Here is a 72089-nt window from a genome sequence, read left to right on the forward strand (position 1 = left end):
TTTGGATCTCCCGGCATCGTTTGCTATTCATAATGTATTCCATCGGTCGTTGTTGCGGAAGTATGAGGTACCTGTTGTTCCTTCGCTTGAGCCTCCTGCTCCAGTGCTGGTGGAGGGAGAATTGGAGTATGTTGTGGAGAAGATCTTGGATTCTCGTGTTTCCAGACGGAAACTCCAGTATTTGGTCAAGTGGAAGGGTTATGGTCAGGAGGATAATTCTTGGGTGGTTGCCTCGGATGTTCATGCTGATGATTTGGTTCGCGCTTTTCATAGGGCTCATCCTGGTCGCCCTGGTGGTTCTCGTGAGGGTTCGGTGACCCCTCCTCAAGGGGGGGGTACTGTTGTGAGTTCTGTTTTTGGGCTCCCTCTGGTGGTTACTGATGGTACTGGGTGACTTGTCTTTCCTGGGTCTCTGGGTTCCACCTGTTCCATCAGGATATGGGAGTTTCCTATTTAACCTGGCTTTGCTGGCATTTCCTCGCCGGTTAACAATGTATCCAGTGTGTCTTGTTACCTCTGCTCCCTGCTCCTAGAATCTTCTGGTCAAGCTAAGTTTGGATTTTCCTGTTTTGGTGTTTTGCTTTATTTGGTTTTTAGTCCAGCCTGCAGATATGTGATTATTGCTGCTGGTTGCTCTAGTGGGCTGAAATTGCTCCTCATGTACCATGAGTTGGCACATGAGTTCAAGTAATTAAAGGATGGTTTTTTGAAGGGTTTTTCGCTGACCGCGCAGTTCACTTTTGTATCCTCTGCTATCTAGCTTTAGCGGGCCTCATTTTGCTGAAACTGTTTTCATACTGCGTATGTGCTTTCCTCTCATTTCACCGTCATTATATGTGGGGGGCTGCTATTTCTGTGGGGGATTTCTCTGGAGGCAAGAGAGGTCTGTGTTTCTTCTAATAGGGGAAGTTAGATCTTCAGCTGGAGCGAGACGTCTAGGATCATCGTAGGCACGTTCCCCGGCTACTTTTATTTGTGTGTTAGGTTCAGGGTCGCGGTCAGCTCAGGTTCCATCGCCCTAGAGCTTGTTTGTATCTGTGCTTGTCCTTTAGTGATCCCCTGCCATTGGGATCATGACAGTCGATACCACGGCCCCGTGTGGGGAGTTTGGCCATTTAGTGAGGTGTAAACATGTCGTATGCTGGACAATCAGGTGCAGAAAATTACGAGATTGGAAAAGGCATTCAGAATAGTCCACAGGCAAGACCTTTTCATAGGAAAGCTAGGTGTCAGCCGGGCAAGGTGGGGCAAAAGATTTCGAAATCCAGTTGTGGTTCATTTTAATGAAGGTTAGATCATCTACATTTTGGGTAGCCAGACGAGTCCTTTTTTCTGTTAGTATTGAACCTGCAGCACTGAATACTCTTTCTGATAGGACACTAGCTGCCGGGCAAGCAAGCTCCTGCAATGCATATTCTGCCAATTCTGGCCAGGTGTCTAATTTTGATGCCCAGTAATCAAATGGGAATGACAGTTGAGGGAGAACATCGATAAGGGATGAAAAATAGTTTGTAACCATACTGGACAAATGTTGTCTCCTGTCACTTTGAATTGATGCTGCAGTACCTGTCCTGTCTGCGGTCATAGCAAAATCACTCCACAACCTGGTCAGAAAACCCCTCTGGCCAACGCCACTTCTGATTTCTGCCCCTCTAACTCCTCTGGTCTGCTGGCCCCTGCAGCTCGTGTGAGAACGATCACGGGCGCTGTGTGCAGGGAATGCCAGAAGCAAACGGTCAACAAGAGTTGATTGTTTGGTTGCTAATATTAGTTCCAAGTTCTCATGTGGCATTATATTTTGCAATTTGCCTTTATAGCGAGGATCAAGGAGGCAGGCCAACCAGTAATCGTCATCATTCATCATTTTAGTTATGCGTGTGTCCCTTTTGAGGATACGTAAGGCATAATCCGCCATGTGGGCCAAAGTTCCAGTTCTCAAATCTGCGGTTGTGCTTGGTTGAGGGGCAGTTTCAGGCAAATCCACGTCACTTGTGTCCCTCAAAAAACCAGAACCCGGCCTTGCCGCGCCACCAATTTCCAGTGGCCCCGGAAAAGCTTCCTCATTAAAAATATAATCATCCCCATCATCCTCCTCCTCCTCTTCGCCCGCTACCTCGTCCTGTACACTGCCCTGGCCAGACAATGGCTGACTGTCATCAAGGCTTTCCTCTTCCTCAGCTGCAGACGCCTGATCCTTTATGTGCGTCAAACTTTGCATCAGCAGACGCATTAGGGGGATGCTCATGCTTATTATGGCGTTGTCTGCACTAACCAGCCGTGTGCATTCCTCAAAACACTGAAGGACTTGGCACATGTCTTGAATCTTCGACCACTGCACACCTGACAACTCCATGTCTGCCATCCTACTGCCTGCCCGTGTATGTGTATCCTCCCACAAAAACATAACAGCCCGCCTCTGTTCACACAGTCTCTGAAGCATGTGCAGTGTTGAGTTCCACCTTGTTGCAACGTCTATGATTAGGCGATGCTGGGGAAGGTTCAAAGAACGCTGATAGGTCTGCATACGGCTGGAGTGTACGGGCGAACGGCGGATATGTGAGCAAAGTCCACGCACTTTGAGGAGCAGGTCGGATAACCCCGGATAACTTTTCAGGAAGCACTGCACCACCAGGTTTAAGGTGTGAGCCAGGCAAGGAATGTGTTTCAGTTGGGAAAGGGAGATGGCAGCCATGAAATTCCTTCCGTTATCACTCACTACCTTGCCTGCCTCAAGATCTACAGTGCCCAGCCACGACTGCGTTTCTTTCTGCAAGAACTCGGACAGAACTTCCGCGGTGTGTCTGTTGTCGCCCAAACACTTCATAGCCAATACAGCCTGCTGACGTTTGCCAGTAGCTGCCCCATAATGGGAGACCTGGTGTGCAACAGTGGCAGCTGCGGATGGAGTGGTTGTGCGACTGCGGTCTGTGGACGAGCTCTCGCTTCTGCAGGAGGACGAAGAGGAGGAGGAGGGGGTGCGAACGGCTACAGCCAATTGTTTCCTAGACCGTGGGCTAGGCAGAACTGTCCCAAACTTGCTGTCCCCTGTGGACCCTGCATCCACCACATTTACCCAGTGTACCGTGATGGACACGTAACGTCCCTGGCCATGCCTACTGGTCCATGCATCTGTTGTCAGGTGCACCTTTGTGCTCACAGATTGCCTGAGTGCATGGACGATGCGCTCTTTAACATGCTGGTGGAGGGCTGGGATGGCTTTTCTGGAAAAAAAGTGTCGACTGGGTAGCTCGTAGCGTGGTACAGCGTAGTCCATCAGGGCTTTGAAAGCTTCGCTTTCAACTAACCGGTAGGGCATCATCTCTAACGAGATTAGTCTAGCTATGTGTGCGTTCAAACCCTGTGTACGCGGATGCGAGGCTAAGTACTTCCTTTTTCTAACCATAGTCTCATGTAGGGTGAGCTGGACTGGAGAGCTGGAGATCGTGGAACTAGCGGGGGTGCCGGTGGACATGGCAGACTGAGAGACGGTGGGAGATGGTATTGTTGCCACCGGTGCCCTAGATGCAGTGTTTCCTACTACGAAACTGGTGATTCCCTGACCCTGACTGCTTTGGCCTGGCAAAGAAACCTGCACAGATACTGCAGGTGGTGCGGAAAATGGTGGCCCTACACTGCCGGAAGGGATGTTGCGTTGCTGACTAGCTTCATTGGCCGAGGGTGCTACAACCTTAAGGGACGTTTGGTAGTTAGTCCAGGCTTGCAAATGCATGGTGGTTAAATGTCTATGCATGCAACTTGTATTGAGACTTTTCAGATTCTGTCCTCTGCTTAAGGTAGTTGAACATTTTTGACAGATGACTTTGCGCTGATCAATTGGATGTTGTTTAAAAAAATGCCAGACTGCACTCTTTCTAGCATCGGATACCTTTTCAGGCATTGCAGACTGAGCTTTAACCGGATGGCCACGCTGTCCTCCAACAGGTTTTGGCTTTGCCACGCGTTTTGGGCAAGATACGGGCCCGGCAGATGGAACCTGTTGCGATGTTGATGCCTGCTGCGGCCCCTCCTCCTCCGCTTCAGAACTGCTGCCGCCTGCACCCTGTTCCCCCAATGGCTGCCAATCGGGGTCAAGAACTGGGTCATCTATTACCTCTTCTTGTAGCTCGTGTGCAACTTCGTCTGTGTCACCGTGTCGGTCAGTGGTATAGCGTTCGTGATGGGGCAACATAGTCTCATCAGGGTCTGATTCTTGATCAGCACCCTGCGAGGGCAATGTTGTGGTCTGAGTCAAAGGACCAGCATAGTAGTCTGGCTGTGGCTGTGCATCAGTGCACTCCATGTCAGATTCAACTTGTAATGGGCATGGACTGTTAACTGCTTCACTTTCTAAGCCAGGGACGGTATGTGTAAAGAGCTCCATGGAGTAACCCGTTGTGTCGCCTGCTGCATTCTTCTCTGTTGTTGTTTTTGCTGAAGAGGACAAGGAAGCGACTTGTCCCTGACCGTGAACATCCACTAACGACGCGCTGCTTTGACATTTACCAGTTTCACGAGAGGAGGCAAAAGAGCTAGAGGCTGAGTCAGCAAGATAAGCCAAAACTTGCTCTTGCTGCTCCGGCTTTAAAAGCGGTTTTCCTACTCCCAGAAAAGGGAGCGTTCGAGGCCTTGTGTAGCCAGACGACGAACCTGGCTCCACAGCTCCAGACTTAGGTGCAATATTTTTTTTCCCACGACCAGCTGATGCTCCACCACTACCACTACCCTCATTACCAGCTGACAATGAACGCCCCCGGCCACGACCTCTTCCACCATACTTCCTCATTGTTTTAAAAACGTAAACAAACTAACGGTATTTGTTGCTGTCACACAAATTACACGGTGAGCTATAACTTCAGTATGATTTAGCTACCCCTTTACAGGTGAGTGAGACCACAACGAAAATCAGGCACAATGTTACACACTCTGTTGTTGGTGGCAACAAATGAGAGAGATGCCACACACGCAGGACTGTCACTGAAGCACAAATGTAAATATTAATCTCCCACTGATTTGATTTTTTTTTTTTTTAAGGGAGACTTTAGGAAAAAAAAATAATAGAATAAAATGATTTTTTCAGGGAGAATTTAGAAACCAAAGAAAATAAAATGATTTTTTCAGGGAGAATTTAGAAAACAAATAAAACAAAAAAAGGCTTTCTATGGCCCACTGAGTGAGAGATGACGCACACAGGAGTCAGGAGTGGCACACAAGCCCAGAGGCCAATATTTATCTCCCACTTTTTTTTTTTTGTTCCAGGGAAAATTTATAAACCCAATAAAAAAAATAATAAATAGGCTTTCTATGGCCCACTATCTGAGAGACAGAGAGAGATGGCACGCTTGGGACTGGCACACAAGCCCAAAGGCCAATATTAATCTCCCTTTTTTTTTAAGGGAGAATTTATAAAACCAAAAAAAAAATAAATAAATAGGCTTTCTATGGCCCACTATTTGTGAGAGAGATGGCACGCTCAGGACTGGCACACAAGCCCAGAGGCCAATATTAATCTCCCACTTTTTTTTTTTTTTTCCAGGGAAAATTTATAAACCCATTAAAAAAATAAATAAATAAATAAATAGGCTTTCTATGGCCCACTATCTGAGAGAGAGAGATGGCACGCTTAGGACTGGCACACAACTCCAAAGGCCAATATTAATCTCCCACTGATTGATTTATTGATTTTTTCAGGTAGAATTTAGAACCCAAATAAAGCAAAAAAAAAAAAAAATGGGCTTTCTATGGCCCACTGAGTGAGTGATGATGCACACAGGAGTCAGGAGTGGCACACAAGCCCTGAGGCCAATATTTTTCTCCCACTGATTGATGTAGTGATTTTTTCAGGTAGATTTTATAACCCAAATCAAGCAAAAAAATAAATAGGCTTTCTATGGCCCACTGAGTGAGAGATGACACAGACAGGGATGGCACTCTAGCAGAAATGTCAATCTTAATCTCCCACAAAAAAAAAAAAAAAACAGGGAGTGTCGTTCAATTACTATCTCCCTGCAGTAATCTCAGCCAGGTATGGCAGGCAGCAATAAGGAGTGGACTGATGCACAAATTAAATAAAAAGTGTGTACAAACCAAAAAGATAGCTGTGCAGAAAGGAAGGAACAAGAGGATTTGTGCTTTGAAAAAAGCAGTTGGTTTGCACAGCGGCGTACACACAGCAATGCAGCTATCAGGGAGCCTTCTAGGGCAGCCCAATGAGCTACAGCGCTGAGGGAAAAAAAAAAAATGTAGCTTCCACTGTCCCTGCACACCGAAGGTGGTGTTGGGCAGTGGAAATCGCTACAGCACAAGCGGTTTGGTGGTTAATGGACCCTGCCTAACGCTATCCCTGCTTCTGACGAAGCGGCAGCAACCTCTCCCTAAGCTCAGATCAGCAGCAGTAACATGGCGGTCGGCGGGAACGCCCCTTTATAGCCCCTGTGACGCCGCAGACAGCAAGCCAATCACTGCAATGCCCTTCTCTAAGATGGTGGGGACCAGGACCTATGTCATCACGCTGCCCACACTCTGCGTTTACCTTCATTGGCTGAGAAATGGCGCTTTTCGCGTCATTGAAACGCGACTTTGGCGCGAAAGTCGCGTACCGCATGGCCGACCCCGCACAGGGATCGGATCGGGTTTCCTGAAACCCGACTTTGCCAAAAGTCGGCGACTTTTGAAAATGAACGACCCGTTTCGCTCAACCCTAGTAATGAGTACAGGAGTCACAGTGACATAGGTCATAGAGATCAATAGGGTCAGGCGTAATAGCCTGATACTGTGACTAGGGTGGTCTATATGCATACAACCATTAGTTAGATTTATGTATAAATAAAAGAAACCCAAGATGAACAATAGTACCCTAAATGCAGGCCAAAGGTGGCTATATAATAACACCTTGGGACATGATGAAAGGAGATGCAGGCAGGACAATGGGGGCCTCACCGCCTTGATGCACATTTCACCGCCTTGATGCGCCCACACAGCAGTAATGTCCCTCTTTGTATCCCAGGAAAATAGAAAAGTTCTCCTTTGTGCTTCCATGTTGTCAATAATGTCTTTTATAGTATTGCTGTTGTGTAAATGAAAAGAAAAAAAACTAAAACTCATCTAACACCAAATCTTAATACAAATGAATGGATCCTCTTCCTGTTGCCTGCTATCTATGAGCTGATGGAGAAATATTATTGAGCTGCCTGTGCCAGGATGCTGTCTTGTTCAGTGTTCTCCCAACCTCCCAGAGATCTAAGGCCTAAAGATGCTGTGTAGTGATGAGCGAGTGTACTCGTTGCTTGGGTTTTCACGAGCACGCTCGGGTGGTCTCCGAGTATTTGTTACTAGTTCTCGGAGATTTAGTTTTCTTGGCCTCATCTGCATGATTTATGGCTTCTGGACAGCCTGAACACATGTGGGAATTCCCTAACAAGCAGGCATTCCTCACATGTATTCAGCCTGTCCAGCAGCCGTAAATCATGCAGCTGCGGCAACGAAAACTAAATCTCCGAGCACTAACAAATACTTGGAGACCACCTGAGTGTGCTCGAGAAAACCCAAGCAACGAGTATACTCACTCATCACTACTGCTGTGACTTACAAGAGTAATCAGTGGAAAGGAGAGCAAATGGCTCTCTGCTTCATGTTAGTTTTCAACTGGATACTGAGTACATACAGCTCTGGCAAAAATTAAGAGACCACTGCAAAATGTTCGGTTTGTCTGATTTTTATCTTTATAGATATATTTTTGAGTAAAATGTAAATGTCACGATGCAGAAATAGGAAAACAGGAGATGAGGAATCTGGGCCCCTAAACTGCCCCTCAGGCCAAGGGGAAGCCCTGTCTTTCCTTAACCTGAGGGTATCCTTGAAGGTAGGGAGGCCCAAGTCACCGACCTGTCCCTGTCTCCTGTTAAACCCTGAACTAAACCCCCACCCCAGGAGGTGAACAGTGAACACAGCACCACACAGCAAATAAACAGGATGACACAATATGAGAGTGAAGGGAACACGATACCAAAAGGGGAATGCACAAGCTACAAAGAAACAATAACACCACACTTAGCTTTCTCTGCTGCAATGCACCGCACAGCAGAGTAAGGCACCAGGAATAAGTTTACAGCTGTAGAACAACAGCACTCAGCAAGCTCCTATTCCAGCAAGGTTGGTATCCAAAGGACCTGTATAACCAACAGTCAGCTGATGCACCAGGTATAAAGGATGGTGGGAGTGGTCACAAACATCAGCTGACCCAGCAGTAATGCAATAACACCAGTGGCCACCGGGGGGAGTAAACTGCATTAACCCCAATGACAAGAAAGGAAATAAGTTTATAACTGAGGGAAACCAGATCTGCCACAGATCCAAACATGGATCATGACAGTAAATTGTTCATTTAGTCTATAAAGTTCTGACAACATGTCTCCGAAGTTCCAAGCAATAAATTTTGTTTTTTTTTCTGACAAAGAAAAATGATCAAAATTAAAAAAAAATCCCAGTGTTTCAGGCCTCAAATAATGCAAAGAAAGCAAGTTCATAATCATTTAGAAACAACAATACTAATATTTTAACTCAGGAAGAGTTCAGAAATCAATATTTTGTGGAATAACCATGTTATATAATCACAGCTTTCATGCGTCTTGGCATGCTTTCCACCAGTCTTTCACACTGCTTCTGGTGCAAAAATGTAAGCAGTTCTTCTTTGTTTGATGGCTTGTGACTATCCATCATCCTCTTGATTACATTCCAGAGGTTTTCAATGAGGTTCAGGTCAGGAGATTGGGCTGCCCATGACAGGGTTTTGATGTGGTGCTCTCTTAATTTTTGCCAGAGCTGTAGATGATAGCAGTTCATGAAGAACCCATTCCTTTTTTTTCCTTCAATTATTTTTTATTAGGTTTACCCGTAACAAAATAGATTTTCAAACATACAGTCATGGCCAAAAGTATTGACACCCCTGCAATTCTGTCAGATAATACTCATTTTCTTCCTGAAAATGATTGCAAGCACAAATTATTTGGTATTGTTATCTTCATTTAATTTGTCTTAAATGAAAAAACACAAAAAGAATTGTCATAAAGCTAAATTGGATATAATTTCCACACCAAACATAAAAAAGGGGGAGGACAAAAGTATTGGCACTGTTCGAAAAATCATGTGATGCTTCTCTAATTTGTGTAATTAACAGCACCTGTAACTTACCTGTGGCACCTAACAAGGTGTTGGCAATAACTAAATCACACTTGCAGCCAGTTGACATGGATTAAAGTTGACTCAACCTCTGTCCTGTGTCCTTGTGTGTACCACATTGAGCATGGAGAAAAGAAAGAAGACCAAAGAACTGTCTGAGGACTTGAGAAACCAAATTGTGAGGAAGCATGAGCAATCTCAAGGCTACAAGTCCATCTCCAAAGACCTGAATGTTCCTGTGTCTACCGTGCGCAGTGTCATCAAGAAGTTTAAAGCCCATGGCACTGTGGCTAACCTCCCTAGATGTGGACGGAAAATAAAAATTGACAAGAGATTTCAACGCAAGATTGTGCGGATGTTGGATAAAGAACCTCGACTAACATCCAAACAAGTTCAAGCTGCCCTGCAGTCCGAGGCTACAACAGTGTCAACCCGTACTATTAGTCGGCATCTGAATGAAAAGGGACTGTATGCTAGGAGACCCAGGAAGACTCCCACTTCATTTTGGAAGAATGTTCTCTGGTCAGATGAGACAAAAGTAGAGCTTTTTGGGCAAAGGCATCAACATAGAGTTTACAGGAGAAAAAAAGAGGCATTCAAAGAAAAGAACACGGTCCCTACAGTCAAACATGGTGGAGGTTCCCTGATGTTTTGGGGTTGATTTGCTGCCTCTGGCACTGGACTGCTTAATGGTGTGCATGGCATTATGAAGTCTGAAGACTATCAACAAAATTTTGCAGCATAATGTAGGGCCCAGTGTGAGAAACCTGGGTCTCCCTCAGAGGTTATGGGTCTTCCAGCAGGACAATGACCCAAAACACACTTCAAAAAGCACAAGAAAATGGTTGAGAGAAAGCACTGGAGACTTCTAAGGTGGCCAGCAATGAGTCCAGACCTGAATCCCATAGAACACCTGTGGAGAGATCTAAAAATGGCAGTTTGGAGAAGGCACCCTTCAAATATCAGGGACTTGGAGCAGTTTGCCAAAGAAGAATGGTCTAAAATTCCAGCAGAGCTTTGTAAGAAACTCATTGATGGTTACCGGAAGTGGTTGGTTGCAGTTATTTTGGCTAAAGGTTGTGCAACCAAGTATTGGGCTGAGGGTGCCAATACTTTTGTCTGGCCCATTTTTGGAGTTTTGTGTGAAATGATCAATGTTTTGCTTTTTGCTTCATTCTCTTATGTGTTTTTTCATTAAGACAAATTAAATGAAGATAATAATACCAAATAATTTGTGTTTGCAATCATTTTCAGGAAGAAACTGAGTATGACAGAATTGCAGGGGTGTCAATACTTTTGACCATGACTGTAACTATTAATAATATTTTTTAACTATAACAGGGTTGGGAGGGTGGTAAGAAGAAGTCTACGTTGTTTGGATAAAGGTATGAACTAAATAACAGGGTTGGGGGAGGCGGAAAGGGCAAAGGAAACAGGAAAATAGATAAAGAGGGGAAAAAGAAAAGGGCACTCAGAACTACTTAATGATTGAACAATTGACCAGTAAATTTTATAATAAACAATTATACCTAAATTCTGATGTTTCTAGGATACCTAAAAGGTTGTTAACTGCCTGAGATGTGGGTACTGCTAAGTTGTCCCAAATTTTCTCTTCCAGAGAGACCAATTTTTTTGCAATGTTATCATTTTTAAGAGCGTAGTTATGTTCATAAATGTTATGGGCTGCAATATTTTCAATATTATCTTCTGCATCGCGTTCCTGGTCTGGCGCCTACCATCTTCATGCGATGATGTCATCTTCCTTGCTTCCTGTCGGGGTTCCTACGAAGGCATACTTTATCTGCCCTGTTGAGGGCAGAGCAAAGTATTGCAGTGCGCAGGCACCTGGAAAGGTGCGAGAAGCCCAGCGCCTGCGCACTGCAGTAATTTGCAGATAAAGTACACCTGTGCCGTGACAGGAAGCAAGGAAGAGGATGTCATTGCATGAAGATGGAAGCCCCCGGACCACTACGCCCATCAGACCGGACCTCACCGGACCGCCTCTCCAGGTGAGTATAATCTAAAGGTACCGTCACACTTAGCGACGCTGCAGCGATACCGACAACGATCCGGATCGCTGCAGCGTCGCTGTTTGGTCGCTGGAGAGCTGTCACACAGACCGCTCTCCAGCGACCAACGATCCTGAGGTCCTCGGTAACCAGGGTAAACATCGGGTAACTAAGCGCAGGGCCGCGCTTAGTAACCCGATGTTTACCCTGGTTACCATCGTAAAAAAACAAACAGTACATACTTACATTCAGCTGTCTGTCCCTTGCCGTCTGCTTCCTGCACTGACTGCAGGCCGTAAAGTGAAAGCACAGCACAGCCACAGCGGTGAGTCACCGCTGTGTGACTCACCGCTGTGCTGTGCTTTCACTTTCACTTTACGGCCAGCAGTCAGTGCAGGAAGCAGACGGCAAGGGACAGACAGCTGAATGTAAGTATGTACTGTTTGTTTTTTTACGATGGTAACCAGGGTAAACATCGGGTTACTAAGCGCGGCCCTGTGCTTAGTTACCCGATGTTTACCCTGGTTACCAGTGAAGACATCGCTGAATCGGTGTCACACACACCGATTCAGCGATGTCTGCGGGGAGTCCAGCGACGAAATAAAGTTCTGGACTTTCTTCCCCGACCAGCGACAGCACAGCAGGGGCCTGATCGCCGCTGCCTGTCACACTGGACGATATCGCTAGCGAGGACGCTGCAACGTCACGGATCGCTAGCGATATCGTCTAGTGTGACGGTACCTTAACTTGTTTTTCTTATCTTTTAGGTTACCTCAGGGGCTTATCTATAGCATTACAGAATGCTGTAGGTAAGCCCCTGATGGTGGTAGCCGCAGGTTATATACGAAAAAGTAGGTGACAGATTCCCTTTAATAAAAAAACAAAGCACAATACTATGTGACATTATACACAGGAACTCTGTATTTACTGTCAGTGTACAAGTAATACAGTGATCACCAGTGACATTATACACAGGACCTCTGTATACAGTGTCAGTGTACAGATAATATAGTGATGACTGGTGGTGACATTATACACAGAAGCTCTGTACAAAGTATACAGTGTATGGTGTCAGTGTACAGGTAACACACTGACTTACCAGTGATGTCTCTAGCTGAAGTCCTTCATCTTTGCTTTCCTTTTTCATGAAGCGCAGACCGCCATCACTTCTTCCAGCCAGGACTCATCTCTGCATAAAATAACACAGTTACCTAGAGCACATTCCCCTCTTTTTCTTTTTCCCTTTCTTCTACACTACACATCTGAATATAGATATGCACCCACCGTTAATACAAATTGGTTATTATGCAACCCACCATTCCAAATATAATTTATAATACACCACTGAGTCCCTTCTAGCTATACATAGCCACTTTCCCCACCTAATAAATATATAAATTAATTAACCCCTGTACTTTTTCCCCAATTGATTACCTGTCACTTCATACTCAACGCCCCCCACTATGTACCTACCGCTCCCTGACTCATTATATTTACATGCCCCTTCCACCCCAATTCATTGTCATGTCTTCTCTCTCCCCACCCTCTATTCATTATCAACAGCTCTACCCCCACATTAAATATATCATTTACTCCCCCACCCTCAAAATTCATTATTATTTGCTCCCACCCAACATCTTTAGCTCTACCCACCCCCACCTTCAATTCAATTGCTCTCCCTCTTCCCTCACTCTCAATTTATCATTTCAGTCTCCCGTCTCCCCCATGTCATTATGTGCAGCCCCCCACTTCATCATGTGCAGTCCCCTTTACCTCCACTTCATCATGTGCAGACCCCTTTACCCCCATGTATTCCTTTGCAGTTCCTTTTAACCCACTTCATGTGCAGTCCCCTTTAATCCCCTCCCCACATCATGTGCAGACCCCCTTTAATCCCCCACATCATCATGTGCAGTCCCCCTTTAACCCCCCTCTCCACATCATCATGTGCAGTCCCTCTTTAACTCAACCACATCATCATGTGCAGTCCCCTTTACCCCATCTCATTCTTTGCAGTTCCTTTTAATCCCCTCATGTGCAGTCCAGCTTTAAGCCCCCTCTTTACATCATCATGTAGAGTCCCCCTTTAACCCCCTCTCCACATCATCATGTGCAGTCCCCCTTTAACCCTCCACATCATTATGTGCAGTCCCCTTTACCCCATGTCATCTTTTGCAGCTCCTTATAACCCCACACTTCATGTGCAGTCCCTCTTTAACCCCCTCCCCACATCATGTGCAGTCCCCCTTTAACCTCCTCCCCACATCATGTGCAGTCCTCCTTTAACCCCCACATCATCATGTGCAGTCTCCCTTTAATTCCCTCCTCGCATCATCATGTGCAGTCCCCTTTACCCCTTGTCATCTTTTGCAGCTCCTTTTAGCCCCCCACTTCATGTGCAGTCCCCCTTTATGACCCTCCCCACATCATGTGCAGACCCCCTTTAACCCCCCACATCATCATATGTAGTCCCCCTTTAAACCCCCTCTCCACATCATCATGTGCAGTCCCCCTTTATGACCCTCCCCACATCATGTGCAGACCCCCTTTTACCCCCCACATCATCATATGTAGTCCCCCTTTAAACCCCCTCTCCACATCATCATTTGCAGTCCCCTTTTCCCCATGTCATCTTTTTCAGTTCCTTTAAACCCCCCACTTTATGTGCAGTCCCCTTTACCCCTCTCCCCATGTCATGTGCAGTCCCCCTCTAACCCCCCCACATCATCATGTGCAATCCCCCTTTAACCCTCTCCTCACATCATCATGTGCAGTCCCCCTTACTCCTTCCCCCATCGTTATGTGCAATTCCTCCTCCTCCCCTCACCCATTTAATTCATTTTGTACAGAAAACAAAAAAGTTTTGCATACTTACCTCACAGATGTTCCCCAGCAGCGCGGCTCTGCCTCCAGCGTCCGGTACATGTTGGGCGGCGCGTACCCAATTACATCATCGTGTACGCACCGTCACCTGACAGGAAGTACACAGAAGACGAAGGGAGCAGTAGCTGCGCAGCCATAAAGGTAAGATGGCTGTGCACAGCTCCCGGGCCCCAGCGCTGACATGTGCGCCGCAGCGCGCACCACTTTGCTGCACGATGGGACCCGATGAACAGTAGCACATAAGCGGGGCCCCAAACTTGCAGGCCCCTCTGTGTACTGCTGTTCACCGGGCCCCATACAGCAGCAAGGGCAGTAATGCCCTGATGGCAGCCCTGAAGGGCAGAGTGAGGTTAAGAAATTTGATGCATTCTTTGAGGAGTGGGGTACCATCTGGTTAGTAATGTGTAGTATGTCTCATGGAGAGTAGCGCAAAGATTTAGTCCATTCCTTTTTATGCTTTAACTATGTTTCATCTTTTTACTGCAGACAACTCCCCTCAACTAGAATTGTTTTACCACTTCTCTCGACATTTGACTTGGTATCAATTACCATTTCTGGATGTTTCCTTCTTTACTTTTCTTGTAATTTTACATTGGAACTGGATGTGGAGTCGGCCTCTTGCCTTAAACCTTGGATTTGTGTCAATCTGTTCACCTCTAGTCTTTTACCCGTAACTCAGTTTTCTGCCTTTGCCTTTTCCCATCTGACGCTGCTTTTCCTGTGAACTTGCATTACAACCTGCTGGTTGTAATGAAAGGCTTTACCAGAGTAACATTCTTTTTCTCACCTCCAATCAGTGGCTCTTCTGTAGGCCATGTACTGAAGCAGTCCATCATACAGTGGCATGTAAAAGTTTGGGGCACCCCTGTGAACAGTTAAGAAAGATGACATTATCTCTAAAAGGCCTAAAAGTTAAAGATGACACCTTTCCTTTGTATTTTTGGCAAAAAATATATGTATTTCATGTTTTATGTTTTAAAAAGTAAAAAAAGGATTATGGCCACTGCAAAAGTTTGGGCACCTTCCATGGTTAGTACCTAGCAGCACTCCCTTCTGAAAGATTCACAGCTTGTAAAGGCATTTTGTTGCACGAAAAATCTTTCAAATCTTGTTTGAGGGAATTTCATCCCTTTTTCCTTGGAAAATTCTTCAAGTCCTGTGAGAATCCTGGGTCATCTTGCATGCACTTCTATTTTGAGGTCTAGCCACAGATTTTCAATGTTCAGATCAGGGGACTGTGAGGACCATTGTAAAACCTTCAGCTTGTGCCTTTTGAGGTAGTCTATTTTGTATTTTGACGTGTGTTTAGGATCATTGTCCATTTGTAGAAGCCATCCTCTTTTCAACTTCAACTTTTTACAGATGGTGTTATGTTTACAACAAGAATTAGTTGAAATTTAATTTGACACATTATTCCCTCTACCCGTGAAAAGTTCCCCGTGCCATTGGCTGCAACAAAAACCCAAAGCATGATTGATCCATGCTTATGGTTGTCAAGATATTCTTTTCCTGAAATTCTGTACCCCTTTATGTACACATAACTTTCATCATTGTGGCCAAAGAGTTCTATTTTAACCTCATCGGTCCACAGGACTTGTTTTCGAAGTGCATCAGGCTTATTTAGATGTTCTTTTGCATACTCATGATGTAGAATTTTTTTGTGAGGATGCAGGTGATGTTTTCTTCTGATGACTCTTTCATGAAGGCCATATTTAAATAATTAAAAAAACAGCGTGGGGGGACCCTTGCTAATGCTGACAGCTGAGCGTTGCAGCACCCAGCTGTTAGTTTTACCTTGCTGGTTATCAAAAATACAGGGGGACCCACGTCAATTTTTTTAAAATTATTTATTCATAGCACAAGTGATGGTTCAACTGTTCGCACTTTTCCTGGTGCCTGCTCCTAATTTTAGCTGTTTTGGCAGCTTTTTGGCCCCTTTGAAGGTTGTCTATGCATTTGGTTTTGCCTCCCATTGAAGTCATTGGGGTTTGGGTATGTTCGTCGAACCGTTCGGCAAACATAGTGAAGTTTGCTGATCCGAACTGAACCGAACCTTAAAAGGGTCACTCTTGCCTAGTCAACATCAGTAGCAAGCTGGAAGCACTGCCTTGGCCAAGCCGCAACAAGCTCCACTGAAGCTAATCTCCTGGCAGTACTGCAGCAGCATTTCCAACTTCCAGCTCACCGACTGGTGTGCGGTTTCACCATATGTGGGAACTCAATGTTACATATGTTGGCATGGCTTTTCGAGCTGCAGAGGGTAGTAGTTGAATGCCAGCTACTGTACATCATGCACGTCGGTATTCTGGTCAGCCTCAGCACATAAGAGCTGAAGAATAGGCATGCATGTCTGATATTTGTGTGGTTCACTAAAACTTTGAGGACTCAACCAAGATCGTGAGTGGCGATGATGCTATAATCAGAGTCACCAGCTACACAGCCCAGCCTCATCTCATCTTGTCAGAGCAGATTGGGTGATAATGAGAAGATGGAGGAACAGGAGCTTATTGCCTGCGCTACTTTTCAGAGCAGCTGAATTGAAGATGAGGAGGAGAGGAACAATGAGAAGGACAAGAAGGAGGAGGACAACATGGACAGTCGTCCTCTTGGTGGGGGCAGAGAAGTCTTGGCTGTTGGCAGTCTGGCACACATGGCTGAGTTTGTTTTGCTGAATTTTCTATGACCCTTGTGTTGTATGCATTTTGGTCAACACTATTCACTGGTTGGTCAACCTTCTAGACCCATTCTAGTAGGAAAACTTTAACTCTCATGCTACTATCGCTATAAATTTTTTAAGGATGTTTATGTTTCCAATGTCCGCATTAACAATTTTTAGAGGCCTACCTCAAATAATCTTATATATATATATATATATATATATATATATATATATATATATATATATATATGATGTTTTTTAGCCCATGTACTTAGTGCATGGGTGTTACCATTCTATGCTACCCACTCCTTAATAATTGGATAAAAATGTTTTCTGAGGCCCTCCACTGTGTCTCTTCAAAAGGGTATTGGAGTGCCTTGTTCTAATGTTTGATAACCCTTGCACTTACTGCATACACTTTACCAGTGTAGGCGACCCACTCCTTAGTAATGGGAAAAAATGCTTTTCTGAGGCTCCAGCTTAGAGTTTAGGGAACATTTTTGGGAACCAAAAGAGCCAGTGGGTTCTAGTAGTCTATATTTCAGTGCCTTGTGTGGGCTGTTGGAACGCCCACCAGGGCCGCGGGGTACTCGATACAGGGTCCGATACTTAAAGGGACATGTCACAGTGGCAGTGACCCGGTCTGTGGCCCTGGGCACCCATGTTAAGGGAAAAGTCTTTAAAGGGGTTTTTTGAATAATAAAAGTTTGTGACGTCACCTGTGGTACTCGGTCAGGGATGACCGATGCTGCTTAAAGGGGTCCTCTGGGGTGATGTTATGGCAGCCGGAATGGTATGACTTCCCACATGTGAAGCTGGGTCCCCAGGGCTCCTGGTGCAGTAGGGACAGGTGGTAGGTAGTGTTGAGCATTCCGATACTGCAAATATCGGGTATCGACTGGTATCACTGTAGTTCCGATACTTTTGCGATATCGGATACCGGAATCGGAAGTTCCCATAGTGCAATGATGCACTATAATGGAGTGTTGGCGGTGCGTGGGTGGAGACTGCGTGTCTGTGTGTGCGGGTGGGGTCTGTGTGTGACCGTGGGGGGTCTGTGCGTGCCTGCTGGGGCTCTGTGCGGGCTGCCGGGGGTCTGTGCGGGCTGCCGGGGCTCTGTGCGGGCTGCCGGGGGTCTGTGTGGGCCTGCTGGGGCTCTGTGTGAGCTGCCGGGGGTCTGTGCGGGCCTGCTGGGGGTCTGTGCATGCCTGCCAGGGGTCTGTGCGGGCCTGCCGGGGCTCTGTGCGGGCTGCCGGGGCTCTGTGCGGGCTGCCGGGGCTTTGTTCGGGCTGCCGGGGCTCTGTGTGGGCTGCCGGGGCTCTTTGCGGGCCTGCCGGGGGTCTGTACGGGCCTGCCAGGGCTCTGTTCGGGCTGCCGGGGCTCTGTTCGGGCTGCCAGGGCTCTGTGCGGGCTGCCGGGGGTCTGTGTGGGCCTGCTGGGGCTCTGTGTGAGCTGCCGGGGGTCTGTGCGGGCCTGGTCGGGGTCTGTGCATGCCTGCCAGGGGTCTGTGCGGGCCTGCCGGGGGTCTGTGCGGGCTGCCGGGGGTATGTGCGGGCTGCTGGGGCTCTGTGCGGGCTGCTGGGGGTCTATGCGGGCCTGCTGGGGCTCTGTGTGAGCTGCCGGGGGTCTGTGCGGGCCTGCCGGGGCTCTGTGCGGGCCTGCTGGGGGTCTGTACGGGCCTGCCGGGGCTCTGTTCGGGCTGCCGGGGCTCTGTGTGGGCTGCCGGGGCTCTGTGCGTGCCTGCCGGGGGTCTGTACGGGCCTGCCGGGGCTCTGTTCGGGCTGCCGGGGCACTGTTCGGGCTGCCGGGGCTCTGTGCCAGCTGCCGGGGCCCTGTGCGGGCTGCCGGGGGTATGTGCGTGTGTGCAGGCATCGTCCGATGGGACTACAAGTCCCATCGGACGATGCCTGCTACAGTGACAGTGATTGACACATTAGCCAATGATGGGACAGTAGTAGCCCCATCATCCGGCTAAAGTGTTGAATTTAAAAAAAAATATATATATATTACATACATACTATATACATACTACATGCATACATACATACCACATACTACATACAGTACAGACCAAAAGTTTAGACACACCTTCGCATTTAAAGATTTTCTGTATTTTCATGACTATGAAAATTGTACATTTACACTGAAGGCATCAAAACTATGAATTAACACATGTGGAATTATACACTTAACAATAAAGTGTGAAACAACTGAAATTATGTCTTATATTCTAGGTTCTTCAAAGTAGCCACCTTTTGCTTTGATGACTGCTTTGCACACTCTTGGCATTCTCTTGATGAGCTTCAAGAGGTAGTCACCGGGAATGGTTTTCACTTCACGGGTGTGCCCTGTCAGGTTTAATAAGTGGGATTTCTTGCCTTATAAATGGTCTTGGGTCCATCAGTTGTGTTGTGCAGAAGTCTGGTGGATACACAGCTGATAATCCTACTGAATAGACTGTTAGAATTTGTATTATGGCATGAAAAAAGCAGCTAAGTAAAGAAAAACGAGTGGACATCATTGCTTTAAGAAATGAAGGTCAGTCAGTCCGAAAATTTGGGAAAACTTTGAAAGTGTCCCCAAGTGCAGAGGCAAAAACCATCAAGCGCTACAAAGAAACTGGCTCACATGAGGACCACCCCAGGAAAGGAAGACCAAGAGTCACCTCTGCTTCTCAGGATAAGTTTATCCGAGTCACCAGCCTCAGAAATCGCAGGTTAACCCTAGAACGCATACCTGGGGCCTCGCAGGCCTGCCAGGTTACTTGTTTTCTATTTTCTGTAAAAGTACTTTAGTTAGAATTTTCAAAATCTAGGTAATCCTCAGGTATATAGTTGTTAGTAATTTCCAGTTATTCATATATTTTTATGTTACAGACATTTCGGAATAACAACCTTTTTTTGGGACTACCCCATATTCACGCACCTGGGGCCTTTTAGGCCTGTACTAGGTTTACATGTGATACTCAGTCTTTTTGTCTGTATTGTTGCTGGGGAAGAACTTTTATGACTCTGCTATTGCTGGGAAGAGTGTTGATTCTGCATGACAACATAGTCATGTGATTTACTGTGGCAAAGAAGCTGATGCTCCAGTCCAGAAAGACCTATGTTCCGACATAGTAAAAACACTTGCTCTACCAATTTTCAATTCAGGAAAAAATATTACAATGGATAATTACTTTACCAATTTTGAAATGGCCAACTTTTTGCTTCAAAAGCAACTTACACTTGTCGGTACTATGAGGCCAAACCGCCGCAAAATTCCTCCAATCATGAAGCACAATGCACAGCGAACAATCTACGAGAGTGTATTCGGTTTCTGCAATCAAGCAACAATGGTATCTTATAAAGCCAAGAAAGAAAAATCCGTGATATTACTGAGTACAATGCATTATGATGGAAGTATTGACACCAATGACAGGAAAAAAAAACCTGAAATCATACAGCATTATAATAAGACAAAAGGAGGTGTCGACAAGATGGACGAAATGATTCGAGAGTATTCGTGCAAAAGGCAGACTAAACGTTGGCCTGTTGCCCTTTTTTCCAATATCCTTGATGTGTCAGCCCTCAATAGCTACATTGTTTATTGTCAAACTAATCCAGAATTCCATGCCAACAGGAAAGACAAGAGACGTCTATTTTTGACAGAACTTTGTTATGAACTTTTGATGTCTACTATGATGGAGAGAAGCAGCATGATATGCTTATCAAGGCAAATTATGGAGGCAATGATACGATGTGGAATACGCTTTCTGGAACATCCAGAGCAAAGAGGAAAAAAAAGAAAGCGCTGCTATATTTGTCCAGCAAAGAAGGAAAGAAAATCGGAACGTTTCTGTTCTACTTGCGGACAAAATGTATGCAAGGAACATTCAGCCGAAAAAATAATATGCGAGAATTGTCGGGGGAATATGTAAAGTTACAAATAAATATTCCTGCACCAAGTTTGCTACAACCAAAAAATGTTTTCATAACAAAATTGCATATAGAATGCCTATATTTGGCGTGCCCGTTTACTTACTATTTTGTTGTTTTATGCACATAATTATGTTTTGAAATATACACATCTTAGGCTGTGTTCCCAGTAGCGCTGGGGTTCGCCAGAAGGGGATCCATAATGGATCTGACCTCCTGGTAACTCCAGCTAAGGCTGCCGGAATGGCGGGATTCCGCCAGCCTTAGCTGGGGTCACCAGGAAGTCAGATCCATTACGGATCCCCTCCTGGCGGACCCCAGCGCTAGTTGGAATGCATCCTTACCTTGCAATTGTAAAATAAATTTTGAAAAGTATTTTTATTTGAGTTATTCCGTGTTACTTGCACACAGGCCTAAAAGGCCCCAGGTGCGTGAATATGGGGTAGTCCCAAAAAAAGGTTGTTATACCGAAATGCCTATAACATAAAAATATATGAACAACTGAAAATTACTAACAACTATATACCTGAGGAATACCTAGAGTTTCAAAATTCTAACTATAGTAATTTTACAGAAAATAGAAAACAAGTAACCTGGCAGGCCTGCGAGGCCCCAGGTATGCGTCCGCCAGCCTTAGCTGGGGTCGCCAGGAGGTCAGATCCATTATGGAATCCCGTCCTGGCGGACCCCTGCGCTAGTGGGAATGCATCCTTACTTTGCAATAAACTTTGAAAAGTATTTTTATTTGAGTTATTCCATGATAATTGTAAACAGGCCTAAAAGGCCCCAGGTGCGTGAATGTGTAGATTTCTATGGGTATGTGTTCTAGGGTTAACAACAGCTCAGATTAGAGACCAGGTTAATGCCACACAGAGTTCTAGCAGCAGACACATCTCTACAACATCTGTTAAGAGGAGACTTTGTGCAGCAGGCCTTCATGGTAAAATAGCTGCTAGGAAAACACTGCTAAGGACAGGCAACAAGCAGAAGAGACTTGTTTGGGCTAAAGAACACAAGGAATGGACATTAGACCAGTGGAAATCTGTGCTTTGGTCTGTTGAGTTCAAATTTGAGATCTTTGGTTCCAACCACCGTGTCTTTGTGCGACGCAGAAAAGGTGAACGGATGGACTCTACATGCCTGGTTCCCACCGTGAGGCATGGAGGAGGAGATGTGATGGTGTGGAGGTGCTTTGCTGGTGACACTGTTGGGGATTTATTCAAAATTGAAGGCATACTGAACCAGCATGGCTACCACAGCATCTTGCAGCGGCATGCTATTCCATCCGGTTGGCGTTTAGTTGGACCATCATCCACCTCTCGTGTCTCCCCTTTTCCTCATAGTTTGTAAGCTTGCGAGCAGGGCCCTCATTCCTCCTGGTATCTGTTTTGAACTGTATTTCTGTTATGCTGTAATGTCTATTGTCTGTACTAGTCCCCTCTATAATTTGTAAAGCGCTGCGGAATATGTTGGCGCTATATAAATAAAAATTATTATTATTATTATTATTATTTATTTTTCAACAGGACAATGACCCCAAACACACCTCCAGGCTGTGTAAGGGCTATTTGACCAAGAAGGAGAGTGATGGGGTGCTACGCCAGATGACCTGGCCTCCACAGTCACCAGACCCGAACCCAATCGAGATGGATTGGGGTGAGCTGGACCGCAGAGTGAAGGCAAAAGGGCCAACAAGTGCTAAACATCTCTGGGAGCTCCTTCAAGATTGTTGGAAGACCATTCCCAGTGACTACCTCTTGAAGCTCATTAAGAGAATGCCAAGAGTGTGCAAAGCAGTCATCAAAGCAAAATGTGGCTACTTTGAAGAACCTAGAATATAAGACATAATTTCAGTTGTTTCACACTTTTTTGTTAAGTATATAATTCCACATGTGTTAATTCATAGTTTTGATGCCTTCAGTGTGAATGTACAATTTTAATAGTCATGAAAATACAGAAAAATCTTTAAATGAGAAGTTGTGTCCAAACATTTGGTCTGTACTGTACATACTACATACATACTGCATACATACTACATACATACATACTACATACAACATACATACTACATACATACTTCATACTACATACATACATACATATTGCATACTACATACATACTACATACATACTACATACATACATACTTCATACATACTACATACTACATACATACATACTACATACATACTACATACTACATACATACTACATACATACATACATACAACATACTACATACATACTACATACATACTACCTGATGTGTGAAAGCAGCCAGATATATGGATAGATACATCTATGTATCTATAGATACAATATATCTAACTATAAATATTCAGATTCTTTTGACAAATTAAATAGAACCATTGGTTTTCTGGTAAAAAGAATATTGAGAGCAAATCTTTGTCTTCAAAACCTGTGATGAAATTACATGATTTCGGTCTCTGCAACAAGAGTGAGTTTGTTCCTCCTGATAATGTGCCCGCAATAGAGGCTTTTATTTCTGCTGTTAACAATGATGTGGAATCTTTAAAAAGCATGAGCAAATGGGGCTCATTTAAATATGTAAATATGTCTACTAAACACAAAAATGCTTTACATGCTTTGATCGATGACGGCGACATCACCATCAAGTCAGCCGACAAGGGTGGTGCTGTCGTCGTCATGAATATGTCCAATTATATTGCTGAGATTCAAAGCGAATTGTCGGACAATATGGTCTATGAAAGGATTTCTTTTGATCCCAAATTCAAAATTGCCGATAAGCTAAAATTGATTTTGAACAGTGCATTGAATGCCGGTCTTATTGATGAGAGTCTATATAATTTTTGTATTATTGAACATGTGCCGTGATGGACACGTAACGTCCCTGGCCATGCCTACTGGGTCATGCATCTGTTGTGAGGTGCACCTTTCTACTGACAGATTGCGGTCTTTGACATGCTGGGATGGCTTTTCTCCCAAAGAAGTGTCAACTGGGTAGGTCATAGCGTGGTACTGCATAGGCCATCAGGGCTTTGAAAGCTTTGCTTTCAACCAACCGGTAGGGCATCATCTCTAACGAGATTAGTCGAGCAATGTAGCCGTTCATACCCTGTGTACGCGGATGAGAGGAAGAGTACTTTCTTTTCCTATCGAGAGTCTCTTGTAGGCTGAGCTGGACTGGAGAGCTGCATATGGTGGAACTAGCAGGGGTGGTGGTGGACATGGCAGATTGAGAGAGGCTTGGTGATGGTATTCTTGATGTGGGCCTACCTACAGTGTTTCCAACCAAGAACCTTGTGATTCCCTGACTGCTTTGGCCTTGCGACAATACCTCCACATTTGCTACTGGTGGTGTCCTAACCGGTGGGCTTCCAGTGAGGGAAGCAATGTTGCGTTACTGACTAGCTTCAATATGAGCAGGTGCACCAACGGTACGGCAAGTTTGGTAGTTAGTCCATGCTTCCAAGTGCCTGCTGGTTAAATGTCTACGCATGCACGTTGTAATTAAATTTTGAACATTCTTCCCTCTGCTAAAGGTCTTGGAGCATTTCTTACATATAAGTTTGGACTGATCATTCAGATCTTGGTTAAAAATTGCCACACTGCACTTGTCCTACTATGGAATACCTTTTCAGGCTTTGCACGCTGTGCTACTGTCCCTGGATGGCCACGCTGTCCTACACCTGTTGTGGTTTTTGACACACGTTTTTGGCCTGATACGGGCCTACCAGATGACAGCTTTTGCGATGTAGATGGCTGCTGCAGATCATCCTCCTCCGCTTCTGAGCTACTGGCAGCGGCACCCTCTTCCCCCAATGGCTGCTAATCTGGGTCAACAACTGGGTCATCTATCACCTCCTCTTCAATGTCATGTGCACAGTCCTCTGTGTCACCGTGTAAGGTGCTATAGCGTTTGGGACTGGGCACCATAGTCTCATCAGGGTCAGATTCTGGCTCAGTACACTGCGAGTAGAGTTGAGCGACCTTGACCTTTTTAGAGTCGAGCCGGGTTTCGCGAAACCCGACTATCTCAAAAGTCGGGTCGAGTGAAATCGGCCGATTATGACGTAAAGTCGGGATCGACCGAAACACGAAACCCAATGCAAGTCAATGGGGCAGCATAGTCGGCAGTGAGTGGGGGCCAGGAAAACACCTAGAGTGCCCATTTTAATGTCAAAACCATCCATTCTTCTTAATGAAGCTTGTCAAGCGTAATTTACCTTATAATAATTGGAAGGCATTTGAAATTGGGGGTCATTTGGCTAAAGTTGTGGTGGGTAGGGCTGGTTCAAGTAATTAGTGGGCCCAGGAAATCTGGACCACGTCACGGCAGTGGAGCAGGGAGAGGTAAGTATTTCAACTTTGCAAGTGCTGTGAACCTGAGCAAGCAGGGGGGGCCCACTCGTTGGCATTGGCACTGGCACAGGGCCCCTCAAAGTACAGCGGTGTGTTTGCACGGCGGGGGCGCCTCCCACCGGCAGCAACACTTTTGCGTACCATGAGAGGCCCTGTGCCAGTGACGTCGCCAACTAGTATTCCTCCCCCCACCTGATGAAGGAACCTGCACTTTCATCTGCACCTTCCTGTTTGTCCCCGTGTAAGGTGGTATGGTATGCGGGAAGGGGGACCTGACTTTCAGCAGGGTCACAATCTTGCAGTGTAGCGTGCACGGGAAATGTTGCGTTATGGGTCAATGTACCAGCAGACTCATCTATCACTGGCTGGGCAATGGGCAGGATGAGGAGGAAAGACAGATATAGGCCCAAAGAATAAAGTGGGCTAAATGCAGTTCAAAATTGGTAACACAGGACTAATCAGGGGGCATTGCAGTGGAGGACAACTGGAATGAGAGGCTGACACAGAGAGTAGGCCCAAATCAGTAAGTAGTCGAAATGCAGTTCAAAATTGGCAACAGTAGTAAACAGGCGGCACAGCTTTGTTCAGTGGAGGAGAACAGCAAGGAGTGGCAGACACCGATAGTAGGCCCCAACCCAACTAGTAGGCCAAATGCAGTCTAACATTAACAACTACTTAACGAGCGCCTGAAAACGGAATTTCAGGACAGGAAACCAGGAGAACAGCAAGGAGCGGCAGACACCGATAGTAGGCCCCAAACCAACTAGTACGCCAAATGCAGTTGTTCCGTTTAACCACAATTTAATGAGAGCCTGAAGATAGAAGTTCAGGAAAGGCAACCTGGAGAACACCTTGGAGTGGAACACACCATCTCTCTACACCCCATACCCAATTTGTAGGTCTAATGCAGCGTAGTTTCCAACAACTACTAAACGAGAGCATGATGATCGAAGCATTGGCGAGGAAACCTGGGGAACACCTTGAAGTGGAACACACCATCTCTCTACAGTGGAACACACCATCTCTCTACACCCCATACCCAATTTGTAGGCCTAATGCAGCGTAGTTTCCAACAACTACTAAACGAGAGCCGGAAGATCGAAGCTCAGGAAAGGCAACCTGGAGAACACCTTGGAGTGGAACACACCATCTCTCTACACCCCATACCCAATTTGTAGGCCCAATGCAGCGTAGTTTCCAACAACTACTAAACGAGAGCCGGAAGATCGAAGCAATGGAGAGGAAACCTGGGGAACACCTTGGAGTGTAACACACCATCTCTCTACACCCCATACCCAATTTGTAGGCCTAATGCAGCGTAGTTTCCAACAACTACTAAACGAGAGCCGGAAGATCGAAGCAATGGAGAGGAAACCTGGGGAACACCTTGGAGTGTAACACACCATCTCTCTACACCCCATACCCAATTTGTAGGCCTAATGCAGCGTAGTTTCCAACAACTACTAAACGAGAGCCGGAAGATCGAAGCAATGGAGAGGAAACCTGGGGAACACCTTGGAGTGTAACACACCATCTCTCTACACCCCATACCCAATTTGTAGGCCTAATGCAGCGTAGTTTCCAACAACTACTAAACGAGAGCATGAAGATCGAAGCAATGGAGAGGAAACCTGGGGAACACCTTGGAGTGGAACACACCATCTCTCTACACCCCATACCCAATTTGTAGGCCTAATGCAGCGTAGTTTCCAACAACTACTAAACGAGAGCATGATGATCGAAGCATTGGCGAGGAAACCTGGGGAACACCTTGGAGTGGAACACACCATCTCTCTACAGTGGAACACACCATCTCTCTACACCCCATACCCAATTTGTAGGCCTAATGCAGCGTAGTTTCCAACAACTACTAAATGAGAGCCGGAAGATCGAAGCTCAGGAAAGGCAACCTGGGGAACACCTTGGAGTGGAACACACCATCTCTCTACACCCCATACCCAATTTGTAGGCCTAATGCAGCGTAGTTTCCAACAACTACTAAACGAGAGCCGGAAGATCGAAGCAATGGAGAGGAAACCTGGGGAACACCTTGGAGTGTAACACACCATCTCTCTACACCCCATACCCAATTTGTAGGCCTAATGCAGCGTAGTTTCCAACAACTACTAAACGAGAGCCGGAAGATCGAAGCAATGGAGAGGAAACCTGGGGAACACCTTGGAGTGTAACACACCATCTCTCTACACCCCATACCCAATTTGTAGGCCTAATGCAGCGTAGTTTCCAACAACTACTAAACGAGAGCCGGAAGATCGAAGCAATGGAGAGGAAACCTGGGGAACACCTTGGAGTGTAACACACCATCTCTCTACACCCCATACCCAATTTGTAGGCCTAATGCAGCGTAGTTTCCAACAACTACTAAACGAGAGCCGGAAGATCGAAGCAATGGAGAGGAAACCTGGGGAACACCTTGGAGTGTAACACACCATCTCTCTACACCCCATACCCAATTTGTAGGCCTAATGCAGCGTAGTTTCCAACAACTACTAAACGAGAGCCGGAAGATCGAAGCAATGGAGAGGAAACCTGGGGAACACCTTGGAGTGTAACACACCATCTCTCTACACCCCATACCCAATTTGTAGGCCTAATGCAGCGTAGTTTCCAACAACTACTAAACGAGAGCATGAAGATCGAAGCAATGGAGAGGAAACCTGGGGAACACCTTGGAGTGGAACACACCATCTCTCTACACCCCATACCCAATTTGTAGGCCTAATGCAGCGTAGTTTCCAACAACTACTAAACGAGAGCATGATGATCGAAGCATTGGCGAGGAAACCTGGGGAACACCTTGGAGTGGAACACACCATCTCTCTACAGTGGAACACACCATCTCTCTACACCCCATACCCAATTTGTAGGCCTAATGCAGCGTAGTTTCCAACAACTACTAAACGAGAGCCGGAAGATCGAAGCTCAGGAAAGGCAACCTGGGGAACACCTTGGAGTGGAACACACCATCTCTCTACACCCCATACCCAATTTGTAGGCCCAATGCAGCGTAGTTTCCAACAACTACTAAACGAGAGCCGGAAGATCGAAGCTCAGGAAAGGCAACCTGGGGAACACCTTGGAGTGTAACAAACCCTCTCTCTACACCACGGAAGGGCTGATTCTTAGGAAGGAAGGCTGTCGGAAAGAAGCAGGGCGCGTCCGAGGGTGATTATATTCTTATTAGGTATATACTCACCCTCGGACGCGCCCTGCTTCTTTATTTGTAATGAATGTTTATTTGCAATGTGGTTTTGACTTACTCTATTTTTTTGGTAAATAATGATTTTATTATTTTCATTGTTTTGCATCTTCTTGGCAATAATATAAAGAAGACGCGACAGGACAACACTCGGTGGATGCCATATCTGTGTTTAAAATTGAAAAAACCTTTCAGTTAACTACTTGCAGGAGAAAGTTATTGTAGCTGGTGGCCATTTTTAGTACTGTACCAGATTTTTATTGTATGTGTTTGTTTTTAATGTTAAAATGTCTGCATTTGATATCTCTCCAGTATTTTCTTTTTTATAAGCAAAATACTTATTTTTATATTTTCTGATGTTGGTTCCAGGGGTACACGGGCAGCAGTGGTGTGGTCAGTGGAGGCCTAGTGGAAGGAGTCACCGCAGACAGGCATCGAAGGCCTAAAATAATAACACATGGCTGTAGGCAATTTTAAATTGGTTCCAGGGGTACACGGGCAGCAGTGGTGTGGTCAGTGGACGCCTAGTGGAAGGAGTGACCGCAGACAGGCATCGAAGGCCTAAAATAATAATACATGGCTGTAGGCAATTTTAAATTGGTTCCAGGGGTACACGGGCAGCAGTGGTGTGGTCAGTGGAGGCCTAGTGGAAGGAGTCACCGCAGACAGGCATCGAAGGCCTAAAATAATAACACATGGCTGTAGGCAATTTTAAATTGGTTACAGGGGTACACGGGCAGCAGTGGTGTGGTCAGTGGAGGCCTAGTGGAAGGAGTGACCACAGACAGGCATCGAAGGCCTAAAATAATAACACATGGCTGTAGGCAATTTTAAATTGGTTACAGGGGTACACGGGCAGCAGTGGTGTGGTCAGTGGAGGCCTAGTGGAAGGAGTGACCACAGACAGGCATCGAAGGCCTAACATAACAAAAATGTCAATACAATGGTATTGTCAGTGGCAGGCATTGAAGGATGTCAGCGCATAGACTAAACATTGGTGGAGCTGTGAGATAATTTTGCAAGTGGTAGAGCACTGTTTGAGCTGGGGTGGGGGGAAACTGTCTTGTGGCCGGCGGTACAGGCCCAGGGCCCCTCATATTACAACGGTGTGTCTGACGTTGGGTGCGCACCACCACCGCCAGAGACACTTTATTGTACTAGGAGGGACCCAGTGGCAGTGCCGTCGACCAAAAGCGGGCTCACCCACCTCTTCAGACAAACTGCACTCTCACGGGTGCTGTCGCCAAGTGTCGATACCACGGCCCCGTGTGGGGAGTTTGGCCATTTAGTGAGGTGTAAACATGTCATATGCTGGACAATCAGGTGCAGAAAATTACGAGATTGGAAAAGGCATTCAGAATAGTCCACAGGCAAGACCTTTTCATAGGAAAGCTAGGTGTCAACCGGGCAAGGTGGGGCAAAAGATTTCGAAATCCAGTTGTAGTTCATTTTAATGAAGGTTAGATCATCTACATTTTGGGTAGCCAGACGAGTCCTTTTTTCTGTTAGTATTGAACCTGCAGCACTGAATACTCTTTCTGATAGGACACTAGCTGCCGGGCAAGCAAGCTCCTGCAATACATATTCTGCCAATTCTGGCCAGGTGTCTAATTTTGATGCCCAGTAATCAAATGGGAATGACGGTTGAGGGAGAACATCGATAAGGGATGAAAAATAGTTTGTAACCATACTGGACAAATGTTGTCTCCTGTCACTTTGAATTGATGCTGCAGTACCTGTCCTGTCTGCGGTCATAGCAAAATCACTCCACAACCTGGTCAGAAAACCCCTCTGGCCAACGCCACTTCTGATTTCTGCCCCTCTAACTCCTCTGGTCTGCTGGCCCCTGCAGCTCGTGTGAGAACGATCACGGGCGCTGTGTGCAGGGAATGCCAGAAGCAAACGGTCAACAAGAGTTGATTGTTTGGTTGCTAATATTAGTTCCAAGTTTTCATGTGGCATTATATTTTGCAATTTGCCTTTATAGCGAGGATCAAGGAGGCAGGCCAACCAGTAATCGTCATCATTCATCATTTTAGTTATGCGTGTGTCCCTTTTGAGGATACGTAAGGCATAATCCGCCATGTGGGCCAAAGTTCCAGTTCTCAAATCTGCGGTTGTGCTTGGTTGAGGGGCAGTTTCAGGCAAATCCACGTCACTTGTGTCCCTCAAAAAACCAGAACCCGGCCTTGCCGCGCCACCAATTTCCAGTGGCCCCGGAAAAGCTTCCTCATTAAAAATATAATCATCCCCATCATCCTCCTCGTCCTCCTCCTCCTCTTCGCCCGCTACCTCGTCCTGTACACTGCCCTGGCCAGACAATGGCTGACTGTCATCAAGGCTTTCCTCTTCCTCAGCTGCAGACGCCTGATCCTTTATGTGCGTCAAACTTTGCATCAGCAGACGCATTAGGGGGATGCTCATGCTTATTATGGCGTTGTCTGCACTAACCAGCCGTGTGCATTCCTCAAAACACTGAAGGACTTGACACATGTCTTGAATCTTCGACCACTGCATACCTGACAACTCCATGTCTGCCATCCTACTGCCTGCCCGTGTATGTGTATCCTCCCACAAAAACATAACAGCCCGCCTCTGTTCACACAGTCTCTGAAGCATGTGCAGTGTTGAGTTCCACCTTGTTGCAACGTCTATGATTAGGCGATGCTGGGGAAGGTTCAAAGAACGCTGATAGGTCTGCATACGGCTGGAGTGTACGGGCGAACGGCGGATATGTGAGCAAAGTCCACGCACTTTGAGGAGCAGGTCGGATAACCCCGGATAACTTTTCAGGAAGCACTGCACCACCAGGTTTAAGGTGTGAGCCAGGCAAGGAATGTGTTTCAGTTGGGAAAGGGAGATGGCAGCCATGAAATTCCTTCCGTTATCACTCACTACCTTGCCTGCCTCAAGATCTACAGTGCCCAGCCACGACTGCGTTTCTTTCTGCAAGAACTCGGACAGAACTTCCGCGGTGTGTCTATTGTCGCCCAAACACTTCATAGCCAATACAGCCTGCTGACGTTTGCCAGTAGCTGCCCCATAATGGGAGACCTGGTGTGCAACAGTGGCAGCTGCGGATGGAGTGGTTGTGCGACTGCGGTCTGTGGACGAGCTCTCGCTTCTGCAGGAGGACGAAGAGGAGGAGGAGGGGGTGCGAACGGCTACAGCCAATTGTTTCCTAGACCGTGGGCTAGGCAGAACTGTCCCAAACTTGCTGTCCCCTGTGGACCCTGCATCCACCACATTTACCCAGTGTGCCGTGATGGACACGTAACGTCCCTGGCCATGCCTACTGGTCCATGCATCTGTTGTCAGGTGCACCTTTGTGCTCACAGATTGCCTGAGTGCATGGACGATGCGCTCTTTAACATGCTGGTGGAGGGCTGGGATGGCTTTTCTGGAAAAAAAGTGTCGACTGGGTAGCTCGTAGCGTGGTACAGCGTAGTCCATCAGGGCTTTGAAAGCTTCGCTTTCAACTAACTGGTAGGGCATCATCTCTAACGAGATTAGTCTAGCTATGTGTGCGTTCAAACCCTGTGTACGTGGATGCGAGGCTAAGTACTTCCTTTTTCTAACCATAGTCTCATGTAGGGTGAGCTGGACTGGAGAGCTGGAGATCGTGGAACTAGCGGGGGTGCCGGTGGACATGGCAGACTGAGAGACGGTGGGAGATGGTATTGTTGCCACCGGTGCCCTAGATGCAGTGTTTCCTACTACGAAACTGGTGATTCCCTGACCCTGACTGCTTTGGCCTGGCAAAGAAACCTGCACAGATACTGCAGGTGGTGCGGAAAATGGTGGCCCTACACTGCCGGAAGGGATGTTGCGTTGCTGACTAGCTTCATTGGCCGAGGGTGCTACAACCTTAAGGGACGTTTGGTAGTTAGTCCAGGCTTGCAAATGCATGGTGGTTAAATGTCTATGCATGCAACTTGTATTGAGACTTTTCAGATTCTGTCCTCTGCTTAAGGTAGTTGAACATTTTTGACAGATGACTTTGCGCTGATCAATTGGATGTTGTTTAAAAAAATGCCAGACTGCACTCTTTCTAGCATACCTTTTCAGGCATTGCAGACTGAGCTTTAACCGGATGGCCACGCTGTCCTCCAACAGGTTTTGGCTTTGCCACGCGTTTTGGGCAAGATACGGGCCCGGCAGATGGAACCTGTTGCGATGTTGATGCCTGCTGCGGCCCCTCCTCCTCCCCTTCAGAACTGCTGCCGCCTGCACCCTGTTCCCCCAATGGCTGCCAATCGGGGTCAACAACTGGGTCATCTATTACCTCTTCTTGTAGCTCGTGTGCAACTTCGTCTGTGTCACCGTGTCGGTCAGTGGTATAGCGTTCGTGATGGGGCAACATAGTCTCATCAGGGTCTGATTCTTGATCAGCACCCTGCGAGGGCAATGTTGTGGTCTGAGTCAAAGGACCAGCATAGTAGTCTGGCTGTGGCTGTGCATCAGTGCACTCCATGTCAGATTCAACTTGTAATGGGCATGGACTGTTAACTGCTTCACTTTCTAAGCCAGGGACGGTATGTGTAAAGAGCTCCATGGAGTAACCCGTTGTGTCGCCTGCTGCATTCTTCTCTGTTGTTGTTTTTGCTGAAGAGGACAAGGAAGCGACTTGTCCCTGACCGTGAACATCCACTAACGACGCGCTGCTTTGACATTTACCAGTTTCACAAGAGGAGGCAAAAGAGCTAGAGGCTGAGTCAGCAAGATAAGCCAAAACTTGCTCTTGCTGCTCCGGCTTTAAAAGCGGTTTTCCTACTCCCAGAAAAGGGAGCGTTCGAGGCCTTGTGTAGCCAGACGACGAACCTGGCTCCACAGCTCCAGACTTAGGTGCAATATTTTTTTTCCCACGACCAGCTGATGCTCCACCACTACCACTACCCTCATTACCAGCTGACAATGAACGCCCCCCGGCCACGACCTCTTCCACCATACTTCCTCATTGTTTTAAAATCGTAAACAAACTAACGGTATTTGTTGCTGTCACACAAATTACACGGTGAGTTATAACTTCAGTATGATTTAGCTACCCCTTTACAGGTGAGTGAGACCACAACGAAAATCAGGCACAATGTTACACACTCTGTTGTTGGTGGCAACAAATGAGAGAGATGCCACACACGCAGGACTGTCACTGAAGCACAAATGTAAATATTAATCTCCCACTGATTTGATTTTTTTTTTTTTTAAGGGAGACTTTAGAAACCAAAGAAAATAAAATGATTTTTTCAGGGAGAATTTAGAAAACAAATAAAACAAAAAAAGGCTTTCTATGGCCCACTGAGTGAGAGATGACGCACACAGGAGTCAGGAGTGGCACACAAGCCCAGAGGCCAATATTTATCTCCCACTGATTGATGTAGTGATTTTTTAGGTAGATTTTGGAACCCAAATCAAGCTAAAAAAATAATAGGCTTTCTATGGCCCACAATTGGAGAGAGAAAGAGAGATGGCACACCCAGGAGTCAAGACTGGCACACAAGCAGAAAGGGCAATATTAATCTCCCACTGATTTGTTTTGTTTTTGTTTCTTTTTCAGGGAGACTTTAGGAAAAAAAAAAATAGAATAAAATGATTTTTTCAGGAAGAATTTAGAAACCAAAGAAAATAAAATGATTTTTTCAGGGAGAATTTAGAAAACAAAACAAAAAAAGGCTTTCTATGGCCCACTGAGTGAGAGATGACGCACACAGGAGTCAGGAGTGGCACACAAGCCCAGAGGCCAATATTTATCTCCCACTTTTTTTTTTTTGTTCCAGGGAAAATTTATAAACCCAATAAAAAAAATAATAAATAGGCTTTCTATGGCCCACTATCTGAGAGACAGAGAGAGATGGCACGCTTAGGACTGGCACACAAGCCCAAAGGCCAATATTAATCTCCCACTGATTGATTTATTGATTTTTTCAGGTAGAATTTAGAACCCAAATAAAGCAAAAAAAAAAAAAAAAGGGCTTTCTATGGCCCACTGAGTGAGTGATGATGCACACAGGAGTCAGGAGTGGCACACAAGCCCTGAGGCCAATATTTTTCTCCCACTGATTGATGTAGTGATTTTTTCAGGTAGATTTTAGAACCAAAATCAAGCAAAAAAATAAATAGGCTTTCTATGGCCCACTGAGTGAGTGATGATGCACACAGGAGTCAAGAGTGGCACACAAGCCCTGAGGCCAATATTTTTCTCCCACTGATTGATGTAGTGATTTTTTCAGGTAGATTTTATAACCCAAATCAAGCAAAAAAATAAATAGGCTTTCTATGGCCCACTGAGTGAGAGATGACACAGACAGGGATGGCACTCTAGCAGAAATGTCAATCTTAATCTCCCACAAAAAAAAAAAAAAAAAACAGGGAGTGTCCTTCAATTACTATCTCCCTGCAGTAATCTCAGCCAGGTATGGCAGGCAGCAATAAGGAGTGGACTGATGCACAAATTAAATAAAAAGTGTGGACAAACAAACAAGATAGCTGTGCAGAAAGGAAGGAACAAGAGGATTTGTGCTTTGAAAAAAGCAGTTGGTTTGCACAGCGGCGTACACACAGCAATGCAGCTATCAGGGAGCCTTCTAGGGCAGCCCAATGAGCTACAGCGCTGAGGGGGAAAAAAAAAAAAAATGTAGCTTCCACTGTCCCTGCACACCGAAGGTGGTGTTGGGCAGTGGAAATCGCTACAGCACAAGCGGTTTGGTGGTTAATGGACCCTGCCTAACGCTATCCCTGCTTCTGACGAAGCGGCAGCAACCTCTCCCTAAGCTCAGATCAGCAGCAGTAACATGGCGGTCGGCGGGAACGCCCCTTTATAGCCCCTGTGACGCCGCAGACAGCAAGCCAATCACTGCAATGCCCTTCTCTAAGATGGTGGGGACCAGGACCTATGTCATCACGCTGCCCACACTCTGCGTTTACCTTCATTGGCTGAGAAATGGCGCTTTTTGCGTCATTGAAACGCGACTTTGGCGCGAAAGTCGCGTACCGCATGGCCGACCCCGCACAGGGGTCGGATCGGGTTTCATGAAACCCGACTTTGCCAAAAGTCGGCGACTTTTGAAAATAACATAGTAACATAGTAACATAGTTAGTAAGGCCGAAAAAAGACATTTGTCCATCCAGTTCAGCCTATATTCCATCATAATAAATCCCCAGATCTACGTCCTTCTACAGAACCTAATAATTGTATGATACAATATTGTTCTGCTCCAGGAAGACATCCAGGCCTCTCTTGAACCCCTCGACTGAGTTCGCCATCACCACCTCCTCAGGCAAGCAATTCCAGATTCTCACTGCCCTAACAGTAAAGAATCCTCTTCTATGTTGGTGGAAAAACCTTCTCTCCTCCAGACGCAAAGAATGCCCCCTTGTGCCCGTCACCTTCCTTGGTATAAACAGATCCTCAGCGAGATATTTGTATTGTCCCCTTATATACTTATACATGGTTATTAGATCGCCCCTCAGTCGTCTTTTTTCTAGACTAAATAATCCTAATTTCGCTAATCTATCTGGGTATTGTAGTTCTCCCATCCCCTTTATTAATTTTGTTGCCCTCCTTTGTACTCTCTCTAGTTCCATTATATCCTTCCTGAGCACCGGTGCCCAAAACTGGACACAGTACTGAACGACCCGTTTCGCTCAACCCTAACTGCGAGGGCAATGTAGTGATCTGAGTCAATGGAACAGCATAATAATCTAGCTGTGGCTGTGCATCAGTTCACTCCATGTCCGATTCATCTTGTAATGGGCTGTAAACAATTTCCCTCTCTAACCCAGGCACGGTATGTGTAAAGAGCTCCATGGAGTAAAGTGTAGTGTTGCCTGCCGCATCCTTCACTTTTGTTTTGGGTGAAGGACACAAGTAAGCTACTTTTTCCGGACCAGGAGCAGCCACTGATGACTCGCTGCTTTTAGATTTCGAACCTTCAGAAGACGAGGCGAAAGAGCTAGAGGCTGAGTCAGCAAGGAAAGCCAAAACTTGTTCCTACTGCTCCGGCTTTAAAAGCTGTTTTCCAACTCCAAGATAAGGGAGCCTTCGAGGCCTTGTGTAGCCAGATGAAGACGATGGCTCAACACCTCGAGCCTTTGGTGCTATCTTTGCTTTTCCCAGTACCACCAGATGCTCCACTACCACCACCACCATCAGTACCAGCTGGCAACGACCACCCACGGGCTCTTCCACCAGACTTCCTCATTTTTAGGGAAATGTTACCAAAATAACAACTGTTATATGGTACTGTTAAACAAGGTATCACACAATTATTAGGTTCTGTAGAAGGACGTAGATCTGGGGATTTATTATGATGGAATATAGGCTGAACTGGATGGACAAATGTCTTTTTTCGGCCTTACTAACTATGTTACTATGTTACTAAGGTAAAAGGTGTATATTAACTTTTGTAGAATTTACATCTCCCTTTTTTTGGCTGGAAGACTGCAACAAAAAACAGGCCCTGTGTATTACACTACACAATGTCAGTGGCAGAACGTGGCTGCCAGATGTACGACCAACAGAACTGACGTATAGAAACTTGTGGGCAATTTAAATCTCCCTTTTCTGGGGGGGAGAATGCAGCAAAAAACAGGCCCTGTGTATTACACTACACAATGTAAGTGGCACAACGTGGCTGGCAGATATACGACAAACAGAACTGACGTATAGAAACTTTTTGGCAATTTAAAACTCCCTTTTTTGGGGGGAGAGAATGCAGCCAAAAAACAGGCCCTGTGTATTACACTACACAATGTAAGTGTCAGAACGTGGATAGCAGATATACGACCAACAGAACTGACATATAGAAACTTTTTGGCAATTTAAAACTCCCTTTTTTGGGGGGGAGAATGCAGCTAAAAAACAGGCCCTGTGCATTACACTACACAATGTAAGTGTCAGAACGTGGCTGGCAGATATACGACCAACAGAACTGACGTATAGAAACTTTTTGGCACTTTAAAACTCCCTTCTTTGGGGGGGGGGAGACTGCAGCAAAAAACAGGCCCAGTGTATTACACTACACAATGTAAGTGTCAGAACGTGGCTGGCAGATATATCAAAAAATACAAGGGCTGTAGTACAATTTCAATCTCCCTACAATGATCAAATGACAAGTATGGCAGCAATAAAAAGGACTGCTGTACACAAAAGAGTGTGGACAAAGAAACAAGAAAACTGTGCAGAAAGGAGCAACAGGATTTTGCTTTTAAAAAAGCAGTTGGTTTGCACAGCGGTGTACAAACAGCAATGCAGCTATCAGGGAGCCTTAGAATGCAGCCTAATAAACTACAGAGCTGATGCACCAAAAAAAAAAACTCCACTGTCCCTGCAAAGAAAAGGTGGTGTTGGACAGTGGAAATCGCTACAGCACAAGCAGTTTTGGGGTTAATCTTCCCTCCCTAACTATATCCCTTCTTCTGATGAAGCTGCAGCAACCTCTCCCTATGCTCATATCGGCAGAAGTAAGATGGTGGTCGGCGTGCACGCCCCTTTATAGCTCCTGTGACACCGCAGAAAGCAAGCCAATCACTGCCATGCCCTTCTATAAATTGGTGGGGACCGAGACCTATGTCATCACGCTGCCCACACTCTGTGTGCTCCTTCATTGGCTGAGAAATGGCGCTTAAAGCGTCATACGAAACGCGACTTTGGCGTGCAGATCGCCGACCTCATGGCCGATCCCACAGTGGGATCGGGTCGGGTTTCACGAAACCCGACTTTGCCAAAAGTCCACGATTTTTTAAATTGTCCGATCTGTTTCGCTCAACCCTAGTGGGATATGGGTTAATAAGGGGTTAATGTCACCTTGCTATTGTAAGGTGACATTAAGCCGGGTTAATAACGGAAAGGCGTCAATAAGACGCATGCCTATTATTAATCCAACAGTAATAAAGGGTTAATAAAACACACACACATTAGGAAAAAAGTGTTTTAATATTCTTCATTTACCAAACTTACCATACTTCAGCGCCTGCAAAAAATGTAAAATAATAAACCGTATACAACCTCTCCGCCATAGTCCAATTAATAACGATTGTCCCACGATGATCTCCCCTATAGAACAGTGACATCGGGTGATGTCACTGCTCTATAGGACTCTCAGTGACACACTGACAGGAGACAATGGCTCCTGCAGTGCATCACTGAGGCTACTATAGTTCAAAGTCTCACTTTATGGCAATTGCTGTGTGGGAAAATATCTCACACAGCAATGCCAAAAGTGAGACTAGGGACTATTTTTTTACAGCGGCGGAGGAATACAGTGCGGAAGGATACCTTCCTCCGGTCATTGTGTTCCTGAAGCCCCTGGAGATCGGTTGCATTAGCTGATGCTGCCGTTCTCCACGGGAGATCGTCGTGGGACACTTGTGAATTTCTGCGGATCAAGGAGTATATTGGTTGTTTGTTATTTTAATATTTTTTACAGGTGACACTGGCTTCGGGGATCAAAATGACAAGTAATGGTGAGTATGTACTCTATGTTTAATGTACTGTATGTCTGTATGTATATACTGTATGTAATATATGAATGCACTGTATGTAGTATGTATGTAGTATGTACATTATGTATGTATGTAGTATGTATGGAGTATATCTGTTTTTTTTTCATTCAACACATTAGCCGGATGATGGGACTACTACTGTCCCATCATTGGCTAATGTGTTAATCACTGTCACTGTAGCAGGCGTCGTCCGTTGGGACGTGTAGTCCCATCGGACGATGCCTGCACACATGCACAGACCCCTGTCAGCCCGCACAGAGCCCCGGCAGCCTGCACAGAGCCCCGGCAGGCCTGTACAGACCCCCGGCAGGCCCGCACAGAGCCCCGGCAGCTCGCACAGAGCCCCAGCAGGCCCGCACAGACCCCCAGCAGCACACACAGAGCCCCAGCAGGCCCGCACAGAGCCCCGGCAGCCCGCACAGAGCCCCGGCAGGCCCACACAGACCCCAGCAGCCCACACAGAGCCCCGGCAGCCCACACAGACCCCCAGCAGCCCGCACTGAGCCCCGGCAGGCTCACACAGACCCCCGGCAGCCCGCACAGACCCCTGGCAGCCTGCACAGAGCCCCGGCAGGCCCGCACAGAGCCCCGGCAGCCCGCACCATTCCCCAGCAGCCCACACAGAGACCTGGCAGGCCCGCACAGAGCCCCAGCAGCCCACACAGAGCCCCGGCAGGATCGCACAGACCCCCGGCAGCCCACACAGAGCCACGGCAGGCCCGCACAGACCCCGCCCGCACACACAGACACACACAGTGTCCGCCCAGGCACCGCCCACACTCTTTCCCCCTCCGGAACAGGATGTAGAAGGACAGAGGGCTTATTTACATTCCGATATTTGTGTCCCATTGACTTGCATTGGTATCGGGTATCGGTATCAGCGATATCCGATATTTTTTGGATATCAGCCGATCCAATCTGATACCGATACTTCTGCATATTGGAAGGTATCGCTCAACACTAGTAGTAGGTGGTGTAGAATGAAACGGACACAGGGTTGCACTCTTTTTACCACTTTACTGTAGAGCTCAGGCAGCCACAGTCAAGGGTACCGGATCACAGGTACAGGTATGGTTCTGCCGGCTTGGAAGCAAATCTGGAATCCCCCTTACCAAGTGGGGTTGGAAGCCTTCTACTACGTGCTGTGTTGTAGTCCCTTGCTGCCTTAGGCCTCACACAAGGTCCTCACTTTTTCTGTCTCCCAGGTTGGTAGGACACTACCCGTACGACAGGTAACTCGAGCCTTTTTACAGGATCTCTATCACAACCCGGGCTCTATCTGCTACTGTGTCCTCCGGTGTTAATGGTGTACAGGTGACTTGAAGTCCAGCCGTCCTCTGGTTTCTGCCATGGGGCATGAAGTTACCCCCACAACCTCGGTCTTCCAGCTACCGGTATCTGTGCTCAGCATGGAGGAAACTCAATCACAGCTTCCCTCCAAAGTTTTTTGCTGCCAAGTACAAGGTAAAATCTTGCACCAGAAAAACTGCAATAAGTTTTTTTTTGTAGAAAGTTAAAAACATTTCCTGATATCCTAATAACTTATTGTCATACCGGCCTCCTCTGATGCTGCGGCCGCTTCTCCTATCAGTCCCGCTCTCTCCATTTCTCCTCGCCGCTCTCAGTGTCGCGCCGGTTCCCTGCGTCCTCTTCCTGCTGCTCGGGGATTTCGGCGTGGGGTGCGCGCTCCTCTTCCCTCCTGTCCTGTACCTGCTCCACACATGCGCCTTAGGACGCGGGCGTGCACTTCTTCCTCCAGTTAACCATTTCGGACCCTCCCTGCTCCTGTCTCCTCCAATCAGGCACTTCTTTGGGCTATATCAGGCCTCGCCTCCATAATGGAGGTGCCTGATTGTTGTGTGCAGTTTGTACCTTCGTTTGGCCCTGTCTGGTTCAGATCCTTTTCTGCTCCGGTCTAGTCCGTTTTCTCAGGCTCATTCTCCTCCTGTCTTCCCTCCGTTTTCCCAGCCTGTCTCCCTTGGTTCGTCCCTTCCTCCCCTCTCCCTTTTACTTTCATTCCCAGGATTTCTCCTCTACTTCCGTCCTTCCCTTCTGTCCTTTCCAGAGCCGTCCCTCTTGGTGCCAGCTGTTGCGGTATTGTTCCCCTCGGGCCTGCTCCCCAACTATCCCTGTATAGGGGTTGTCATCGCGGGTTCGCTCGCCCCTGGGTGTATCAGTAGCGTGACCCAGAGGGTCCACTCTCTGTCCGGTTCTTCCGTCCTCACGGTCACTATTGGACTGCGCTCAGATTTCATCAGAGTGCAGTCAGATTGTCACAGTCTTCCGTCCTCACGGTCACTATAGGACTGCGCTCAGATTTCATCAGAGTGCAGTCAGATTGTCTCAGTCTTCCGTTCTCACAGTCACTATAGGACTGCGCTCAGATTACATCAGAGTGCAGTCAGATTGTCACAGTACAATCAGGCCATGGACCCCGCTGGTGCCTCCGCAGCAACCCAGAAGGAGTTGTTGTTCTTACGGGAGAATCAGACCCGTATTATGTCTGTTATGAAGTCTATGGACTCCCGTTTAACCACCCTACAGACTTTGGATCCTGGTATCACCCCTCTGCTGGTGGGACTCCAGCAGGAGCTCGCACAGCAACGAGATACCCAGTCCCATATTCTTACTTACATGGCGTCGGTTGACGACCGCCTTCACTTTCTTCAGTCGGCCGCCGCTGCTTCTGCCTCTCATCGAGATCCTGTACCCCTTCCTCCTCCTCCTCCTCCTCGTTTGGGAAAGCCCCCTCGATACAGCGGTAATCCCAAATTGTGTCGGGGTTTTTTGAACCAGTGCCGTCTACACTTCGAGCTCCTACCCCAGCAATATCCTTCTGATCGTGCTAAGGTGGCCTTTATTGTGTCCCATCTCGAGGGAGAAGCTCTGTCCTGGGTTAACCCCTTATGTGTTAGGGGTCGAGTTCCCGCTTCTGCACAGGGGGAATCTCGAGCCACCTCCGCTGCGGTCTCCCATTCTTGTCCAGCCGCAGTGGAGTCTGCTCAGCAAGGACGTCGGTCCCAGCGTCTTGCTCATTCTCACTCTGTTCTGAGCGTTACTGCTGCTTCTCCAGTCTCTGCTATTAAAGTCTGTGCTGGTCAGCAGTGAGCGGACTTCTCTGGGACTAAGTCCTTGTCTGCACGTACTGAGCATGCCCAGGGTAAGGTCTCCCGTTGGAGATCGAGGGTCATGTGCTCAGGCTCTGCAGCACATTCCATTGGTCCTCTTGGCAGGTCCTAGAAGGGCAAAAGTGCTGTGGCCACTTCCTGTGCTGCTGCTATATAAACTGCGCATGACCGCACGGCCATGCGCTAGTATTGTCAAACAATTGCTAATGTGTGTATGTTGTGAGTGCAAGTCGTCCTTAGATACCCCTACCCTATAGTATGACTGTTCGCGGAAGGTGTATGGCTGCTACCTAGCGCCCGACTTATCCTACAGCACTAGTCACACATTATAGCGTCCAGTTGCTTTGACCGCCAGTACGGCGCCGTGCACTTCCTCTGTGCTTTCCTTACCCAAGCCTGGGTGGTTAGTGGCGTTCGTCAGTGCGGCACTGCATGCTCTTCTGTTTCATTTCACACCCAGTTGCGGTGTTGCGCCAGCAAGGGTCTAATCGGACTTCAATCCCAGTTGGGGTTGAGTTCGCTGACTACTTGCTCGCGCTTTAGGTGCGGTACCGCGGTCCTGTGCCTTAACAGGATTGCTTCTTTCACGCTGGGTGAGGTTAACCCACGCGTGTATACTCTAGTGTACCGCCATATAGTCTGCTAATTGCTAGCAGCAGGTTTTCACCTGCACGGTGGACCCCGGACTGCGAACGCATCTATACCATCTGTCTTGGTGCGTTCCGCCAGTCCTAACATTATGGGAGCGGGATGACCCGGTAGTTGCCAGTATACAGATTTTTCTGGACACATTTCGTAAGGTCTTTGATGAGCCAGGTCGGGTGGCATCTACCACTGAATCCCTCTTTAATCTTCAACAGGGGAACCTTACTGTTGGACAATACGCCATCCGTTTCCAGACACTTTCTTCTGAGCTTGGGTGGAATAACGAGGCACTGGTAGGGGCTTTTTGGAGAGGGCTCTCGTCCAAGATTAAGGATGAGCTCGCAGGTCGGGATACCCCTACTATCCTGGAGGACCTTATATCCCTGGCCACAGCTATTGATTTACGTTTCCAGGAGCGCTCTCGAGAATTAGTCAGGGAGAGGAGATCCTTTAGGACTAATTGGGTGCCTGGTTCCTCCTCGGTCAAGTCCTCTGCTTCTTCCGCTCCTGAACCTATGCAGGTGGATCGAGTTAGGTTGTCGGAGCAGCGTCGCAGGGAGAGGTTGGCGCAGGGCTTGTGTCTTTATTGCGGAGGGGTAAATCATTTCTTGCGTTCCTGTCCAGAGAGGCCGGGAAACTCCTCCACCTAGGCCAGGTAAGAGAGGCCTTCCTAGGTGATTCAAATTCCTCTCTACCCCTAACTATTTCAGCTTTGATTTCTGTAGGTCTTGAGCGTAGGTCTGTGGAGGCGTATGTGGACTCGGGTGCCGCTGGTAATTTCATTCGGCAGGAGGAGGTGAACAAATTTCGGATACCTGTGGTTACTCTTGAGACTCCGCGTTTTATTTCTGCAGTGGATGGCAGACCCCTACCTGTTTCCATCAAGATGATGACTCTCGAGTTGGACATGCAGATTGGAGCTCTACACCAGGAGAAGATATGCATTTTATGTTCTGCCTAATCTTTCTCACGCTCTGCTCTTGGGTCTACCCTGGCTCAGGTCGCACGAGCCAGTTCTTGATTGGCGCTCTGGAGAGATACTCTGCTGGGGTCATGGTTGTCATGAACGTTGTCTGCTGTCCGTCTCCCGTCCAGGTCTTCCCCAAGCACTAGTGTTGAGCGATACCGTCCGATACTTGAAAGTATCGGTATCGGATAGTATCGGCCGATACCCGAAAAATATCGGATATCGCCGATACCGATATCCGATACCAATACAAGTCAATGGGACATCAAGTATCGGAAGGTATTCTCATGGTTCCCAGGGTCTGAAGGAGAGGAAACTCTCCTTCAGGCCCTGGGATCCATAGGGATGTGTAAAATAAAGAATTAAAATAAAAAATATTGATATATTTACCTCTCCGGCGGCCCCTGAACTCAGCGCGGGTAACCGGCAGGCTTCTTTGTTCAAAATCAGCGCTTTTAGGACCTGAGAATCACGTCCCGGCTTCTGATTGGTCGCGGGCCGCCCATGTGACTGCCACGCGACCAATCACAAGCCGCGACGTCACCGCAAGCTATTAGCGCGCTCATTTTTGAAAAATGAGCCCGTTAATGACTTTCAAAGACGTAGCGGCTTGTGATTGGTCGCGGCCACGCGACCAATCACAAGCCGCGACGTCACCGCAAGCTATTAACGCGCTCATTTTTAAAAATGAGCGCGTTAATGGCTTTCAAAGACGTAGCGGCTTGTGATTGGTCGCGTGGCCGCGACCAATCACAAGCCGCGACGTCACCGCAAGCTATTAACGCGCTCATTTTTAAAAATGAGCGCGTTAATGACTTTCAAAGACGTAGCGGCTTGTGATTGGTCGCGTGGCCGCGACCAATCACAAGCCGCGACGTCACCGCAAGCTATTAACGCGCTCATTTTTAAAAATGAGCGCGTTAATGGCTTTCAAAGACGTAGCGGCTTGTGATTGGTCGCGTGGCCGCGACCAATCACAAGCCGCTACGTCTTTGAAAGTCATTAACGCGCTCATTTTTAAAAATGAGCGCGTTAATAGCTTGCGGTGACGTCGCGGCTTGTGATTGGTCGCGTGGCCGCGACCAATCACAAGCCGCTACGTCTTTGAAAGTCATTAACGTGCTCATTTTTCAAAAATGAGCGCGCTAATAGCTTGCGGTGACATCGCGGCTTGTGATTGGTCGCGTGGCGGTCACATGGGCGGCCCGCGACCAATCAGAAGCCGGGACGTGATTCTCAGGTCCTAAAAGCGCTGATTTTGAACAACGAAGCCTGCCGGTTACCCGCGCTGAGTCCAGGGGCCGCCGGAGAGGTAAATATATCAATATTTTTTATTTTAATTCTTTATTTTACACATCTCTATGTATCCGATACCGATACCCGATACCACAAAAGTATCGGATCTCGGTATCGGAATTCCGATACCGCAAGTATCGGCCGATACCCGATACTTGCGGTATCGGAATGCTCAACACTACCAAGCACCCGTCAATCTTCCTAGTCTTCCCTCTGCCTATCTCTCGTTTGCCGATGTCTTTGATAAAAAGGAGGCGGAGTCTCTTCCTCCACACTGAGCCTATGACTGCCCTATCAAGTTAATTCCTGGATCTACCCTTCCCAAGGGAAGAACCTATCTGTTATCTCCGGCAGAGACCTTAGCCATGTCAGAATACATCCGAGAGAATTTAGCCAAGGGTTTCATCCGGAAGTCCTCTTCTCCAGCTGGAGCCGGTTTTTTCTTTGTTCGGAAGAAAGATGGATCCCTTCGGCCATGCATAGACTACCGAGGTCTGAATGCCATCACAGTCAAGAATAGGTATCCCCTACCGCTGATTCCTGAACTCTTCGACCGACTGAGAGGAGCCCGAATTTTCTCCAAACTAGATTTACGCGGAGCCTATAATTTGATCCGAATTCGCGCTGGAGACGAGTGGAAGACTGCCTTCAACACCCGGGATGGCCACTATGAATACCTGGTCATGCCCTTTGGTCTCTGTAACGCTCCAGCGGTCTTCCAGGAATTTGTGAATTAGATCTTCCGTGATCTACTGTATTCTTGTGTGGTGGTGTATCTTGACGACATCCTTATTTTTTCACCCGACTTGTCCTCTCACAGAAGAAGTATTCGTCTGGTTCTACAGCGTCTTCAGGAGAATCGCCTCTACGCAAAGATCGAGAAGTGTTTGCTTGAACAGACTTCTTTGCCTTTCTTGGGATATATTATTTCTGACATGGGGTTGGAGATGGATCCTGAGAAACTATCTGTTGTACTTAACCCTCCGTCACATACAATATTCGGACTAACGAGTTCACATACAATGTGCCTGTCAGGCGCCTGCTGGAAAAATACCTATAATATCTAATGTTTGCAATTTCAGTGCTCTAAAAGTGATCAGTGACCTTCATAGGGATGTAATAAAAGAGACTACACATAATCAGTTGCAAAAAAAAACATTTACTTAACATAAAACTAATAACTATGAAATACAAACTTTTCAAAACTCCCACCAAATAGTCCCCAGTTCGACTCTCAAAAAAATGTACAAAGAAAATTTTTGAACACAAACTTAATTTTAAGGTACCTTAAGTACTATTAAAAACATATTCAATCAGAAGTAGATGCTGAGGTTTCCCCAGAAAAGTCACACTTGCAGAGCAAATAGCAAGAATTACACACCATTTTTGCATGTGTCAGGCAAATTGCTTTATGACATTTGAGACATTCATAATTTGAAAGCCTTCTGGTTCCGCTTTCCGTTTGGCAGGTGGTGCATCTCCTTCTTTTGTGAGGTGGTGCAGATGGTGACTTTTCACCATCATCTTCTGGGCGGAACCTTTTGAGCTGAACTTGAAGGCGAGAGGGGATACCGATTGTTTTCACGCTTCTCCTGCGTAGCTCTCCAAGTACTAGTTCTTTTCCAATATAATATGATCCAACTTCTTCATCCTCACCACTGTCACCATCTTGCTCTGTTTCAGAATCCAGGACACATTCTTCCACCTCATCATGAGAATCAATCTCACTTTCCTCTCCTAAATCCTCATTCAGTGTGAGGTCTCTATCATCTAACAGCATGTTTGTTACTTCCTCAACATCAAGTTGTTTGGATAAATTGTACATTTTCCTCTCCATTTCAGCAGATAATCTGAAGCAAGAGAAGGAATATGTTAGGGAACTACTGTATATGCCTGAGCAGCACACTTTCTTTTATAAAAATCTCCCTTATTTCTATGAAATATCCTCACATTTTGTGCTATACATTCATAAAACAAGCTAAATAAACTATTGTGATGAATAAAAACATAAAATACCAACCTTACTGAATGTGACGTATTCACATACAATGAGCCTGAGAGATCTGTGCAGCTAAATCCTCTCCCCTGAAGCTCTGAAATCCAACTGTGATATCAGGTTTCACAGACCTTCAAGAGACAGGAGACTACCTGGAGGGAGGGGGTTTCCTCACAATCTGGTGAGGAAGGAGAAATGAAAGCAAAAGAGAAGCGCCTGTCAGATCAGTTGTATGTGACGGAGGGTTAATTGGCTCGTCCTATTGGAGTGAAGGCCATCCAACGATTTTTGGGCTTCGCTAACTACTATAGACAATTCATTCCGCATTTCTCTTCTGTGACCAAGCCTCTCGCCGCTCTTACCCGGAAAGGAGCGGTTCACAATGTTTGGCCTCCGGAGGCAGAAGACGCCTTTCTCTCCCTAAAAAGGGCTTTCACATCTGCTCCTGTTCTTCATCGGCCTGTGGCCAGCAGGCCTTTCATCCTTGAAGTGGATGCCTCCTCTTCGGGTGCTGGGGCAACTCTCTCCCAAAGATCTCTCTCCGGTCGTCTGGTTCCTTGTGGGTTCTTCTCGAAGTCATTTTCGCCCGCGGAATGCAATTATTCAATTGGAGATCGAGAATTACTAGCTATAAAGATGGCTCTACAGGAGTGGCGTTATCTCTTGGAAGGGGCCATTCATCCCTTTAAAATTTTCACAGACCACAAAAACTTGGCTTACATTCAATCCGCCCAAAGACTTAATTCCAGACAGGCCAGATGGTCTTTGTTCTTTTCTCGTTTTGATTTTAAGCTTCATTTTCGACCCGGAGATAAGAATTCTAAAGCGGATGCACTTTCCCGATCCTTGCAATCTCCCGAGACAGAAGAAGGTCCTTCACATATTATTGATCCTGCCAAAATCATCATAGTGGCTCCCTCTAACCTCCTCTCTGTTCCCCCTGGCAGAACTTTTGTCCCGTGTGACAAGAGAACAGAGGTATTGCATTGGGGACATTCTTCCAAAGTTGCTGGACATGTCGGCACCAAGAAGACTCTCGCTCTTCTCTCCCAGTACTATTGGTGGCCGTCTCTCCGACAAGATACTTCGGATTTTGTGGCCTCCTGCACGACTTGTGCTAAAAACAAAGTACCTAGAGGGCTACCTTCCGGTCTCCTGCATCCGTTACCCGTTCCCGAGGCCCCTTGGCAACAAATAGCTATGGATTTCGTTACAGATTTGCCTCGTTCCTCTGGATGCACAACCATCCTGGTGGTGGTGGATCGGTTCTCCAAGATGGCCCATTTCGTTCCATTGCCTGGATTACCCTCGGCTCCAGAATTGGCAAGAATTTTCATCCATCAGATCTTCAGATTACATGGACTTCCTCAGCGAATTGTGTCGGATCGAGGGGTCCAATTTACCTCCAAGTTCTGGAGAGCACTTTGTAAGCTCTTGGGCATTTCGCTGGATTTCTCCTCCGCCTATCATCCTCAGACCAACGGGCAAGTGGAACGGATAAATCAAATCTTGACCTCCTACCTCCGCAATTTTACCAACGCTCATCATGATGACTGGGTAACTCTTCTTCCTTGGGCTGAGTTTGCCCATAATAATCATCCTAGTGGGGCAACTTCTAAATCTCCATTCTTTGTGGTTTCTGGTCTGAACCCGGGAATACCTCTTCCTATGTCTTCCCCTTCTGGAGTGCCTGCAGCAGACGCCTTTTCTTCTGAATTTTCCCAAATTTGGAGAGAGACCAAGGAGGCTCTCGTTCGGACTGCAGCCCAGATGAAGAGACACGCAGACAAAAGGAGGAGGGATCTTCCACCGTATCATCCTGGTGACAAGGTCTGGCTTTCGACTAAACACATTCGCTTGAAGATTCCTTCCTACAAGTTGGGTCCTCGATACATCGGTCCCTTCGAGATTTTGGAACGTATTAACAACGTGGCCTATAGATTGAGATTGCCGGCTTCTCTCCGAGTCCCTAACGTCTTCCATGTCTCGCTCTTGAAACCTCTCATTCTTAATCGATTCTCTCCTGCACCCATGGACTCCCCTCAGCCCTTTAGCATTGACAATGATTTTGAAGTAAAGGATATTCTGGCCATGAAGAGGATTAGAGGAAGGGTCTTCTATCTTATTGATTGGAAGGGGTTTGGTCCTGAGGAGAGGTCGTGGGAGCCTAGGGAGAACGTTAATGCTCCACGGATTCTGAGAAGATTCACAGCCAGTCTCGGAGGGGGGAGTCTTAGGAGGGGGGGTACTGTCATACCGGCCTCCTCTGATGCTGCGGCCGCTTCTCCTATCAGTCCCGCTCTCTCCATTTCTCCTCACCGCTCTCAGTGTCGCGCCGGTTCCCCGCGTCCTCTTCCTGCTGCTCGAGGATTTCGGCGTGGGGTGCGCGCTCCTCTTCCCTCCCGTCGTGTACCTGCTCCACACATGCGCCTTAGGACGCGGGCGTGCACTTCTTCCTCCAGTTAACCATTTCGGACCCTCCCTGCTCCTGTCTCCTCCAATCAGGTACTTCTTTGGGCTATATCAGGCCTCGCCTCCATAATGGAGGTGCCTGATTGTTGTGTGCAGTTTGTACCTTCGTTTGGCCCTGTCTGGTTCAGATCCTTTTCTGCTCCGGTCTGGTCCGTTTTCTCAGGCTCATTCTCCTCCTGTCTTCCCTCCGTTTTCCCAGCCTGTCTCCCTTGGTTCGTCCCTTCCTCCCCTCTCCCTTTTACTTTCATTCCCAGAATTTCTCCTCCACTTCCATCCTTCCCTTCTGTCCTTTACAGAGCCGTCCCTCTTGGTGCCAGTTGTTGCGGTATTGTTCCCCTCGGGCCTGCTCCCCAACTATCCCTGTATAGGGGTTGTCATCGCGGGTTCGCTCGCCCCTGGGTGTATCAGTACCGTGACCCAGAGGGTCCACTCTCTGTCCGGTTCTTCCATCCTCACGGTCACTATTGGACTGCGCTCAGATTTCATCAGAGTGCAGTCAGATTGTCACAGTCTTCCGTCCTCACGGTCACTATAGGACTGCGCTCAGATTTCATCAGAGTGCAGTCAGATTGTCTCAGTCTTCCGTTCTCACAGTCACTATAGGACTGCGCTCAGATTACATCAGAGTGCAGTCAGATTGTCACACTTGCATAGTAAAGTTATTTTATACACAACTCACAGAAAGTTAGGGATATTTGCCTTTCAGGTAAAATTTATGGAAAACATAAAAAGTTCATGCTACAGTGATATTTTATCATGATTGTAGGCATTTACTTAGAAGCATGCAATTGTGATTTCCTCATCTCAAACAATTTATTGAAACAAAAGACAAAAACAGAAGAGGGTAACCCCTCAAAAAGTAAATTTCTCAATATCTTGTTATGGGACCTTGAGCATCAATTGCAGCTTGACAGCGACGTCATGCTGTTCACAAGTCAAATTATTGTCTGCTGAGGCATGGCATCCCACTCTTCTTGAAGACATCGCAGTCTAAACGACATCCGTTTTTTTTTTTTTACAAAAAAATAATAAAGTAGTTAGTACAGTGTAGTTTTAGAAGTAGATTATCTGGTGTCACAGTGTTAGTGACGACCGGTCTTATTTTTAGAGAAAAAAAAAATTGTACAGAGTAGATTAGTGGTAGCGTGTTAGTGTAGCCGGCGTCACAGTGTTAGTGACAACCGATCATCTTTTAGAAAAAAAAAACGTACAGAGTAGTTTTATAGGTAGGGAGGTAGCGTCTTTTTTGCATAAAAAATCTGCTATCGCCGGATAATCTCCAGTGCATTAGGGGAGCGTATGTCACACTGCTAGTGGCGTTCACTTTTCTTTTGTAAAAAGAATAATTAGTTGCGTCACCTAATTTTTAGCGAGTGCATTAGGGGAGCGTACGTCCCACTGTTAGTGGCATTCGCTTTTCTTTTGTAAAAAGAATAGTTGTGTCGTCTAATTTTTAGCGCGTTCATTAGGGGAGCGTACGTCACACTGTTAGTGGCGTTCGCCTTTCTTTTGTAAAAAGAATAGTTGCGTCGTCTAATTTTTAGCACGTTCATTAGGGGAGCGTACCACCTGGTGGTTCAAAGTGCTCACCACATAGCTAGATACGTTCCTTGAAGGGTCTAGCTTCCAAACTGGGGTCGCTTGTGGCAGTTTTCCACTGTTTAGATACATCAGGGGCTCTCCAAATGCGACACGATGTCCGATCTCAATTCCAGCCACTTTTGGTTTGAAAAAGTCAAATGGTGCTCCTCCCCTCCCGAGCCCTGCCATGCGCCAAAACAGTAGTTTTCCCCCACCTGTGGGGTATCAGTGTATTCAGGACAAATTGCACAACAACTTTAGTGGTCCACTTTCTCTTTTTACACTTGTGAAGATAAAAAAATTGTTGCTAAAAGATCATTTTTGGGGAAAAAAAGTGAATTTTTATTTTCACGCCTCTACGTTCTAAACTTCTGTGAAGCACCTGGAGGTTCAAAGTGCTCACCACATAGCTAGATAAGTTCCTTGAAGGGTCTAGTTTCCAAAATGGGGTCACTTGTGGTGGTTTTCCACTGTTTAGGTACATCAGGGGCTCTCCAAACGCAACATGGCATCCGATCTCAATTCCAGCCAATTTTGGTTTGAAAAAGTCAAATGGCGCTCCTTCCCTTCCGAGCCTTGCCGTGTGCCAAAACAGTGGCTTTCCTCAACCAATGGGGTATCAGTGTATTCAGGAGAAATTGTACAACAACTTTAGTGGTCCATTTTCTCCTTTTACCCTTGTGAAAATAAAAAAAATTGTTGCTAAAAGATCATCATGTGAAAAAAAGTTAAATGTTCATTTTTTCCTTCCACATTCCGTTAATTCCTGTGAAGCACCTGAAGGTTTAATAAACTTCTTGAATGTGGTTTTGAGTACCTTGAAGGGTGTAGTTTTTAGAATGGTGTCACGTTTGGGTATTTTAACCCTAGAACGCATGACGTTAAAAATATACATATTAACGTATTGGGGGCCTTTTAGGCCCCCATGCACATAATGTAGAAAAACACACTTAAATAACTTTCACAAGTTTATTTCAAAATTGCTCAATAAAATATGAATAGTGGACAAAATTTTAATTATAATTTTTCACAGAAAACACCAAAAAATCATTTTTTTCCCAAATTTCACACAAAGACATGAAAACACACAAAAACACATAGAAATCTATATCAAACTAGCTGCAGCTACATTTTTATTCTAACTTTCTTTTCTATTATATTAGTCTTCCAAACAATTCTGACATGTTATTTTTTCAGAAGAGTGTTCTTTGCAAACCGTTTCCTTACAAGTGGAACAATATCGCTCAGTTTTCCTCTCTATGTTTCTTTCGTTTTCTTTCGTTTTCATTCTCCTGGCTCTGGAATAATCTGAAACTGTATGCCACACCATTTCAAGTCGCTTTGCTCTATCATGTGAGGCATTACAAGTTCATGACAAAGGTCCTCCAAGAATATGCGTCTCCTGTCCTTCATCTGTGCATGAAATTCTGGATGAGTTTCTGTATAAATAATGAATGAATTTAGGGCTGCTACATCAAGCATATTTGAAAATAGTACTACAGGCCATCGTTTTGTTTGCCTCTTACACGAATATTCTCCCACCATCGTCCGACTAATGTAGGATTACTGTCCCAAAAAACATTCGTTTTGGATGTTCTGCTTATCACTTCTTGAGGATCCACTAGATTCACTTCTTCATCATCAGAAGAATCACTGGATGAGGATGTTTGATTAGCTGGTGGCAGATATTCTTCATCAGACAAAGATAGTTCACTTTCATCATCGCTTTGAAACATAATCGCTTCAATCTCTTGGTCAGTCAGACACTTGGAGGAAGAGTGTGCCATTGCTGACTAGATGTTAGCAAACTAAAAGAAAAATCAATGAACAGAATCAGGGTTGTCCACTCTTTGCTTGTGTGTGACACACTGTAAGTGTTATGTCCCCCCTTCTTCCCCTCACCCTCAGCAGCTCTTACCTTTTATACTTTTAGGTGGTGTACAATTCTCTGGATTTTTGTGGCTCACAAGCTCTAGCCTTTGCAAGCTTCTTAGAAACAGAAACTGAAAATGAATCAGATTTCCTCTCAACAGCTTATCTTATCACAGGTCCTTCAGCAATTAGCTCACAGTGTATACTGTCCTCAGTATACAGCTCATTACTGTGTTCCGAAGGTGATGTCATGGCCTTATCACTCCCTCCAAAAATCACATGACATCCTCACATGTTATTATCCACACCCTGGCCCCTCCACTAGCATTACTGAGTACAAATAAAGTAACTTGAGACACAAACATACTGAGAACACGATAAAAATAGCGGGGGCCTAAAAGGCCCCCAATTCGTACAGATGTAGTTTTCACCAAACAACCATTGTTACACCATAATGCCTATGAAAAAAAATTATATGAACAACTGGATATTATCAACAACGACATACTTGAGGAATACCTGGAGTTTCAAAATTATAACTAAAGTAATTTTGCAGATAATAGCAAAAATGTAAGCATGGGGGCCTAAAAGGCCCCCAATATGCATTCTAGGGTTAAATCATATAAGCCCCTCAAAGTGACTTCAAATGTGATGTGGTCCTTAAAAAAATGGTTTTGTAAAGTTTGTTGAAAAAATGAGAAATCGCTGTTTAACTTTTAACCCTTATAACTCCCTAACAAAAATAAAAATTGGTTCCAAAATTGTGCTGATATAAAGTAGACATGTGGGAAATGCTATTTATTAACTAATGTGTGTGATATGAGTCTCTGATGCAAGGATATAAAAATTCAAAGTTTGAAAATTGCTACAATTTCAAAATTTTCACCAAATTTCCATTTTTTTTTCACAAATAAACACAAGTAATATCAAAGAAATGTTGCCACTATCATAAAATACAATATGTCATGAGAAAACATTCTCAGAATTGCCAGGATCCCTTGAAGCGTTTCAGAGATATTACCTCATAAATTGACAATGCTTAGAATTGTAAAAATTGGCCCTGTCAGGTGAAAACAGGCTTCGGGGTGAAGGGGTAAAGAGAGCCTGAGCGATGATACAGGCCGCTCATGGTTTGTACAGCATCTATCAGCACCGTCTGTAGTGTACCAGGTGGACATGTTTGTCTCTATAAGGGTAGGTGCACACGGTCAGCGTTTGGACGCTGTGTACTTGTGCCTTGTCCAGGCGTTACAGCATAGTGGATTGGATTTCAAGAAACCCCATGTCCACTATGAATGCACGGACGCCTGCGATGCCCGTGGTTTACCTGTGGAGACAGATATGTGGCGCATCTTTCCAGAAAGCACCATGTCTATTTATTCAAGATAAATGTCACCCGTACAATGTATTGGATGCGATGAATCGGCACGGTTCAGTGAACACATGCGGATTCACCTGCGTTCAATAGCCAGGGCACTTCGACACATCGGACATGTGCTGCGTCCAAAGCTCTGCCAATTACTGTAACGTCTGCACATACTCTAAAGCTGCAGTGTTTCATAGAAAAGCATACTAATAGCTGCCAGGGAGCAAGCGGTTCTGTGCACTAGTCCTACAGACAGGTCCCCCGGTGGCTTCTCCCCACCCGCTGACAGTGCGGTGCTGCACACTAGTCCTACAGACAGGTCCCAGGCAGCTTCTCAATGCCCACTGACAGTGCGGTGCTGTGCACTAGTCCTACAGACAGGTCTCTGCTGGCTTCTCCCCACCCGCTGACAGTGCGGTGCTGTGCACTAGTCCTACAGACAGGTCCCTGGTGGCTTCTCCCCACCTACTGACAGTGCGTGCTGTGCACTAGTCCTACAGACAGGTCCCTGCTGGCTTCTCCCCACCCGCTGACAGTGCGGTGCTGTGCACTAGTCCTACAGACAGGTCCCTGGTGGCTTCTCCCCACCTACTGACAGTGCGGTGCTGTGCACTAGTCCTACAGACAGGTCTCTGCTGGCTTCTCCCCACCCGCTGACAGTGCGGTGCTGTGCACTAGTCCTACAGACAGGTCCCTGGTGGCTTCTCCCCACCTACTGACAGTGCGGTGCTGTGCACTAGTCCTACAGACAGGTCTCTGCTGGCTTCTCCCCACCCGCTGACAGTGCGGTGCTGTGCACTAGTCCTACAGACAGGTCCCAGGCAGCTTCTCCCCACCCGCTGACAGTGCGGTGCTGTGCACTAGTCCTACAGACAGGTCCCAGGCAGCTTCTCCCCACCCGCTGACAGTGCGGTGCTGTGCACTAGTCCTACAGACAGGTCTCTGCTGGCTTCTCCCCACCCGCTGACAGTGCGGTGCTGTGCACTAGTCCTACAGACAGGTCCCTGGTGGCTTCTCCCCACCTACTGACAGTGCGTGCTGTGCACTAGTCCTACAGACAGGTCCCTGCTGGCTTCTCCCCACCCGCTGACAGTGCGGTGCTCTGCACTAGTCCTACAGACAGGTCCCTGGTGGCTTCTCCCCACCCGCTGACAGTGACTGAAAAGTGTCTTCCTGCGTGCACATATAGCAGAGAGTTGTCAGTCATTGTCAGAAGGTGGGGAGAAGTGTGAATGCCATTATACAGTATTGGAGCCACTGTGGGAGCTATTAGACAGTGTGGAGGCCATTATATAGCGGGGGGTGTTACTGTGGGGGTCATTATATTGTGTTTGAGGGAGCAGTGGGCCCATCATACTGTGTATAGGGCAGCTACGGCCCCCTCATACTGTGTATAGGGCAGCTGGGAAGCCACCCTGCTATATATAGGGCAGCTGTAGGTATGCTGTTTTTTCTGTACACAGTAAATCAAGTGAATTATGCCAAATACTGCCCATACAGTGGGGTTGGGGGCCCATATCTACACAGGGGCCCACCGGAGGATTCCCTGGTTCCCATATGGACCAGTTTGTGCTTGACTGTACTGTAATCTATATGTTCTGCAGTAGTGGTATCTAGCACCATATGGCGGTAATAACAGTGCTTTTTTTAATAGAGATTTATTTTCAGTAATACCATGGTCATCAGCAGAGGTTCCCCTATGCCGACAATTGTTTGTGCCACTATAGTTGTAATCGGGGTTACCTGGCTAGGGGCCCACTCAGATGTTTCGCCCCCCCTGAGCTAAACCCCTAGCACACCTCTGACGTGACACTCGGGTGCCTCTCAACTCCCTTACACTCGGGTGCCTCTCACCTCCCTTAAATGTGCCTGGAATTGTGTAGCATTCACCATCTGGTCCCAAATGGCATTGTTCACAATCAAGCGGTCACTAGTGTGGCATGTAGTACATATAGAATAATTGCGCACAACAGTAAAAATAGAAATAATGGGGTGAGTATATAGAGGAGGTGCCACATAGATAGTAAATGTAAGTAGTACGACAAGAAGAGACTACCTAATTGCATGTGCACACTCTAATATAAAAATGTATGTCTAAAAGTGTCTAAGAAAATTGATATAAACATTTTTATATTGGAATATGCACATGCAATGTGGCCAAAGGATGTCCACTTCTATGCCTTTCTGTGACTCTTCCAGTCTCTCTCTCTCTGTTGCAGCCTGCTGATGATTCTCTGGGACACTTTAAGCACAGTGGCCACATCAGTCTGAGAACATCCTGCCTTGCAATGGTGAGGTACGTTGGTCAATTGTTAGTTGCTGTCTTGGGCTCATACTCACTTGCGTGAAATACGTCCGAGTCTCGCATGTTAAAACCCGACTCTGCCGCCGGCACTCCAGAGCGGAGCGTGCAGCCACACAGCAATACATGGAGCTGCACACTCCTCTCCCAAGTGCCAGCGGCAGAGCCGGGTGTTACCATGCGAGACTCAGATGTATTTCACGTAAGTGAGTATGAGCCCTTAGTTTCACGATGTCAAAATGTGAACAGAATGATGAGGAGAACTGTTTAATACCAATTTTAATTGAACCCTGAAATTTATTGGCTGATTCATCAAATACCTGTTGTGAATTTTGCCATTAAAGGGAACCTGTCACCTGAATTTGGCGGGACTGCTTTTGGGTCATATGGGCGGAGTTTTCGGGTGTCTGATTCACCCTTTCCTTACCCGCTGGCTGCATGCTGGCTGCAATATTGGATTGAAGTTCATTCTCTGTCCTCCATAGTACACGCCTGCACAAGGCAAGATTGCTTTGCGCAGGCGTGTACTATGGAGGACAGAGAATGAACTTCAATCCAATATTGCAGCCAGCATACAGCCAGCGGGTAAGGAAAGGGTGAATCAAACACCCGAAAACTCCGCCCATATGACCCAAAACCAGTCCCGCCAAATTCAGGTGACAGAGTCCCTTTAAACTCCTTGTTATAGAACAGCAAGTTATGCAAAAATGACTAAAACTTTGAATAGTTGGATATGTGCATTAAAAACGGTAAAAATGATCATATTAAGTTCACCTGAAAAATTTAGAGCACATTTTAGGATCATCCTGAAATTTCACCCGAAGCCAAATATTCCTAACTTTTTATGAGTACTGTTAGTGTATAATAAGAGAATGCATAGACTGAAAGCAGCATTATAATGTGCATTTGAAAATTATGTATTCAAAATGTATGACTAATCCAACAAAAATCAAAGCATTAAATATCTGCATAGCCATTAAAAAAGCTATGGCTGACTGAATTTAAGAAGGCAAAATCAATTTCTTTGATCCTTAAAGTCATAATTGTCGTAGTCCTTATGGCTTTATTAATCTAACTATTCATGAGCACATTCACAATGGGAATCTTACTTGATGTGGGTTAATGTAATGTCATGCTGTAATATCACAATGTGAACAGAAATTACTGTTTTAGATATTAAATTGATTACTGGATAGAATAAAAATAGTTTCCCTGGTTACTATAATCTCCCTAAACACAGTAAAGGAGGAACCCATGGTTCAGTAATTATTGCATACAGTTGTGCTCAAATGTTTACATACCCTAGCAGAATTTTTGCTTTCTTGTCCTTTTTCAAAGAATATGAATGATAACACCAAAACTTTTTCTCAAAGCGCTGCGGAATATGTTGGCGCTATATAAATAAAAATTATTATTATTATTATTATTATTATTATAACTCAACACTCATGGTTAGTGGTTGGGTGAAGCCATTTATTGTCAAACTACTGTGTTTTTTCTTTTTAAATCATAATGACAACCCAAAACATCCAAATGACCCTCATCAAAAGTTTACATACCCATTTCTTAATACCGTGTATTGCCCCCTCTAACATCAATGACAGCTAGAAGTCTTTTGTGGTAGTTGTGGGTGAGGTTCTTTATTTTCTCAGATGGTAAAGCTCCCTCTTCTTGGCTAAAAGCCTCCAGTTCCTGTAAATTCCTGGGCTGTCTAGCATTAACTGAGAGCTTGAGATCTCCCCTGAGTGGCTCAATGATATTGAGGTCAGGATACTGAGATGGTCACTCCAGAACCTTCACTTTGCTCTGCTATAGCCAATGACAGGTCGACTTGGTCTTGTGTTTTGGATCGTTGTCATGTTGGACCGTCCAAGTATGTCCCATGCGCAGCTTCTGTGCTGATGAGTGCAAATTTGCCTCCATTATTTGCTGATAATGTGCTGCATTCATCTTTCCTTCAACTTTGACCAAGTTTCCTGTGCCTTTGTAGCTCGCACATCCCCAAAACATCAGCGATCCACCTCCGTGCTTTACAGTAGGAATGGTATTCCTTTCATCATAGGCCTTATTGACCTCTCTCCAAATGTAACATTTATGGTTGTAGCCAAAAAGTTAATTTTTTGTCTCATCACTCCAAATTTCCTAGTTCCAGAAGTTATGAGGCTTGTCTCTGTGCTGTCTTGCAGATACTTTGTGGCATTTGCTCAGTAATGGCCTTGTTCTGGTGATTCGTCCATGCAGCCCATTTTTTTAAGTGCCTCCTTATTGTGCATCTTGAAACAGCCACACCGCTAGTTTGCAGTGAGTCCTGTATTTCAACTAATGTTATTTGTGGGTTTTTGTTTGCATCCCGATCAATTTTCCTAGCAGGTGAGGATTACATTTTTGTTGGTCTACCTGACCGTGGTTTTGTTTTTACAGAGCCCCTGATTTTCCATTTGTTAATCACAGTTTGAATGCTGCTGACTGGCATTATCCATTCCTTGGATATATTTTTGTATCCCTTTCTTGTTTTATACAGTTCAACTACCTTTTCCAGTAGATCCATTGACAATTCTATTGCTTTCCTCATGACTCACAATCCAGAAACATCAGTGGCTGGATGAAAGATGCAAGAGTCTGTCTGGATCCAAGAAACTCACTCAGCTTTTGTGCACACACACTGAGTACAAGCAAACAGGTCACAGGTGAGGATGTTACCTTTAGTAGCCATTCAAACAGATTTGTGTCAACTTCTGCGCATTTTATCAGGCCAAAATCACCAGGGTATGTAAACTTTTGATCAGGGTCATTTGGATGTTTTGGGTTGTCATCATAATTTAAAAAGAGAAAACACGGTAGTTTGACAATAAATGGCTTCACCCAACCACTAACCATGAATTGATAAAAAGTTTTCATATTCTCTGAAAAAAGGCCAAGCAAGCAAAAATTCTACCTGGGTATGTAAACTTTTGAGCACAACTGTATGGGAACAATTGCTCATATGTTTCTCGAATTATCTCTGATTACAAGTTGTCCCAGCAGAACATTAGGCTGCACTGGAATAACTGTGATAACTTTTCAGGGTGAGATTACACATTGTGGCCTTCTTTGACCTTGTGTTCAGGATTGGCAGCAAAACCACATTGTGCTTGCAATGTGTAAATTCTCTCTTAACCCCTTTCTGCCATTAGACGTACTATTCTGTCCATGTGGGGTGGGCCCTACTTCCCAAGGACGGAATAGTACGTCATAGGCGATCGGCCGCGCTCACGGAGGGATAAGCAGCTGACATCCGGCACTATGTGTCAGGAGCGGTCACGGACCGCCCCCGGCACATTAACCCCCGGCACACCGCGATCAAACATGATCGCGATGTGCCGGCGGTGCAGGGAAGCATCGCGCAGGGAGGGGGCTCCCTGCGGGCTTCCCCGAGACCCCCGCAGCAACGCGATGTGATCGCATTGCTCCGGGGGTCTCCTACCTTCCTCCCTGCAGCAAGTCCCGGATCCAAGATGGCCACGGATCCGGGTCCTGCAGGGAGGGAGGTGGCTTACCAAGTGCCTGCTCAGAGCAGGCACTTGGTAACGCTGCAGCGCTCTTTCACAGATCGGTGATCTGTCAGAGTGCTGTGCAAACTGGCAGATCACCGATCTGTTTTGTCCCCCCCTGGGACAAAGTAAAAAAGTTTTAAAAATTTTTTACAAGTGTGTAAAAAAAAAGAAAAAAAAAATCATAAATAATGAAAAAAAATATATATATTATTCCCATAAATACATTTCTTTATCTAAATAAAAAAACAAACAATAAAAGTACACATATTTAGTATCGCCGCGTCCGTAACGACCCGACCTATAAAACTGTCCCACTCGTTAACCCCGTCAGTAAACACCGTAAGAAAAAAAATAAAAAACGAGACAAAACAACGCTTTATTATCATACTGCCGAACAAAAAGTGGAATAACACACGATCAAAAAGACGGATATAAATAACCATGGTACCGCTGAAAGCGTCATCTTGTCCAGCAAAAAACGAGCTGCCATACAGCAACATCAGCAAAAAAATAAAAAAGTTATAGTCCTCAGAATAAAGCGATGCAAAACAATTATTTTTTCTATAAAATAGCTTTTATCATATAAAAGCGCCAAAACATAAAAAAATGATATAAATGAGGTGTCGCTGTAATCTTACTGACCCAAAGAATAAAACTGCTTTATCAATTTTACCAAACGCGGAACGGTATAAACGCCTCCCCCAAAAGAAATTCATGAATAGCTGGTTTTTGGTAATTCTGCCTCACAAAAATCGGAATAAAAAGCGATCAAAAAATGTCACGTGACGAAAAATATTACCAAAAAAAACGTCAACTCGTCCCGCAAAAAACAAGACATCACATGACTCTGTGGACTCAAATATGGAAAAATTATAGCTCTCAAAATGTGGTAACGAAAAAAATATTTTTTGCAATAAAAAGCGTCTTCAGTGTGTGACGGCTGCCAATCATAAAAATCCGCTAAAAAACCCGCTATAAAAGTAAATCAAACCCCTTTTCATCACCCCCTTAGTTAGGGAAAAATAAAAAAATGAAAAAAATGTATTTATTTCCATTTTCCCATTAGGGTTAGGGCTAGGGTTAGGGTTAGGGCTAGGGTTAGGGCTAGGGTTAGGGCTAGGGTTAGGGCTAGGGTTAGGGTTAGGGCTAGGGTTAGGGTTAGGGCTAGGGCTAGGGTTAGGGTTAGGGCTAGGGCTAGGGCTAGGGTTAGGGCTAGGGTTAGGGCTAGGGTTAGGGCTAGGGTTGGGGCTAGGGTTATGGTTAGGGCTAAGGTTAGGGCTAGGTTTAGGGTTGGGGCTAGGGTTAAGGCTACAGTTAGGGTTAAGGCTACAGTTAGGGTTGGGGCTAAAGTTAGGGTTAGGGTTTGGATTACATTTGCGGTTGGGAATAGGGTTGGGATTAGGGTTAGGGGTGTGTCTGGGTTAGAGGTGTGGTTAGAGTTACTGTTAGAATTAGGGTTAGGGGTGTGTTTGGATTAGGGTTTCAGTTATAATTGGGGGTTTTCCACTGTTTAGACACATCAGGGGCTCTCCAAATGTGACATGGCGTCCGATCTCAATTCCAGCCAATTCTGCGTTGAAAAAGTAAAACAGTGCTCCTTCCCTTCCGAGCTCTCCCGTGTGCCCAAACAGGAGTTTACCCCAACATATGGGGTATCAGCGTACTCAGGACAAATTGGACAACAACTTTTGGGGTCCAATTTCTCCTGTTACCCTTGGGAAAATACAAAACTGGGGGCTAAAAAATAATTTTTTGTGGGAAAAAAGATTTTTTATTTTCACGGCTCTGCGTTATAAACTGTAGTGAAACACTTGGGGGCTCAAAGTTCTCACAACACATCTAGATAAGTTTGTGGGGGGGTCTAGTTTCCAATATGGGGTCACTTGTGGGGGGTTTCTACTGTTTAGGTACATTAGGGGTTCTGCAAACGCAATGTGACGCCTGCAGACCATTCCATCTAAGTCTGCATTCCAAATGGCGCTCCTTCCCTTCCGAGCCCTCCTATGCGCCCAAACGGTGGTTCCCCCCCAAGATATGGGGCATCAGCGCACTCAGGACAAATTGCGCAACAACTTTTGGGGTCCAATTTCTCCTGTTACCCTCGGGAAAATACAAAACTGGGGGCTAAAAAATAATTTTTGTGGGAAAAATTGTTTGTTTTATTTTTACGGCTCTTCATTATAAACTTCTGTGAAGCTCTTGGTGGGTCAAAGTGCTCACCACACATCTAGATAAGTTCCATAGGGGGTCTACTTTCCAAAATGGTGTCACTTGTGGGGGGTTTCAATGTTTAGGCACATCAGTGGCTCTCCATGTTAGGTCTCGAGTTCCCGCTTCTGCACAGGGGGTATCTCGAGCCATCTCCGCTGCGGTCTCCCATTCTTATCCAGCCGCAGTGGAGTCTGCTCAGCAGGGACGTCGGTCCCAGCGTCTTGCTCAGTCTCACTCTGTACAGAGAGTTACTGCTGCTTCTTCAGCTTCTGCCATTAAAGCCAATGCTGGTCAGCAGCAAGCGGACTTCTCTGGGACTAAGTCCTTGTCTGCACACACTGAGCATGCCCAGGGCAAGATCTCCCGTTGGAGATCGAGGGTCATGTGCTCAGGCCCTGCAGCACATTCCATTGGTCCTCTTGGCAGGTCTTGGAAGGGCAAAGTTTCTGTGGCCACTTCCTGTGCTGCAACTATATAAACTGCGCATGACCGCACGGCCATGCGCTAGTGTACATTTGCATATGTGTGTTTGTTGTGAGTGCAAGTCGTCCTTGGATACCCCTTCCCTATTGAATGTCTGTTCGCGGAAGGTGTATGGTTGCTATCTAGCGCCCGACTTATCCTACAGCACGAATCACACATTACAGCGTCCAGTTGCTGTGACCGCCAGTACGGCGCCGTGCACTTCCTTTGTGCTTTCCTTACCCAAGCCTGGGTGGTTAGTGGCGTTCGTCAGTGCAGCACCGCATGCACTCTTGTGCCCTAATATTGTTATTCAGCTTCCTTACACACCCAGTTGCGGTGTTGTGCCAGCAAGGGTCTAATCGGACTTCAATCCTAGTTGGGGTTGAGTTCGCTGACTACTTGCACGCGCACTATGTGCGGTACCGCGATCCTGTGATGCAACAGGATCGCTTCCTTCACGCTGGGTGAAGTTTAACCCACGTGTGTATACTTATGAGTACCGCCATATAGTCCGTCATTACTTGGCAGCAGGTTCCATCTCTGCACGGTGGACCCCGGGCTGCGAACGCACCATACTCTATCTGTCTTTGTATTTGGTGCGTTCCGCTAGCCCTAACATTAAACTAGCGCCAGGGTCTGGCTAGTGATGACGGACAAACAGCAATCCTTGCGGTATATCCAGCAGCTGGAGGGTAGGTTGGCGGCTCTTGAGAGCGCAACCTCAGCTGTGGATGTTACCGCAGTTGCTGTACAGGCTGCTAGCGTGGCTGCAGCAACCCTGTCCATTGCCACCCCTGCTCCGACATTTTCTCGCCTCCCGCTGCCAGAAAAATTTTCTGGTGATAGCAAATTTTGTAGGGGATTTGTGAGTCAGTGCTCTATTCACCTCGAGCTCCTGGCTGCACGTTTTCCCACAGAGCGGGCTAAGGTGGGATTTATAGTGTCTCTCTTGTCGGACAGGGCGTTGGAATGGGCTACGCCGCTGTGGGAGCGTGGCGATCATGTGGTGCAGAGTGCTCCGCTGTTTCTGAGCACTCTGAAACAGGTCTTTTTAGGACCTCAAGTCACCCATGATACTGCGCTCCAACTGCTGGCATTAGCTCAGGGTGAGTCCTTGGTCAGTCAGTTTGCCGTCCAATTCCGCACTTTAGCTTCTGAGCTGGATTGGTCGGATAAAGCTCTTATCCCCATATTTTGGAGGGGCCTGGCTGACCACGTTAAGGACGCTCTGGCCACTAGGGAGATTCCTGCCACACTGGAGGAGTTAATAACTGTCTCCACTCGAATTGACCTCCGTTTTAACGAGCGGAGGTTAGAACGAGCCCAGTGTAGGCAGAGGTTTCGGCTGGCTCCTACCTTCGCCAAACCTCTGGAATCTCCGGTCCTGGTTCCTGAGTCACATGAGGCCAGGGAAGTGTCACAAGCGGGATCTAAGTCCCGGACCGCTTGTGCACTCAAGGTCTGTCATGTTTGCCAGCAGTCAGGACATCTAGCCACCAAATGTCCTCAGCGGTCGAGGAAACGTCAGCGTCTAGTGGTAGTAGGTGGAGGTACACTAGACACGGCGACATTTGCCTCTAAATTGTCCTTTAAGGGGACAATTACTATAGGCTCATTCTCCCACTCGGTAGAGCTCTGCGTGGATTCTGGGGCGGAGGGCAATTTTATGTCTTCTGCCTTCGCCCAACGTCACGCAATACCCCTGGTTATGCTAGCTCAACCAGTAACAGTACGAGTGGTGAATGGGTCGACACTGCCCTCACAGATTACACACCAGACCATCCCTTTTACTCTGTCCATGTCACCATCTCATCAGGAGATTATATCTCTGCTCGTCATTCCTGAGGGAATTGATGAGGTCCTGTTGGGAATACCTTGGCTACGGTACCACTCAACTCACATTGAGTGGTCCTCTGGCAGAATCCTGGGATGGGGCGAATCTTGTGGGGGTAGGTGTCAGAGGGAGTGCGTTCAGGTTGCTACTACAGAGGTACCCGCAGATCTTTCCTCTCTCCCCAAGCAGTATTGGTCTTATGCAGACGTGTTCTCCAAAAAGGCGGCAGAGATCCTTCCGCCCCATCGCCCCTATGACTGTCCTATTGATCTCTTGCCTGGTGCTGAGCCTCCCCGGGGTCGAGTCTATCCGTTATCTCTCCCGGAGACGGAGGCAATGTCACAGTACATCCAGGAAAATCCGGCAAGAGAATTCATTAGGAAGTCAGTGTCACCTGCTGGGGCAGGGTTCTTCTTCGTGCAGAAGAAGAATGGGGAATTGCGTCCATGCATAGACTACAGGGGTCTTAATGCCATCACCGTTAAAAATAAGTATCCTTTGCCCTTGATATCTGAGCTCTTCGATAGGCTTCGTGGGGCAAGTTTATTTACTAAACTAGATCTGCGGGGTGCTTACAACCTGATTCGCATCCGGGAGGGGGACGAATGGAAGACGGCTTTTAACACCAGGGATGGGCACTATGAATATCTGGTGATGCCCTTCGGGCTCTGTAATGCCCCAGCCGTTTTCCAAGACTTTGTGAACGATATCTTCCGGGATATGCTTTCCACCTTGGTCGTAGTCTATCTGGATGATATTCTCATCTACTCTCCAGATATTGACTCCCACCGGAGAGATGTTTGCAAAGTCTTCGACCTCCTACGGGCAAACTCCCTCTATGCCAAGTTGGAGAAGTGTATGTTTGAGCAGGAGTCCTTACCTTTCCTAGGCTACATCATCTCTGCCCAGGGATTGGCTATGGATCCTGCCAAACTACAGGCTGTGATGGACTGGCAGGAACCCCATTCTCTTAAAGCGGTGCAGCGCTTTATGGGGTTCATTAATTATTATCGCCAGTTCATTCCGCACTTCTCAACTTTGGTAGCTCCCTTGGTTGCCCTCACCAAGAAGGGGGCGAATCCCAAATTGTGGTCTGAGGAGGTCTCCAAGGCCTTTAACTGTATAAAGTCACACTTCGCTAGCGCTCCCATCCTACATCGCCCCGATGTTGATAAGCCATTTATCATGGAGGTGGATGCCTCTTCTGTTGGTGCTGGAGCAGTCCTCTTCCAAAAGGATGCTCAAGGTCGGAAGCATCCTTGCTTCTTTTTCTCCAAGACCTTCTCACCAGCAGAGAGGAATTATTCCATCGGGGACAGGGAGTTGCTAGCCATGAAGTTGGCTTTCTCGGAGTGGAGACATCTCTTGAAGGGAGCACGTTTTCCCTTCCAAGTCTTCACAGACCATAAAAATTTGGTGTACCTGCAGACAGCCCAGCGGTTGAATTCTCGCCAGGCCAGATGGTCCTTATTCTTCTCCCGGTTTCATTTCACCCTCCATTTTCTTTCTGGGGAGAAGAACATTTGGGCCGACGCTCTCTCTCGCTCCGTTGTGTCATCTGCGGAGGAGGAGCCTCGGCTTATTGTCCCCACCGAGAGCTTGAGAACTGTAGCCCCGTTTTCGCTAGAGTCTGTGCCTCCGGGCAAGACTTTTGTACCATCCAGTTTGCGACCGGAGGTTCTCTCTTGGGCACACTCGTCCAGGGTGGGTGGACATTTTGGTACCAAAAGGACATCTGAGTTACTGGTGAGGACATACTGGTGGCCGCATATGGCTCGTGATGTCGCAGAGTATGTTCGGGCGTGTGTCTCTTGCGCCAAGAACAAGACTCCTCGGCAACGGCCAGCTGGTTTGCTTTATCCTCTGCCGGTGGCGGACAGGCCCTGGGAGATGGTCGGGATGGACTTTGTGGTGGGCTTACCCAAGTCTCGTAACTGCACCATTATCTGGGTGATCACCGACCATTTTTCCAAAATGGTGCACTTGGTGCCTCTTCCACGGCTACCTTCTGCACGGGCGTTGGCTGTCTTGTTCGTCAAGCATATCTTTCGCCTACACGGTATGCCAGACAAAATTGTTAGTGACCGGGGTCCCCAGTTTGCGTCTCGATTCTGGAGAGAGCTTTGTCGTCTACTCAGTATTGAGTTGAATCTCTCTTCGGCATATCATCCCGAGACGAATGGGTTGGTAGAGAGGGCCAACCAGACCTTGGTCACATATTTACGACATTTTGTTTCTGCCAGGCAGGATGACTGGGCATCCTTGCTACCGTGGGCAGAGTTTGCACTTAACAATGCCGTAGCCGACTCCACCGGTCAGACTCCATTCCTCCTAAATTACGGCCAGCATCCGCGTGTTCCTGTGCCCATGCCTGTGTCGTCTGCTGACTCCAGGGTGGCAGACTGGGCTGTGGAGGCACGGGACATTTGGGACCGCACGCAGGATGCCATTCGGGCCTCCAAGGAGAGAATGAGGTCCTCCGCCGATGTTCATCGGCGCCCCGCTCCGACCTTTGCTCCTGGCGACTTGGTGTGGCTCTCCGCCCGTAACATCAGGCTGCGAGTTGAGTCCACTAAGTTTGCTCCTCGCTACTTGTGTCCCTTCAAGGTTCTCGAACAGGTTAATCCTGTGGTCTACCATTTGGCTCTTCCTCCACGCTTGGGTATCACCGACACCTTTCATGTGTCCCTCTTGAAACCCGTATACATGTCCCGGTTTTCCGAGTCATCTGCCGGGACATCGGGTTCGTCTACGGACGATTACGAGGTGAACGCTATTTTGGGGTGCAAGGTGGTACGCGGCAAAAAGTTCTATCTGGTGGATTGGAAGGGTTATGGCCCAGAGGACAGGTCATGGGAGCCTGCTGAAAACATTCGGGCCCCACAGCTCATTGCTGCCTTCGAGCGTAGCGAGGCCCAAGGAGGGGGGGGCCCTAGGAGGGGGGTAATGTTAGGTCTCGAATTCCCGCTTCGGCACAGGGGGAATCTCGAGCCATCTCGGCTGCGGTCTCCCATTCTTATCCAGCCGCAGTGGAGTCTGCTCAGCAGGGACGTCGGTCCCAGCGTCTTGCTCAGTCTCACTCTGTACAGAGAGTTACTGCTGCTTCTTCAGCTTCTGCCATTAAAGCCAGTGCTGGTCAGCAGTGAGCGGACTTCTCTGGGACTAAGTCCTTGTCTGCACACACTGAGCATGCCCAGGGCAAGATCTTCCGTTGGAGATCGAGGGTCATGTGCTCAGGCCCTGCAGCACATTCCATTGGTCCTCTTGGCAGGTCTTGGAAGGGCAAAGTTTCAGTGGCCACTTCCTGTGCTGCAACTATATAAACTGCGCATGACCGCACGGCCATGCGCTAGTGTACATTTGCATATGTGTGTTTGTTGTGAGTGCAAGTCGTCCTTGGATACCCCTTCCCTATTGAATGTCTGTTCGCGGAAGGTGTATGGTTGCTATCTAGCGCCCGACTTATCCTACAGCACGAATCACACATTACAGCGTCCAGTTGCTGTGACTGCCAGTACGGCGCCGTGCACTTCCTCTGTGCTTTCCTTACCCAAGCCTGGGTGGTTAGTGGCGTTTGTCAGTGCGGCACCGCATGCACTCTTGTGCCCTAATATTGTTATTCAGCTTCCTTACACACCCAGTTGCGGTGTTGTGCCAGCAAGGGTCTAATCGGACTTCAATCCTAGTTGGGGTTGAGTTCGCTGACTACTTGCTCGCGCTCTATGTGCGGTACCGCGATCCTGTGACGCAACAGGATCGCTTCCTTCACGCTGGGTGAAGTTTAACCCACGTGTGTATACTTATGAGTACCGCCATATAGTCCGTCATTACTTGGCAGCAGGTTCCATCTCTGCACGGTGGACCCCGGGCTGCGAACGCACCATACTCTATCTGTCTTTGTATTTGGTGCGTTCCGCTAGCCCTAACACTCCAAACGCAACATGGCGTCCAATCTCAATTCCTGTGAATTTTGCATTGAAAAGTCAAACGGCGCTCCTTCTCTTCCGAGCTCTCCCATGCGCCCAAACAGTGGTTTGCCCCCACATATGGGGTATCAGCGTACTCAGGACAAATTGTACAACAACTTTTTGGTTCCAATTTCTTCTCTTACCATTGGGAAAATAAAAAATTGGGGGCGAAAAGATAATTTTTGTGAAAAAAAAATTATTTTTTATTTTTACGGTTCTGCATTATAAACTTCTGTGAAGCACTTGGTGGGTCAAAGTGCTCACCACACCTCTAGATAAGTTCCTTAGGGGGTCTACTTTCCAAAATGGTGTCACTTGTGGGGGGTTTCAATGTTTAGGCACATCAGTGGCTCTTCAAACGCAACATGGTCTCCCATCTCAATTCCTGTCAATTTTGCATTTAAAGGTCAAACGGCGCTCCTTCGCTTCCAAGCTCTGTCATGCGCCCAAACAGTGGTTTACCTCCACTTTTGGGGTATCGGTGTATTCAGGACAAATTGTACAACAAGGTTTGGGGTCCATTTTCTCCTGTAACCCTTGGTAAAATAAAACAAATTGGAGCTGAAGTAAATTTTTTGTGAAAAAAAGTTAAATGTTATTTTTTATTTAAACATTCCAAAAATTCCTGTGAAACACCAGAAGTGTTAATAAACTTCTTGAATGTGGTTTTGAGAACCTTGAGGGGTGCAGTTTTTAGAATGGTGTCACACTTGGGTATTTTCTATCATATAGACCCCTCAAAATGACTTCAAATGAGATGTTGTCCCTAAAATAAAATGGTGTTGTAAAAATGAGAAATTGCTGGTCAACTTTTAACCCTTACAACTCCCTAACAAAAAAAATTTTGGTTCCAAAATTGTGCTGATGTAAAGTAGACATGTGGGAAATGTTACTTATTAAGTATTTTGTGTGACATATCTCTGTGATTTAATTGCATAAAAATTCAAATTTGGAAAATTGCGAAATTTTCAAAATTTTCGCCATATTTCCATTTTTTCACAAATAAACACAGGTAATATCAACTAAATTTTACCACTATCATGAAGTACAATATGTCACGAGAAAACAGTGTCAGAATCACCGGGATCCGTTGAAGTGTTCCAGAGTTATAACCTCATAAAGGGACAGTGGTCAGAATTGTAAAAATTGGCCCGGTCCATAACGTGCAAACCACCTTTGGGGGTAAAGGGGTTAAACAGGTTAGATTAGGGCCACTGGTGGACACAGGCAGAAAATGACTACTGTGCTAGAAGAGTATATGTGTGCTTTGCTGTCCAATAATTTATTAAAATGCAAAATTGTCCTGCCTTAGAGATGGATGTGGACCCCTTACATTGTGGACCCTTTACATTGTGGACCCCTTTGCAGCTGCAGAGGTTGCACCAATGGTGTGTCCTCCCCTAGTTAGGCTACACTCAAATCATAGTGTCACATTGCCACATTGCATCTAATGATATCTTATGGTGTCATATTGCCACCTCCCGCGACAGAGTTGCAAATATTTCTATATGTGTGGTATTTATTGAATCTTGCTAATAATACCTGGTGATGTTTTCTTTGATTCTTGATATATAGCTGATTCCTGTGGACAGAGGAACTTAAATTATAAATGAACAGTTTTGACACCAGTCTTCTGGGAATGCCTAGACAAAGAAGAAGAACATTGCGGCGAGTGAAAGGCAAGAGTGGTCAGGTTGTCACCTGGAGGAAGGGAGTGGGAAGTTGTGAGGGAGGTTACTGAGTGAAGAGGAGCAGCGAGCTTTGTACATTTACCTGAGTGTGTCATTCATGCAACGGCTTTAAAGACCTGACAGTAGATCCTTGAGCAGCAGAAATCTAGACAGAAGAGTGTAGGACCTCCTGAGGTGTCTGATTGAAAAATTTGAGAGCCACAGTGGGGATTAGTATCTCAAAAGTTGAATTTCTGACGTTTCAGCATAGGAAGGGGCTTGACTTCAGAAGGTATTGGCAGCTACTTCACTTTCAGAGAAAGGAAACTGGAGGACCTTCAGTAAGACAGAAAAAGAAAGAAGCCAGAAAGCTGGTAGTAGATGCTCTTGCCCCAAGCATGCTTTAAAACTGCCTGATTTGGCGAGGAAACATATTCCACCTGTGTATGAGAGACAGGAGTAGGATTTTGGTGAGACTTTTTCCATCCACCAAAGAAGTTTTGAGAGCAGAGAACAAAGCTGAGGATAAGGATGATGTATAAACCAATGTATGATCAGTGTGAGGCTTTAATGTCTCCATAATTTAAAAAAAAAAAGCAATCAAAATAGCAGACGAAAAACAAATGAAGTGCAAAGTAATATATTTCTCTTTATTAATTCATAAATAGAAGGACAATTCAAAACACATCAGAATTACATCAGGGGATCATTGGGAACGCCTAGAATATAAGCAAATAGATTTCTGATCAAAGTAGCCCATAATTATTAAAGTGCTAAACAGAACATAGGATGAGCTCCGATAAAGATCATGGTAGGAAAGGAAAGGTTCCATTATCTTTTATTAATTGGTTGCATTCATTTTGCATATACGCTTCATCGATCGGAGAAAAATATCCTCAGCTGTGATATGATTTTAAAGGCATTCTTTAATTTCTGAGGCCTCATTTAGTGTTAGAATGATGAAACTTTTCAGAGAAAAATTGACAGATCACCCAAATATAAACTGGGTGTTTAAGGTTGTTGGGCTGTGGCTGAGTCTTATGTTGGCTCACAAGTCTTAGTATGTGTTAAAGCATTTCATTATATTTTGCCTATACTGAAACTCAATATAAATGGCTCAGCAACTGTCGTTATCAAACATTCTTTTTGCACAGGCCATCACTTCTTATTTCACTGCATCAAAAAATCCAATGAATCCTCAAATGTGTCAGGACACTTGGTTCAAAAATACGATGTCGGGAAGAATGGTTCCTTCCCTGGGAAGGAGGAGCTATTGCCTAGTAGCTTTAATGGTGGCTTTCTTGTCCCTGATTTTGAAGGGGTGGGATGGTGTAAGGGCTAGCTACACCTAACACTGGGGTATATGCTCTCATGCAAGACAATCAAACCAATTTTGCTAATGATGTCAGAGTTTGAGCCAATTGTCGTCTGTGTGTAATCCAATTCTTTCACATGGTTGGTAGCATAGGTGTGAAGAAGACGGAGAACTAAATTTCTCCATCTTCTCTGTTGTCTCTGTATGCATACTTCAGCCTGCAATTGGATAAGATCCGATTGCAATCCGATGTTTCACACACACCCATAGACTTGAATGATTGAGTGTGCTTCAGTTATCGGTTGTACTCGCAACATGCTGCAATTGTTTTCTAATAAAACGTCACATAGCACTCAGCCATGTTATACAGTCATGTGAGCGAGCCCTTAGGTAGATTATTTGCCATCTGTTGCAGAGAATGTAGAAATAGTTTGAAATTGCAAAATGAATTGTTTGACAGTAGGATTTAAGACCCATTACACTCCCCTCTCTTTGCAAAACCCATTAGATATACTGTAGTTCCTTTAAAAAGAACCCTATTACTGATATAATTAGTCACTAAATGACCAAGTTGATAAGGAGACTGTAAAGTATTCATCTTTTGGTTTTGTTTAGTTGAAATCATTTGGTCATAAGTGTTTATTGGCAAAGGCAGATGTGAAATCAGCATTCTGTTTATTATCATTAAATATACATTATTTTAATTCTTTTGATTTCCATTATAATGACAAGTTATATTTTGATAGGTGAAAGTCAATAGGG

The sequence above is a fragment of the Ranitomeya imitator genome, chromosome 1, assembly GCF_032444005.1.
Source record: "Ranitomeya imitator isolate aRanImi1 chromosome 1, aRanImi1.pri, whole genome shotgun sequence".
Lineage (NCBI taxonomy): Eukaryota > Metazoa > Chordata > Amphibia > Anura > Dendrobatidae > Ranitomeya > Ranitomeya imitator.